General features: G+C 41.0%; 3 long non-coding RNA genes across 3 annotated transcripts; 2 read left to right on the forward strand and 1 right to left on the reverse strand.

Moving 5' to 3' along the window:
* The first annotated feature begins 28,408 nt into the window (after positions 1–28,408).
* LOC138962250 (uncharacterized) lies at positions 28,409–30,697 on the forward strand. The gene is made up of 3 exons (XR_011454454.1): positions 28,409–28,598; positions 29,126–29,301; positions 30,059–30,697. It is a non-coding gene; the product is annotated as an uncharacterized lncRNA (long non-coding RNA).
* An 864-nt stretch (positions 30,698–31,561) lies between these two features.
* On the reverse strand, positions 31,562–33,131 carry LOC138962251 (uncharacterized). The gene is made up of 2 exons (XR_011454456.1): positions 32,629–33,131; positions 31,562–32,037 (listed from the first exon to the last, which is right to left on the reverse strand). It is a non-coding gene; the product is annotated as an uncharacterized lncRNA (long non-coding RNA).
* A 7,382-nt stretch (positions 33,132–40,513) lies between these two features.
* Positions 40,514–45,213, forward strand: LOC138962252 (uncharacterized). The gene is made up of 3 exons (XR_011454457.1): positions 40,514–40,901; positions 42,001–42,121; positions 43,256–45,213. It is a non-coding gene; the product is annotated as an uncharacterized lncRNA (long non-coding RNA).
* Positions 45,214–72,089: the final 26,876 nt, after the last annotated feature.

Below are 72,089 nucleotides of genomic sequence, written 5' to 3' on the forward strand. Positions count from 1 at the left end.
TAAGAAAGCTGCAGGATATCCTTGGCACAAAGGGTCAAAAATCCAAAAAATAAGCCCTTAAAAAAATATGCCCATATTTTTGAAAATAAGCCCATATTTTTGAAAATAAGCCCTTATTTCTATAAATAAGGCCTTATTTTAGAAATAAGGCCTTAAATATTTACAGCCATAAGGAAATAAGGGCATAATGAAATAAGGCCTTATTTCTGTTAAGGCCTTACGGAAATAAGGCCTTATTTCTGTTATGACCTTAAAAAAATAAGCCCTTATAAAAATATGCCCATAAAAAAATAAGCCCTTAAAAAAAATATGCCCATATTTTTCTGCGCATCGCTACTGCGCATCCGGAGCTAGAGCAAGATCAAGATGATTGTTACACTGATATAAATCAAACAGTCATTTCATGTAAACAATGCTTATCTTGAGCGAACATACACCTCATCGGAAACCCCAATTCTCTCGCAATTTGCAATTTCAGCACAAGTTCTTCTCAAAAATTCATCACGATCTCTGAACCCCCCATTCGCCATGTTTGTTATGAGATCTCTGCGCATGAGCGGCGCAGCCGAATTCTATTCAGCTTCATGATTGGTCAAAAAAATAAGGCCTTATTTTTTTATGCCCATATTTTTTTATGCCCATATTTTTTTATGCCCTTATTTTTTATGCCCTTATTTTTATTAAGGCCTTACAGAAATAAGGCCTTATTTCTCGTAAGGCCTTATTTTCAAATAAGGGCTTATTTTTGTATGCCCATATTTAAGGCCTTAATAATGGAAAATAAGGCCTTATTTTAGAAATAAGGGCTTATTTTCAAAAATATGGGCATATTTTCAAAAATAAGGCCTTATTTTTGTAAGGGCTTATTTTTTGGATTTTTGACCCTTTGTGCCAAGGATAGCAGGACTCATGGGTTCCGCAACAGCTCAGGGGTACTGCGAGGTACGCGAGACGGTTGTGACTGTTCGGTACAGGTAAATTAGGCGGAGCCCCAAGGCTCAAGGTGTGTATGGTAATATATGTGTGTGTGTGTGTGTGTGTTCGTGTGTGTGGTGTTGTCAAAGTATTGATAGTAGTAGTAAGAGCAGCCGCGGCTGCAGCACTAGTACATGACATTGTAGTAGCAACAGCAACAGCAGCAGTAGGAGAAGGCAAGGGGAGGGAGTAGTAGTGGTGATGCCGGAACATGTACTGCGGGTAGTACTGGACACAAGCAGTTTTCATTTTTTGTGTGACGAGACACATACCTGTCAAGTCTTACGTTTTTCTCGTAATTCTTACGGAATTTTGATGTTTTTCAAGTCTTACAGCGTATGCCGAAGATCTTACGGTTTTTACAAAACAATTTGGTCAAATAAAAAAAAGACCGCGAAGGTTCGTCCGAGAACAAAGTAACAGCTAAACAATCTCGCGGTAACTGATCCGGCGGAAGTACAAGGAAACGCGCATGTGCACACCGTCATCGCGATCTGAATGAGTACTGTGCGACAACGCTTGACCACACGCGACCTCAAATTAAAGCAGTTACATGTACTATTGTTGTTGTTCTCGGTATCTTCAAGGTATTTTCTCACGTTGTGCGAAGTTTTAAGCCATAGAAACGAAACTAAGGGAGTTGTGATGCATTTTCGAAGAGCTAGCGATCGAAAGTGAAAGTAGCCGGATTCCTGTCACCTCTGATCAGGGACCTATAGGTCTATGCCTCTGATCATGTCGGACTTGTTTTTAGAACACGCGCGACCTCAAACTAAAGCATTTACATGTAATATGTTTTTGTTCTAGTATCTACACAGTATTTTCTCACGTTGTACCTAGTGTGAAGCCATATAAATAAAAATAAGGGCGTTATGATGCATTTTCGAAGAGGTAGACCGTAGAGAGCGAAAGTTGGCACCGGATGTCTTGTCACAACCGATCATATACGACTTGTTTTTAAAACATGCGCGACCTCAAACTAAAGCATTTACATGTCATATTTTTGTTGATCTGGTATTTGTCCTTGATTGTTGAGACACACTTGAGTTTCTGGCTTGTAACTTGTGTGTGTTTTACATGTTCTGTTTGGATAAAAATAATGTTCTTTTGTGGTGGGGGTTTCCATTCATGATTGAATCACTGTGCTCAATGGATGAATGTTGTTAAAACACACTTGTCTTGTGCCTTTACTATCAAGTGGTGTTTTTGTGCATTCTGGTAAAAAATTTGTGAGGGGTGTAAATCACTAAATTTGTGTCTGGTTGGAAGTGTACTGTCATGTCTTTGTACAATTTAGGTGATTCTGGGTACAATAAATTTACATTTAAATATGCTTTGCATTTCAAAATTACATAAAATAGTGCAGTTCAGTGTTGAGAAAAGTGTGTTTTTCTTATGTGTGAAATAAGGCTGATTTCTTGTTTTTGTGTGTGTGTGTGTGTGCATGTATTTAGTTCTTGTGGTGATTAATCTAACGACTTCTGCAATTTTGCACGTTGTCTTATGCTTTTTGGTGCAAACTTATGGTTGTGTTAGCAAAATCTTATGGTGAGAGTCCACAAGAGCTTGACAGGTATGGAGACAGTCCATTTTCCAACAGAGCAGTTGTTGAGACAAGCTGACGAACCCGTTGAAACCTCGACATGTTTGTGACAAGCACTCTGGTGTTGTCTTCTAATGTACAGTGATTTTGGTGTGTTTTTTGAAACTATTAAACCCCTAAGTACATGTAGCAGCCCTAAGAGGAGGAGTAATAATGGACTGATTTTTCTGTGCGGCTTAGATTGATATCTACCTACGGTCAAATCGACGTTTTTATAACTGCGAATATTCTTCCCTCAGCTGAAAGTGAAGCTTTGTGAGGAGAAAGAGAGAGATTGAACTAGTTTAGTCTCAAGCTTCACTTGCAGTAAACGTTCTTCTGTTATATGATTCTTAACGGGGGAAACTTTAAACAAAGTAAAACTCCCAGTATAATTAGATTGCAGTTTTGCGTAATTTAACATTGTTCTCGCAAGATACCTTTCACGATGCAAAAAACACACCAACCAAAACAAATAAACTATATTAAAAAAAAAAGTGCGTTCAATTCCAGCTTAATGTGAAGACTCTGGCGTTAGTGGAGGTTGTGGGCAAAACGACCAAATATTCAATACAGGTCCGAGATGAAAAACGATAACGGGGTCATTTCGGCTTTGTATCAGACTTCCGATGTAACACCCGTTCTGCCACCACAGAATGCTCTCCCGGGGGACAAACGGGTACATCATGTAACATGTATCACCAAATGAAATGTAATAATGTTACACCGCCTGTCTGAGACGAAAAAAATGACGGAATCTTTAACTCTGTTCCGTACTAGATATTCCGTCGTTCCCCTCGCAATATCCATACTAGCCTCAGTATACTTTAAGTAAACTGAACGGACGAAGACTTTGGCAGAGCTCAATCCTGTACGATGGACAGGTTAAACGCATTATCGGAGGTCGTTGTTCCCTCTGTAATCCCCTTTTACCGACATTCACGTCACATGACTTCAAGTGATGAATTTGTGTCGTCACACCAAACCTCCGGCTGCCATGTTTGTGGCTTTGAACCGAACTTCGTGACAAATTACCCGCGCGAGAGTTACCGGACTTGACAAACGAGGACTTCGAGTTACAACACTTTACCGTTCTTGACGGGATTTTCGTTGATCGTCGGAAGCCGGGGGACTGGTGATGCTGGCGCGCACGTGTTCGTGTGTGTGTGTGTGTGTGTGTGTGAATGAGGAGGGGGCTGTACACTTTTCTTTCAAGAAATTTTCCAGTTCAGGCTTCACGCGTTGTTGGAATAGTGCCATCTACTAGACATTGCAAAAATGCAAATTCACTGTCACCACCTTGAAAAACACATGCACATTGTCTTGAATGATTGTGTATTAGCGATAGGCATAAATCTAACTCCGAAAATATCGCCACCAAAACCAGTGCTTGCATACTTATGCCAAGACTTGATTATGGAATCGTTTAACTGCATCTATGATGTTTGCCAATGAGGTCTAAAACGCCCGTTTTGCTTTGTGATGCTCAAACGATTATTTTTCAAACGTAATATAACTTGTTTGTGGCATGACATAATTATGGTTAACATTAGATTTACGTGTTGTCAAGGATATAAGGAAGCACCCAGGACGTTGATTTTTGGTATATCTCCAAGCGGAAGGATGCTCTTATTCCATGTAAAAGGCTGAACAGATCTGTGTTGGTGTTTGCTATGGTTTACACGCGAAGAGCGCATGGTACATTTAAGTTGTATACTTAACCATGTACCTGCGTTTAAAACTTTGGCAGTTAGCATTGCGTTTGTCTGACTTTGTGAGGTTACTGCGTGCATGTTAATGTCTGCCCTGGTGCGTGTAACCTAAGTCGTTAGTTCGGATTTCTCCAAACAACTAACCTGTGCGTGGTTGCAATTCCTGTTGCGCCGACTCAGACTTGCTGATCTGTGTCCATCCGTCTGTCTGGTTCATTCACTTGTTGTGCAAGTGTAAACAAGTGTTTATAAGCCGTAAAAGTACTTGACCAACCGCCCCCCCCCCCATTTTTTTCAATCGCGCGGAGAAAAACCAATATGCATAACAAAATAGAGTTGTGCATCTATTGCATGGTATTGTCCATGCGTGGATAATGTGTTGCTGTAAGCTTATTGTTACGTTGTTTTGTTAGAATGTATATTTGATGTTTAAATAGTATGGTTTTATTCATTGTTAATATGTAACGCGCGGAGAGCATAGTTTACTGTGGTTCGCGCTATATAAGCTGTCATTACTATTATTACTATTATCATTATTATTATAAAAAAGAAAGTATTCCTGCTATCCGCAACGTCTTGCACAGATACAACTTTTTCTGATGGAAATTGCGCGCGCATATAAATGTATGCGTATGTGTGTGTGCAAGATAGTTGATTGATCACAAGCGTGTAAGAATTTGTAACAGTTTATCTTCCTAATCCTCCGACAGTCGAACATGACGTTTCCGGCGAGAGCCATGTGCGACTGACTGGGGTTTTTACGTCCTCAGAGGCCTCTATAAACAAATTATGAACATTAACGGGTGATACGCTGAAAAGGATAAAACTGTGGGGAACAACGGAGGATGACAGATTAAGGACGGGGAAGGGAGCTGAGAATGTGCTGAAAAACGAGCGATACCAGATATAGTCCAATATTTACTATTTAACAGTCAACATTGGAAGTTACAAGCGTTCTGGCGCCAAAAGAATTTGCAATAAACTGGAGTAAGTGTTAAAGAACTGTTGATTTAACAAAAAAAGAAGTGAGAAAAAAAAATACACTGGTCCTGTTTCTTTTTAACATGTTATGAAGTAATACCAATGTAGCAATACACATCTTTCTCTGTTTTCACCCAAACAACATTTCCAACCCCGCAAAATTGACGCGTCCCTTTCACTCACGCTCTAATAGATTCGGGTTTCCTATTCCACCGAAAGTTGTGCACGGCTGGGGATTGCTGATTTGTCAGGCGGGTTAATATTCAGCAGTCACGCAACGCCGTACGTTTTTTGTGTGTGATCAGATTATGCACAGGTGCACATTCGTAACATCCACAAACAAATACAACGAAGTTTTTCGTTGTTAAAAAACGTGATGATCGCGCCTGTGGTATGCTCTGTCAATTATTTTTCTGTAATTTTAAAGACCCAAATAACTTTCAGTGTGTCGGCGATCAGGGGGGTGGGTGGTGGGGATGGGGGTGTTACAACATCGAACGTCCGTGTCAGAACAGCCAAACGCAGCAAAGCTCCTGAACACTCAAGACCTTGTATACATGTATAATGTGTTTTAGTTCCCGGTGTAACACGAGAAAATTACTCCCACGAGATTTTTACTCCGGAGTAAACATTTCGTACGAAAAAGTTACTCCTTTTACGAAAAAAGCACTCCCCCTTTTCACGAGAAAATTACTCCCCAAGACAGGTGAGTTCCGAGTAAACATTTCGTTCAAAAATGTTACTCCCATGACGAATAAATAACGAATAAATTACTTCACCCAAACACAAGCAATTTAACTTCCCATGCCAGGTGTACGAAATTTTTACTCCCTTGTCCCCTGTTAGTCTTGGTGGTGGAAGGGGTGGAAGGAGGGTAGCGCGACATTCGTGTGCGCGAGATCACTTATTGGCATTATCCCTTCGCCCGCATCCCATTTTTGCGTACGAGATTTTTACTGGAAGTAAAAAAGATGGGGAGTAAAAATTTCGTGGAGGGAGCAATTTTTTCGTGCCTTGGGGAGTTCTTTTCTCGTACGAAAAGTGTACTCGGAGTAAGAATTTCGTACGAAATATTTACTCCGGAGTAAATTTTTCGTGGAGTAAAAATTTCGTGTTACACCGGTCTTGTTGCTCCCTGCCTTGTAATACAAGTGAAAGTTGTTACGGCACCACACAATCAAATGTCAACGTTTTCCGCTTACATTGCAGTGTCAGCTTGCACTGAAAGCTCAGTTCACAGTTGTTTTAATCACTAGAGCTTTTGGGGAGGGGGAAGCGGGTCTTAAATGTTACTAGTAAAGTGAAACTTGACTTTGGTCTGAAGTCGACTCTCAGTTCAGAAGAAGACGATATGCTGATACTCTCTTCAACCTTTTGTATAGTAAATGGCGTTTGACTTTTCATTCACGTTTAATGAACCAGAGAGAAACTGAAGACAGCACGAGCACGGTATGGCCTCTGTCAATGGTATTTTACGGACAATTTCTCCCATTCGTACGAGAATGCGTGACTTCACCTTTGTGTGCGCGTAATGGATACCATAGAGGCTTCTGTTTCTTTAAACAACGGGCTGAAGAATTAGATGCAATTGTCTATAAGACACTTTCCACGTAAACTTTATCTTTCCGCTCTCTATTTCTGGATATTTTCCCAGTTTGTGTGGAGTTAGACAAGGGGAAAACCTGTCACCGCTGTTTTTTGCTCTATTTTTAAATGATCTAAAGCCTTTTCTGTTGGAAAACAGTAATGGTTTACAATCTATGTCAAGAGAGGCTGTTGTGGTTGGAATGGATGATACTGATGTAAATGCTTTGTTTCAAATGTTTTTATTACTGTATGCGGATGATACTGTGATCTGCTCAGAGTCTGAAAAAAACCTACAAGAATGTTTGAACAAAATGCACGAATACTGTTTAAAATGGTGTCTAAATATTAATGTAAACAAAACGAAAGTTATAGTTTTCTCCAGAGGTAAAATTAGAAATAAACCATTGTTTACGTATAATGGCAATTTAATCGAAGTAGTGTTTGATGTAATGTACTTGGGCATTAAGATTAATTATAATAATAAATTTTCAGTCGCACAGAAGAATCTATATGATCGTGCCTCAAGGGCAATGTTTGTTCTTTTGCGTACTTGTAGACAATTGTCACTGCCTGTGGACATACAAGTTGACCTGTTCGATAAAATGATTGCTCCAATTTTACTATATGGATGTGAAGTATGGGGTTTTGGTTCCTGTGAACTTGCTATTAAACTTCAATTGCGTTTTTATAAAATTGTTTTCAAACTAAAAAAATCAACTCCAAATGCTATGATATTTGGTGAACTTGGAAGATATCCACTAGATGTTAATATGAAATGTAGAATGCTTTGCTATTGGTATAAACTGATTAGTCCTATTCATAAAAATAAATTTTCAAGTATTGTGTATTGCTTTACTTATAAATTGTATATCAACAAGATGATTGAATCTAATTATTTATGTTTTATTGAAAAAACCTTAAATGAAATTGGTCTCTCTGGCCTTTGGACTTTTCAAGAAAATGTTCAATACTCAAGCGCATGGTTTAAACAGAAAGTAAAAAGAAGCTTGTATGACCAGTATATCCATAAATGGTTTACAGAAATTGGAAAAAAAAAATATGTTTTGGAATTATCGAATGTTTAAAGATATTTTTGCATGTGAAGACTATGTCACACACCTGCCATATCAGCAATGTGTTTCAATGATGAAGTTTAGAACATTACACAACAATTTGCCTGTACAGAAAGAACGTTATCTTAACATCCCGAGGTCAGAAAGAACTTGCACCAAATGTGTATCACAAGACATAGGTGATGAATTCCATTATTTATTTGTCTGTGATTTTTTCAAGGAAGAAAGAGCTGAGTTGTTACCACCTTACTATTGGAAAAAACCTAATGCACTTAAATTTAAAAAGTTGTTTGCTACTAAGAAAAAGAAATTGCTAAAGATTATTTTGGACTTTATTAATAGAATTTGTAACAGCTTTTCATAACTTTTTTAATTTTTTTTTAATTTTTTTTAATTTAAAATTTTTTTATATTAGCATATATCATGATTGTATTGATTGTATTTATTGTTCAAAATGCCCCCATGGGTTATGGACCAATAAAAACTTGAAACTTGAATTTGGGGGCATATTGATTAGCTGTCAATTTTCAATTTCCAAAAGTTTCTCAGACTCATGCCTGCGTTTCTATATCAATCTTTACAGTTATTGCAGCACTTAAGCTTTTGTTTCACACCGTGATCGCTATATTTGGTTCTACGAAACGCATGCATGATAATAAGCTTATACTCGTACGTGTTAATTAATGAAACACATATCCTTAGTTATTACTGTCTGTCACAGTCTGCAATTTTTTTTAATGATAATAAGTCTTACAGCATGCTAATCTAAATTTCTCCCAAGGTGTCCCTTTGGGATCTCTTCGAACGGTATGTCCATAAAACAAACTGGGGCCACCACTTACATCACATACAACAGTATTCAAAACAATAAAAAGCGAATACTTTGCTGACTGAAGTCATAACTTGCTTCTGAGTGACAGAATCAGTTCAGGAATTATTTCGGAAGCTACGATCCGTAACGAGTTAAGACGACGTGATTAAAATTAAGTCACAGTTCCACCGCGATACTTTGTAACTTGAGACTAGAAATGTGATTGAAACCGTGAGGTCGCTGTCGTCCGATATACGGGGACACCGCTCTCCTAAGACCACCGATTTAAAGGTGGTCGTCTACATTTTTGCTTTTTTTCAATAATCTTATGGTTAGATTTCGCTAAAAAGTTATGTCAGATGATGAATGAACCATGGGGGAAAAAAAGTTATAAAAAAAAAAATATATGTAAAAAAAGATTTTATTTTTGGGTAGCGTGACTCACGCTTCCAATATTTTGTTTTCTGTTTGCTGAGAACATGTGCTTTGCCTAAAAATACTGACCAATCAAATTCATGTCACGCCCAAACAAGTGCAGCAACAGTTTGACACTGGAGCGCTGTCCACGCTATTTTTTAAACGCACGAAATGCACGGGATTTCAGAGGAGTTTTGCGCTTGGCATTTTCCAAATAAGGATATCCTACTATGAGTACTACGCTGGAATACTACAATGAATTTTCAAACGGCTACACTGGCTTCGTCTTTCCTGATCGAAAGGGGGTGTATTGTTGATATTTGTAGATAATCGACTCTGCATTTTAATGGTCAAATGGCGATTTCGGTATAAAAATGTAGACAAGGACCTTTAAGCCTTCCCCTTTTAAGACCGTGCTTTCTGGGATTGTCTGTTCATAACCCCCGAAATGTACCTCCATTTTAAGATTCCATCTTATTTTAAGACATGATTTTATCAGATTTGTTGTGGGTCTTAAAAGGGGGAGGGGGTGTCCACTGTATACCTCTAGAGGGGAACAGACAACATTGACACAGTATCGGCGGGGATGTAGCTCAGTCGGTAGCGCGCTGGATTTGTATCCAGTTGGCCGCTGTCAGCGTGAGTTCGTCCCCACGTTCGGCGAGAGATTTATTTCTCAGAGTCAACTTTGTGTGCAGACTCTCCTCGGTGTCCGAACACCCCCGTGTGTACACGCAAGCACAAGACCAAGTGCGCAACGAAAAAGATCCTGTAATCCATGTCAGAGTTCGGTGGGTTATAGAAACACGAACATACCCAGCATGCTTCCTCCGAAAACGGCGTATGGCTGCCTAAATGGCGGGGTAAAAAACGGTCATACACGTAAAATTCCACTCGTGTAAAAAACACGAGTGTACGTGGGAGTTTCAGCCCACGAACGCAGAAGAAGAAGAAGAAGAAGAAACAGTATCCATCGTCTCGAACATCAAGCGCAAAAGCCCCTCTCCGTGGCTATATTATGGTGTCACAGTAAGATAAACCACCACAAATCTCCCAGTAATAGCAGTGCATGTCGTTTCTTTATCTCTGCTAACTTCTGACTGCGTGTCTTCTTGACCATTCAGCCAGAAATTTCAAGCTACACTCGTCACATGATGAGACTGCAAGCAGCTGATTTCAATGCACCACGGCAAAAAGTTGAAGCGGAGGAATTCGTACATCTGATTTTTATTCAATCGCAAGAATTCTCATGTTGTGATCCTTTTCGGGTTCTGTTGACAGTACTTCATTGAAAAGAAAAAGAGAATGAAAGAAACAAAAAGGCCAGTTTTGGGGGTCATTTATCGGAGACGCACGTGTCGGAATTGTCTTTCTCCTCGCTAGACACAGCTTGAATTATGAACGATGTAAATATGTCAAAATGACAGCTTGTAAGCAACTGAACAAAAGACAGATTCGTCAAAACAGATGGCACGAGTCCTGCTCGAGATGCACATTTTCGCACAAAGTAGAGACGGACAACAGACAATGACAGTTTTAATGATAATGTAAATAGGATCATACAATTACAAAATGTAATTCTACTCCAAAAGCCGGCGCCTGAAAAATTAGTGGACCATGTGCAAATAGCAAGGCATAATAACCCCCCGCCCGTTTTTACCTTCTTTTCCAGGGAGCGTCTGGTTTGAGAATAGAAATATTTAAAGATCTTTGATCGGAATGAATTTACCGAGAAACAATAACGACTTAGCTTGGAGAAAATGTTGCTTCATTCACAGCACAAGCCAGTGGCTAGGTCTGTTAGATTCGTTGGTGACATTACTGAAATGTGCCAGCTAGGACGATTTCTTAAATCTTTGTAAAGCAGTATTTATGTTTTCATCTAACCTCCTTCCCGCATTCTACCGGATTTCCTCCTAATTTGATATGGACACCGGTCAGCACTCTTGGAATCGTTGATAACAATCCTATTGCGTGGTGGCAGCTGCACCAGCACGAACATTGACTTTCTTCTTTATTAACGCAGTTCTTTTTCTATCCACCAGACATCGTCCCGCAATCTACTAGCTTTTCTTCTTTGTTGTAGTGGACACACAAACCTCACCATTTGCTGGAGGAGAAAACACCACTGTCACTGACCAAAAGGGCCAACTTGACACCCGGTAATTCCAGAAGCAGATGTTTTCTGACCGTGCCGCGATAAGTGAAGTGCTGCTCGTGTTACTTGGTATGCTTTACACGGCAGCGGAGCTGTTGTCTCGTTAGGAGTTTTGTTGTGCAAAAATATGCGTACATGCGTCTCATTTTCAATGGCTGTTTAAATTAGACTAAGCAAAAGCTTTGGTTAAATCGTCGACGACTTTGACTGTTTACAAACGTCAGTCTCAGTTTTAAACAGCTAATTTAATCACAAAAGCAAATGATAAATAGATAAGTAAAATTGCAGTTCGGATGGATTTATTTTTGGAACGAAAATGTGTATATATGCGCCTATGTCCATGGTTATGTTTCCCTTGTCCCTTACGTCCAGTTGCGCTTCTATCTCGCACCCTAGATGAAGTGTTAAAAAGACAGTCAAGAGCTAAGGACTTGACCAAATCTTAAAGACCGTTTTTTCACAATTGGTCTGCTCTTAAAAATGTACAAGTGAAAAAGTTTAATCATCATAATGATAATTCATACGCCCACGCACGCACGCACCCACGCTCGCACGCACCCACGCACGCACGCACGCGCACACATTCGTGCGACAAAGAAAACCCCACTTCACCCATGAACTTTGACCCAGTGTGTACATGGCTACCGTTACCGCGATATGTCCACACGCCGACGTGTCGGGTGACGTCACGTAAAGGTTAAAGATCACCTGAGGTCAGGTCTTTCTTTTCTTTCTTTATTTGGTGTTTAACGTCGTTTTCAACAGTTCAAGGTTATATCGCGACAGGGGAAAGGGGGGAGAGGGGGGGGGATGGGATAGAGCCACTTGTTAATTGTTTCTTGTTCACAAAAGCACTAATAAAAAAATTGCTCCAGGGGCTTGCAACGTAGTACAATATATGACCTTACTGGGAGAATGCAAGTTTCCAGTACAAAGGACTTAACATTTCTTACATACTGCTTGACTAAAATCTTTACAAACATTGACTATATTCTATACAAGAAACACTTAACAAGGGTAAAAGGAGAAACAGAATCCGTTAGTCGCCTCTTACGACATGCTGGGGAGCATCGGGTAAATTCTTCCCCCTAACCCGCGGGGGGTTGAGGTCAGGTCACAGGTCGGACAAATAGGGTCACGCAACCTAGGAAAAATGAAACGTGACAGCCTGGGAGAGATTTACAAGGACAGGTCGTGGACTTAATGATGATGGAGAAGCGGGGTAAAACTTGATGCCTTCAACCGCAGTGGTTTGTGATGATGATCGCTGCTGATCCCTTAAAACAGCAATCCACCATTGACAAAGCCAGCGAAGCTACTCGAGAACTCGCGTGCAGTTGCTTGTGATCACCAATGAAGGTGGTAAAGGCTTAATCTGAATGATTTCAACTCTGTTGTCTTTGATGGTGATTTTTACTGACAGTGGCGCGAACCTCTGATGACACAGCAAGCTGTGATGAGCAAAGCTAGCCTATATAGCCTTGGGACATCACGACAGAGACCTCTAATGTATCTAATTGTGAACTTTAGTTAAGACAGGGAAGCTAAGATCATGGCAGTTTACCCTGTGCTTCCTGTGATGATGATCCATGAAGATGATAGTATCAAACGCTGTTGAACTAGAAAGTCGTTTTGAACAAATCTCAGGAATCTAGCCAAGAAGCAACAGAAGATCAGTACATCACTTGAACGACTTTGTCCGGCACGACAAGAAACTTTTGACGTAGCATAGCTTGCATTTATTGCATCGTCACTATTTCCCCTCCCAACAGTAAACTTACATGTGATGGTGTAATTTTTAAATCGTTTTACTTTTACCGTATTAATTTTGGATCGTACTTCTGCACACTTCCTTGATGCCGAAATCCTGAAAGCGTAATTGCAGAACGGTGGCATTATTAAACATATAGTGAAATTTTACCCGCTGTGGCAGAAGACGATATGGACCATATCATAGTGTGCAACCACAAGTGCATCACTTGTAGATAATGCACCTGTGGTGCGACCCATCAGATGTAGAATGTTTTTTTGAGAAAATCCATCCACTTGTTACTCTACTTGTTACTCTACTTCTTAGTGTGTTTTTTTCTGTGAAAAATCAATTGACGTCATTGTCGTTCCGGATATAGTCTAATAACTCGTCTGTCTGTTTCTCTGTCAGCCTATCTTAGTATAGAGTACCCTCGTGCGTGCCCAGGCGCTTTGGCCTTAAAATGACTAGAGCAGTAGAAGCACAGGTTTTTCGCGGGGTCTTTCACGCTATAGCTGGATTCAGAGAAGGGAAAGCAAAACAGAAACATGAGCAAAGAATAGCATTTTCAGATATGTACATTGCCATCGACGTGTCCTAGTATAATTTGTTCCGGTACAGCTTAGACACACAGTCCGTGACCATTGAAGACGACAGAAAGTTGTTGGCTTGTTCGTTTCTGTACTAAGTTCACATGACACTGTGTCAGTATGCGTTGTACGACTGAGCAGTTACTACACCCAGACACGCACGAACACAAGCACCCACGTACGTACGCACGCACGCATTTACGCACACACACACACTGACACACACACACACTCACGCACACACGCGCACACCCACCCACCCACCCAACCCCCCACCCCACACACACACACAGTCACACACGCACACACACACACACACACACACAGCTCCCACACCCAAACACGCTAGGAAATTACTACAATACGACCTAGAGGAGGAGAAGTGTAGCATTGTTAGAAAATACATAGCGATGTCAGCTAATTATCACGACGTTATGCTTACTAAATGGGCTGGGCACCAACCAGTGTTGAAATAATATTTAAGACCACCCTTTTTGCCGTGCGCGATTTTTGCTGATGACTAACCACACACTAAGCGTCAGTTCCTCGGATAGAAAGGCAAACGTGACGCTTCTGTGTGAAAGTTCAAGCTGCATACATTGGGATAACATCTTTTTAGTGATGATTTGTACAGCACAACCTTTATCAGCAGCTACGTGCTCAAGTGGCGAAAGTGAAATGCCGGTGAACATTTTTGGAACATTTCATTCATATGCAGTGGAACCCCAATTTTAAGGGGCTCAAATCTGAGAAAATCAGGTCTTAAAAGGAGGATGGTCTAAAAATATGGGAGTATATTTACAGAGGTTAGGAAAACAAAGTCCACGAAAGCAAGGAAAGGCCGGAGTCTTAAAAAGAGGTTCTTAAAAGGCGGTTTGCAATGTGCTGCGTTGGAATAATAATTAAACAACAGCTCTGTTGGCTTGTGTTTTGATTTTCATAGAAAGAACTCTGGCGAACACTCACTTTGCGTTTGTTTTTCCCCCGTCCTACCATATGCACGCTAAAAAGAGTTATTTTCAGTGTCATATTATGATGTTTGCGATCGAGTGGTGTCTACCGTGTACCGTCCAGTGTTAACGAAGAAGAAAAGGGTAGAATGAGAAGTAGGAAGAAAATGCGTGTATTTCACTCACATCGAAAATCAAAAGTGTTGTTTTCCTTGTTTTGTTTGATTGACGGTTTACTGTTGGTTGATTTTGTGAATGCTTTTAAATTTCCATGACCATTGTAAATGTTTCAAATAAATTCGTGTAACAAGGCCAAAACCCGTGTCCGTTCTTTGTGAACCACGAAGAAATTCGAGGACATGTTAGCTTTTTTCACAGCAAACATTTGCTAGTTCTACGACATTGTTTGTTTGTTTGCTTAACGCCCAGCCGACCACGAAGGGCCATATCAGGGCGGTGTTCTACGACATAATCTGACGTCCACTAACACAAATATAAGTGTTGACGTCTGCGAAGGCTTGATCTTGGAACGAATTTGACGCCGCACGCACATTTTTAGTAGCTCAACTAGGTTTCCTGTTCCCGTAAATCTTTTTCCAGTAACCAATCGTTACAGTAGGGGAGACCGGGGCTAGTCCGCCCCCGGGGCACATCCGTCTTTGTCTGTTTATTCTTACGTTTGCCACCTTTTAGTCATTCACACCATGTGAGAGTGGTGTCCCTTCTTCCCGCCATATCCTGCAGAAGTTCAGAGGTTGCGCGCCCATATATCGTGAGTACAGATCACAAAAAGTGTTTTTCTTCATTGTTGTAACATGACTGCATAGGAGTTGACTTAGGTTTTGATGCATTACCTCTGAGAACAAATACTTAGTCAAGATCTTGGTGTCGAGTGAAAGTGCGTTAATTAAGGTCGAGTTCTGACGAAAGTTTTGTTTCTTCCTCAAGTTCCCATGTTGTGCTCGCTATCTGGCACTAGAGTTGCCTGCCCGTGCGGGGGCAAGTCCGCCTATTTGTCATGGGGCATGTTCGCCGTGAGCAGTATGTACAACAAATGTTCATGCGCACATAAAAACTGTCTGCACATTGATATCAGCTACACATTTGTCTTGATATAAAATAAAAAATCAGTCTTCTAGTTCATCAAACTCGCCAGTTATGCTACCAAAAGCATAAAAGTAGGCGGACTAGCCCCGGTCTCCTCGCCAGTAATGCTACCAAAAGCATAAAAGTAGGCGGACTAGCCCCGGTCTCCCCTAACGTAATTTTGTGTTACATTCTTTCGTATTTTGTCATTGGCATTTTTGAACCTAAATATTGAAGGGAATTAAAAAAGCTTTCCCACTAAAGCTTGCCCACTACTAGTCTTGTACCTACTATGGGATGAGAGCGGCGGACTTGCCCCACCCTGTAGGTGGACTTACCCCGACTTGGGGCAAGTTCGCCTACGTTAGGGTAGGTCTACTTAAAGCAGTATGTACAACAAATGTTTATGCGCACATAAAAACTGTCTGCACATTGATATCAGCTACACATTTGTCTTGATGTAAAATAAAAAAATCAGTCTTCTAGTTCATCAAACTCACCAGTTATGCTACCAAAAGCATAAAAGTAGGCGGACTAGCCCCGGTCTCCCCTAAGCTTTGCAAACTCTTGTGCCGCTGCCAGGATTTTTCAGTGAATATTCATCGTTGGTTCTTTACATTTAACGTTGTCTGGGGTCCAGTTGGCTAATGTGGGACATGGTGGAATTATTCACCCTAAAACAATATATATTCAACACGACCATAGAAACATACAATGTGAGTTGTCCACACCGAATGACCATCATGAAACCCTCCCAAGGACGGTCAGTTCACGAGGCAGGGTGGGGGTGGGGGGGGTGGGGAGGTAGGGGGAAATAAGGATGGTAGTGGGGGGGGGGGGGGCGGGGTGGTGGTGAGGGGGGGGGGGGGGAACTGGAGGCGGAGGGAGTCTATACGAGAATACCAACCACAGTCACCAATGTACCAGCGAACGGTCAGAAACATAATAGCCACCTCTCTCACATCAGTCCCTCCCCAAATTATGACCCTGTCCCGGTCTTTGAAGCGGTTGAGGAGTCGCACGTAAGTGAATATGACAGGTCAGCAAGCTAAGCCTAAGATCAAAAAGCACACTCACAGATCTGCCATGATCCGTACAAAAGAGGAAGCAACCGAGCGGAAAGTTGCGCCAGAGTGGGCGGACGATTGATTGGGCAAACACTATAGACGTTGCGGGGAAGACGGGACCGACAACGACGACTGAACCGAGACAGGTGTGTTGTCGTTCGGCGTCATCGCTCGTACTGACACAAGTAGCGTTTGCGGGGAGAACGAGCGCCAGTGGCCTGAAGAAGAAAACTCCTGGACACCCGAACGCATGGTTTTGACACGACTTGTAGAGGCGAAGCCCCTCGAGGCATGTTTTGGGTGGTGGGGAACACGCATTTCAGTGATATGAATTATTCGTCTTGCACCTGGGTCTTCCAGGTCTGTGACCTAATAATAAGTCGCGAAAGGCGAAATAACAACATTTAGTCAAGCTGTCGAACTCACAGAATGAAACTGAACGCACTGCTTTTTTCACCAAGACCACATACTCGTAGTTTCGTCAGTCCACCGCTCGTGGCAAAGGCAGTGAAATCGACAAGCCATGCAGAAAAGTGCGGTAGTGGTCGCGCTGAGCAGGATAACACGCTTTTCTGTATGTCTATTCTTTTTAGCTTACTGAGTTTGTTTTTAATTCAAACATATCATATCTATATGTTTTTGGAATCAGGGACCGACAAGGAATAAGATGAAATTGTTTTTAAATCGATTTCGGACAATTAATTTTAATAATAATTTTCATATTTTTAATTTTCAGAGCTTGTTTGTAATCCAAATATAACATATTTATATGTTTTTGGAATCAGAAAATGACGAAGAATAAGATGAAATTGTTTTTGGATCGTTCAATAAAAAAATAATTTTAATTACAAGTTTCCGATTTTTAATGACTAAACTCATTCATTAGTTTTTAAGCCACCAAGCTGAAATGTAATACCGAAGTCCGGCCTTCGTCGAAGATTGCTTGGCCAAAATTTCAATCAATTTGATTGAAAAATGAGGGTGTGACAGTGCCGCCTCAACTTTTACAAAAAGCCGGATATGACGTCATCAAAAGTATTTATCCAAAAAAAAGAAAAAACGTCCGGGGATATCATTCCCAGGAACTCTCATGTCAAATTTCATAAAGATCGGTCCAGTAGTTTGGTCTGAATCGCTCTACACACACACACACGCACAGACAGACACACACACACACACACACACACACACACACACACACACACACACACACACACACACACACACGCACACACTCACACACATACACCACGACCCTCGTCTCGATTCCCCCTCTATGTTAAAACATTTAGTCAAAACTTGACTAAATGTAACGAGTATTTTATTAAAGCTGTGGTCTATTTATGACTATCCGGGGATACGAGTTTGAAAAGATGGGGCTGAAAATCATGTACAGAATTCTGTACAGCAAACGCTACCTGAAACCCCATCTATACGGCGTGTATGACCTTGAAAGCTTCAGTCAACGCTTGAATTTTGCAGTGGTACATGGTAACATCCGGTTTGCTCTCTCAGAGCTGAGCATACTTGTCAAGAAGTATAGAGAAGAAAAAATAAACGACTTGGCAGGGATTCGAACTCAGGCCTCGGGGCCTCGAAATGTCGGGGCCGATGTCTTAACCGCTAGGCCATTCCACCAGTGTTGTCAAAAAGAGAATTTTTTTTTTATATCATTCTACGCTTGAATTACCATTCATGCGTTGCAAAAACGTAAAAATTGCCATTCAAATTTGCCTTTATTTGCAAACATGTTTCACGGAATCGCAGTACATGTTTACACCGTCATGCTACACGACATTCGCGCCATGCAAATAACTGCGATATCTCTATTTACAACATGCAAGAAAAATGACAAGAACAGTAATTGAATCTCTCCAAAGCTCTGTGCACTTGAAAACAGATATCAAAGAAAAAGTTATACATGTATTCACTTCTGAACAGTGGGCGGATAGAGATATATTTATCATGCTGCTTCAATAATAACATAACATGAGTTCATATCAATGATTTCCCATCTTTTTTTTTCAATTGGTGCAGTAGCCTAGTGGTTAAGACATCAGACACGAAGTCTCGAGGTCGTGAGTTCGAATCTTCGCCGGGGCGTTTATTTTTTCCCCTTAATGTCTCGTGAAGATAAAATATGATCAATCTTGAGAGAGCAAACCGGATGTTATCCCTGCAAAATTCAAGCGTTGACTGAAGGTCATACACGCCGTATAGGTGGGGCTTCGGGTGGCGTTTTCTATACACAATTCTGTACATGATTTTCATCCCTTTTTTTCAACCTCGTAGCCCCGGAAAGTCATAAATAGACCACAGCTTTAATTCGTTCGGCCCGGACGTGAAAAACACAAAATTTTGCCTTTGCAGCCGTTGTTTCAGCACGCGTCCCGGACCGCTGAGCCGAAATGTGACGTCACTATAGTCTTGGTTTTTTACTCAGGATGCGTCCGGCTTCTGCGCAAACAGTTTATAACGGCTTCATTGAGAAGACTTGTGAGCATCTCAGTGAAATGGTACCCGACAAAACAAAATGTAAATCAACGCCTATCAAAGATTTTTTTCCTTTTTCTTCAAAAGCTATTTGCAAAATGAACAATCCATAACACATACTTTGATTAAAGTGAACTCGACTTAACAGCAAAGACCAATTTCTATCTTCCGTTTTTGCGACGAGGACAAATTGCTCCATTTTCCAGCCGGAACGTCTCGCAAAGGCCCCGTCCCGACTGTGTGAGGGGGAAAAAGAAGGTCACCGTCACTTGTCGTCGTGCTGAGTTGTCGGGCGTCTTCCCCGCAACCTCACTACTGTCGAGTTGTTTTCGCACGAGGTCTATCTCATGATTGCCGATTTTGCAACGAGGATCGTAGGTTCTTGAACCATACTTAAGTTGGGGGGAAATCTGCAATTACTGTTGCGCAAGGTTAGGTCGTAGGTATATACTGCCTAGCCTTCGGCCTCCTGCATTCTTTCTGCTGGCTGCACCTTGTCATGCGTGATTATTTTGGTCTGTAGCGAAACGGGGACCATGGTTTGGGCTAAATCAACCGGGGTCAAGGGCATGGCTGATATTTTACGGCTTTTTGACTGCTGACGAAAGCTGTCTCAAAAAATGATAACATTTTTTTGTCCGTGGTTTGGAATAAATAAGCAGTAGTAACGGGTATGAAGGATATTTACCGGCCATTAATTTTGACCGTTAACAAATTCTGTCCAATTTTCATTTAAACATTGCTTTGTACGCCAAGCACAAAACGGAAGGTAACTGCTGTAACTCGATGCAGATTTCTGTATGGTTATCTATTGCAACGTCTTCTTGAAACTGTTATGGAGTCATTCATACCTCAGATGATAAAGGCTGAACACTGACTCTCTTATCTTCTTATTTTAACAACTGGGATTCCTCACAAATCAGTACAAATTCACTTTGTCCACGTAAGGTTTGCAAGAATTTACGGAGTGTTCAACAGAGAAAGAAAACCAGCACTCGAACTGCATAATTGCATCGAGCGAAATGGCTTTTCAGACTAACCAGCAATTGTGAACGCATTGTGAGTAAAGCACTGTTGTTTGTTGTCATGCCTAATTTCCCCAGACCAGCTTAGTCTTCAGTGAATCCCATCGGAACGTCGATGATATCAAGCAAGCGCTTTGCCATTAGTCTAAACACGCCATTTAGGTATGGCTAGTTATGCGTCAGCCTAAGATTGCAAACGATCCTGGAGACATTGAATGGGCTTTCTGGTATGCGAGTAACGTTGAATCAGAGAAGCGCACACAAACTTGTACGTGTTTTGTGGGCGAGAGTATATACTCAAAAGTCCGAAAAGTTACATAGAAAAGTAACAGACGAAAATGAGCCTGTTCGAATAAACGCTTATTGTCCCTGCGAAATAGAAAACAGCACAAGTTATGTGAGTGCAGAATGCGCTCTCCGAAAGTCGGAACGAAGCACCAGAAAGTGTTCGTGGCGCTTGTATGAGCATGCAGACTGCGAGTTTTTTTTATTGAAATAAATATTGACTTGACTTGACTTGATATGAAACATTAAAAACTGCACGCGTTATATGGTGGTCTACCAATAGACGAATTCCAAAAATAACTCCGTCGGGTTTGTATGGGTTGTGGGAGAGTGACCTTTTCTTGCAAAACACCAGACATAATAATGAAGGGACCAATCACTAGCGATGAGTGTGCCGGAAACATGTGCCTGTCTCTATGTGTTTCCGGCGCACCCCTTGCTAGTGATTGGTCCATTCATTGTTTGTGTGCCGTTTTGCAAGAAAAGGTAACTCGTCCACAACCCATACAAGCACGACGGAGTTATTTCAGAAAATCGTCTATTGCCTGTATAAATAGAAATGTAGTGGACAGCATACATAATAGTGGGTTCTGTTGCAAGGACATATTAATGGTTTTAGTATCTTCTATTGAGCACCGGACTGCCTTACTAAAACCTGATTACGCGAAGTTGTTTTTCACGTATTCAGTGAGAGATAAATCAATAATGAGCAAATTAAAGTCAAGATAGTGGACAATCCGTGAAATAAATCTTTCGTATATACCAATCAACCAACAAGCCCACCAACTACAGCAGGCACATAAATCAGCGGATCCTTGTTTCTGAAACTATGCTGCCTAATGCCTGAATCAAAGGTTCTGTTTATCCCAATGTCTAAACAGAAAACATCTTCTTCATTTTCAAAAGCATATTTCCAGTGCAGCAACCTTTGGTAATCGGGATGTCTTCCAGTTTCACGCCATAAGATAATTACCCAAGATTCTCCTGCCTCTGCTTATAACCAGCCAGGGCAATTGCTGCCATATTTAAGCCCGCGATATCTCGTGATATCCAAGTTGTGGGCGTGATAAGAAGCGTCAGGTTGCGCGCGCACTCAGCGGAAGTCGTCATTAGTGGCGCAATTATGGAGATGGTGTACACCCGCGAAACAAGTTCTATGATTTATTGCAAATGTCTACCTGTTTACTGTCGGCAGTACTCTGTGTGAATATGTGTGAGTGTGTGTGTGTGTGTGTGTGTGTGTGTGTGTGTGTGTGTGTGTGTGTGTGTGTGTGTGTGTGTGTGTGTCTGTGCTGTCAGTCAAAAGAATGATTAGGTCCGCCGGAACATGACGATAGCAAACGCAAGGATATTCTCTGAGTAAAGACAGGCTCAAAAAGTCTAAAAAAAATGTGTCTGCACCTAACATAATATTCCTGAATCTGGTCCTAAAAGGGACGGTGTTTGGTGACTCTTTGGTTACAAGACATTTCAATATTAATATTATAAAAGCAAACCGTAGGAATCAACCGTTATAATAACATTCAAACACCGCTGAAAGCAAGCAAGCAAACGAGCAAGCTAGGAAAGAAGCGGGCAAACAAACGAGCAAAGATAGACAGTTCGATGGATTTAAATATTCATTCCCTTTTATATGATTCTTTCTGCTACAGAGCCAGCATCCTCCGCGAATTATTTCGAGCAGACCACGTACGCAGAGGACAACCTTGTTATTGACACAGGGACCTCAGGGCAAAGTATCTCTCCTCTTGGGCCGGCTCATTGCCCCTCCCCTAAGTTAACTACTTTAACTAAGGCATTCTTCCTCTGAAAGCTAGGCTAGGTTATAATTAAGGTACCATTAAACATAAATCTATCAATGCATGTGTACTTGAAACCATACTTTCCAAATTCACTTTGAGAAATTCACGCCGATGGATGCGATTGAACACTCCTCATCCTCGGATTGACGTGTTTAAGTGTAGTTGAGTATTTTCAGTGAGCAGTCTATCTTCCGACCTTCCTGCAGAAAACTACCAGCACAAACGTTTTTAAGAGCAGATAATTATACATCTTATCTCATGAAGACCGGCACGGTTGGCCTAGTGGTAAGGCGTCCGCCCCGTGATCGGGAGGTCGTGGGTTCGAACCCCGGCCGGGTCATACCTAAGACTTTAGAATTGGCAATCTAGTGGCTGCTCCGCCTGGCGTCTGGCATTATGGGGTTAGTGCTAGGACTGGTTGGTACGGTGTCAGAATAATCTGTCTTGTGTGTGGCGCACGTTATATGTCAAAGCAGCACCGCCCTGATATGGCCCTTCGTGGTCGGCTGGGCGTTAAGCAAACAAACAAACAAACATCTCATGAAGTCAAAATAAACGTTATTTTTCGGTTGAAGAACAATCCAAACAGATAGACTGCGAACTACCAAACTTCACAATAAAAAACACTGGAACGTTTAATTATTGACAAAACAAAGGTTGAAGGGACGTTAAAACCAACAACCAATTAAATTAGCGATGTTCTTAAACGATGCATAACTTGTTGAATACATTTTTTAATGCAATATATGTGTATGTAAGCATAGTATTTTAAGCGTTGTTGCGTCAGTGCAATCTGGTCTATAATACTTTACTCACTTAAAATTAACTGGCATTTTTGCTCTATGCAATGCATTTTATGTACATGTATAATGTGCTCTTACTTCATTTTTTCTATAAACATGTAGCAATTGTGTTCTTTGCTTGTTTATTCTTCCGCCATTTTAGATTAGTCCCTGTTTCGGTCGAGGGCCAGATATGAAAAAAGCAGATCACTGCTTTCTCTTTTGCCATCGTTAAATAAAGAATTCCCCCCCCCCCTACTCCCTTCAGCTTCTTTTCTTGCAATGTATTTGTGAGTACAAACTTGCCCAGGAGAGTACCAGCAGTTAGCCTAGAATACCACCACATGTACTTATACCAACAGCCAACAAATACGCACACATTTTCCATCGTATAACCACTCAACAATATGAATTATGACGCAAGCAAGGAAGTGCTGTTTATATAAACCAATATATAATGTTTGATAAGTATAATCAACAGCTGCTTTGAAGTCCGAAAAAAATGCTCAAACAAACACCGTGAGGTTTGCGCTGCTTGGGAATAGGAGCACCTCCAGGGAATAAGCGATTACCCAGATCTACCCCTTAAATCCACCCTAATCCACCCGTATTCGGTATCCCCGGAGACAGAGCGAGTGTTACTGTTCCACCCCTAATGAATTCCATCGCCAGCTCGCTTCCAACCGCATCTTCACACGTACAGCTTTACGAGAGATTCCATCAACACACGTATTGCCTGAATAACGTGTTTAGGTTGTCATATACTGAGTGTGTGTGGTCGTAGGTGTGATATAAGCTACTTGTGAATGAATGACTTAAGCGACTTCAACGGGTTTATACTGTGTGCATCTAGGTGTGCGATTAGTCCGCTATACTTCGAGAAAAAAGCATCAAACAGAGTAGCAGTTGAGAATGGTGTGGGTTACATGATTTCCACATTGTAGATGTGCAATTGTTATGTGGGATTCGTTTGCTCGGCCGCTTTTTGTGTGTGGATATGTTTTTTAATGCTGGTTGTGTATTGTTAAGAACCGGTGAATTTGTATTTTACGATTGTTGGTTTCCTGCGACTCAAATGGGTTTGTAATTTAATGCGGGCTTTGTTTGTTAAAAGTTGCTCGATCAAATTGTGTGTGGAGAGTTAGTGATTCAAATTGTATGATTGTTTTCTTTTGTTCCGTTTCTTGTAGATGAAACTTTCAAAGTCTTTGCGCCCCTTTATTTTAAGACTTTTTGTTCTTTCTTTTTGTTCTTTAACTGTAGTTTGTGTGTTTGTCTACTTGTCTATTTCTTTTGATCGTTGCTGAGTGTTATGTATCTTATATTTTTCAGTTTCTTTCAGTTTCTTCCTTCACCTTCATTGCTGTATTTTTTCTTTCCACTTTTAGTTTTCTGAATATCATTAGAGCCATCACCACCAACTTATCCCCCCCCCCCTTTATAAAATTCTAGAACTAACACCAGTTTAAAAAAGTTGATTCTAACCTTCAAAATAGTTTCTTCACCTGACATTAAGTTGTTATCTTCAAACCCCTCGTGTATTTGCCAAACCATCAATTGTTATGACGGAAGATATACAACTTCTTGATAGTTCTGTTTTTTTTCCAGGTAGTGATATATATATGTGTTTTATTCGGACAGTACTAGTATTATTACACAAAAAAACCCAAAAAAATAAACGGGTGGCCCTTTTGACAAAACTATCAGTTGTTATTATAGAAACCTCTTCATAGCTTAGCAATATCTGTATTTTGTTGGACAACTTTACAAGGAGGTTTGCTTGAAGTTTGCTAAACAACACTTAAGTGTGTAGTCACGTCTGCTCTCAACGGACAAATAACGGACAATCTAAAACAGACGGAGGGCTGAAAGCTGTCTCTGAACAAAAACATAAGGTATCAAAAGGTTAATACTATTAATTTGCGGTGCAATTGTTACACACTTTTTTGTGTGTGCAGTGTTTAGTATTCCCAACACATTCCTCGGTAGTGTGATGATGTTGGTTTCATTGGCATTAGCTATAGCGTACTGCTGTGAAGAAAAGAGTGCCTCTGCTGATGGGTACACATGTGAACGTTCTCAAAGGTAAAATCATATCGTTTGTTCCTGCTAATGATACAGAATGCGTTTAAAATGGATTTTGAAATGTATTCAATTTTTAAGTTTTTATTTATCTATCTTTTATTTTTTATTTTTTAGCAAAACACGTAAATATTCTGCAATTATATATATATATATATATTTTTTTTGGGGGGGGGGGGGGTAGGAGGGGGGTTGTTTATGAAAGCGGAGACGTAAGCAATGACGGCGCAGGAGTAGATGGATGTTATCTCGTATCTTCTTCAGCTATCAGATTTTTTCCCGTCGAAGAACAAAGGGAAGGCAACGCTCAGATGGCAAAGACAGTACTGAACAAGAGTTATGTCTAACCCATCTCCGTGCGCCATATGGCATAAATGAAGTGGAACAAGCAGCTATCATTGTCGAAAAGGCATTCTTCTGTTCATTCTAAAATATTTTACGATCAGTTTTATCTAGTGAAGAGGATAAAAGCGTCGGTGGATGCGGAAAACAGGTTTGAACTAGGAACGCTGCCCCTCTTACGTGTATTCTAGTGACTCCTAGCAGAAAAGTAGCGCGATGGTTCAGTCGCATACAAATCTTTTCCCCCTGAATTTGTTCTCCAGGATGCATAGTTTTAAGGATACCATACATACTTTTGGAATAATTCAGTCATCTATAATGTGAGGGCTTGGATATTTACTAGAAGTCGACAATGGTTTTGTTATTGTTGTTGTTTTGTTTGTTTGTTTCCTTCTTTTTTGATTTCTTGTTTGTTTGTTTGTTTCTTCATTTCTTCATCTTTTATCTATGATAGCACGTATATAAACATATTGTATCTGGCCAGTTAGTTTTTCTGATACACCAATTTTTGTGACTTGTGGCAGAAAAGTAATGCTGATATAGCCTCGGACTGCGAGGACTCTCTTATAAGCTTGTCCATGTGCTCTCAATTTGAAGAACAGTGCCTGTTTAAAAAACCCAGAAGTATAATATACAAACTTATGTGTGCACACCAGATTTGAACACAAACGATAATAACATGGCACTGGATTCACTTTTACGATGATTGAAAAATTGGGGCAGGAGCCAGATAAGAAATCGTTTGATGTCATTGTCTATGCACGAAGCTGTCTCTCATTTCTTTGGTTTAAACAATGTTTTATTAAATCAAACATGATACAAAAATACAACGATAAACAATAGGGACACGAACTCAAGCAAACGCTTATATTACGCGCCCTACGTAGTAGGAAAATAACGCAAATATGATGTCGGACAAGCATTACTTATCAATTGTTGAACTATCTACAAGAAGAGCATAGTTAAAGTAAATCAGAAAGAATAAGAAAAAGCTAGCAGGAGGAAGAGGGGGGAGGGTGGAGGAGGGAGGAGAAAACGGTAGGTACATATAAAAGATGAAGTTGGCAGCGCATACAAATAAGAATATACATAGTACATTACAAACCAAAGTCCTGTGGCAAGTAAGCAGTAGCTCGCTAAATATACATTTGAAAATTCATATAAAATAAGGTTTGTTGGCATGAATATGGGTACTGAGTCAAATCAATAGAAACGACCAGATTCATGGATAAACGATTGGACACTTTCAAAAACAAGCTTGTTGGTGCAAAGAGAAAGGTTTTCGCTACCATTTAACAATATTTCAACATGTCTGTAATTAACAGGAAGTGCGTTTATTGTAGACAGGCGAGCATCTACGTACAAAGGACAATGTGTCAAATAATGGTCAGCTGTTTCGTTCGGGTAGCCGCAAGCGCACTGTGGGTTTCCCTGTAGGTGGCGTTTACACAGGTCAGAATTCAAATTACTCATGTTTAGGCGCATTCTGCAGTGGTGAATCTCTTCCAGTCTTTTACCACAGTAATAATAGGCAGGTACGTTATAATCAGGAGTAGATAAATAGCGTTTGAAATCGCTGATTGAGTTAGTTGTTTTGATGTTGTCTGGCAAGGTGTTCCACAGGACAGTAGTAGATGGTATAAAAGATCGACGGTATAATTCAGTTTTGCACATGGGGACTCTTCTTTCTAATGGTCTTCTATGATGGTAGGGGTTAACATCAGAAGTTAAAGGTGGCAAGAGATCTGATAAGTAATGAGGGCATTTGCCATATACCATCTTGTAATATAAAATCAGTTTGTGTCTGCTCCGTCTTTCTTTTAGGTTACAAAATCCGCTTTCTTTATACAGTTTTTCGTGGCTGGTGCCGCGCACACCACCGATTATAGTCCGAATGGCTTCCAAATGTAGTTTTTCGAGTGCAGTTGACCAGTACTCTGTGCAGTTGTCCCATAATGATGTCTGCGTAGTCAAAATGTGGAAGAACAAAAGATTTATACATAGTTTCCAGACTCTCATTTCTTTCTTGCAAATACTTCTTTTTATTATATTTCTCCTTTCCCTACTGGTCAAAATGAGTTTAAAAACTATACATGAAGCTTGCACATTGCTGTCCCTCTTTTTATTTTATTTTATTTTTTAAGCTAATACTTCTGTTGTTAATCTTATCGCTGTTCTTTCTTGTGACTACGATGCTGGCACATTATTGATCCCCATTTCTTAACGACTAAATTTCTTGCATTGCTAATTTCTTCCGTGTGTCTGTCTTATCAGAAAAAGAGTAGGCGTAGTTGGCATATGATGACATGTGCCTTTAGCTGTCAATGGCAAGGACAGTAGACAAGTGCTGGACAACATGACACAACATGGACTGGGTGGCCGAGTGGTAACGCACTTGCGCTCGGAAGCGAGAGGTTGCGAGTTCGACCCTGGGTCAGGGCGTTAGCAATAGACCTTTTTCGTATAACCTTTGCCCCCTGCGTTTCGACCAATCAGATTTTAGGGCACGGCAGCCTCTCTCTGATAACCGGAAATAAGGGGCAGCCTGAAATACCTCTTTCACTGTCGGTGCTCGAAGTACTATTGCCAGAGGATTACTTTGAGAAATTCTGCAAGAAAACGGATTATCTTGTTCAAAATCATGAACTAAAAGTCAAGGACATGCACGAAGGTATGGTTTGAAACGGCTATTCGTGGTATATGGACGAAAGACTTGGCGAACTTCCCCTGCATAAGCGAAGCAGAGGTGATCGACCACAGATCTACAGATCTCTGGATCAACTTTCTTACTGATACTACTGCGTCGACGTTCGACAAGTTATACGACGCATCCAGCGCAAAGAATGCAAAACCTTGGTATAAACGATAGACATACTGTGTGCATAAAATGTCTTTCTGCATGGCACAACAGCTAGTAAGCAACTGTGGTGATCAGACTCAGAGCGAGTGTGCTGACGTCAATGAAGCAGACTCGCAACGAAGTGTATGCTGTTGTGGGGGGACGCTGACCGGACAGGCACTTGGAGCCTACTGCGAGTGTATTGCTGGGTAAGTGTTGTTGGCCTTGTATGTTTTGTGGGATTAACTTGATGGCTGCGTTACTTGGTATCTTACACAATCAGTTTTCATACTCAGTCATATAATGCATGGCACACAAAGTGACAAACACACACAGAGATTCATAATTCTCTACTGAAAATGTCTGCATGCAAAAGCTGTCTTTTTTGACAAAGTTATGAGCAGCATGTTAATGTAATTTCAATCAGTATCTCCAGGAGACCATGCCATGTTGGCTAGGCATGTTCAATAGAATACCAGGTACCTGAGTGCGGAGTTTTATTTAAATGTGTACGTACACATGTGTTTGTGAATCCTCTTGTCAATGAAGGTTATCACTGCAGTAAGATCAAATTCCATTCTGAGCCGGTATATATTTTATATAGATATCAACAGCATGCGCTTACAAGCTCTCTGTAGGAATTCCTAGGAAAGATAAAGTTAATTGTTATTAGCAGGCTAAGGAAAATCAAGATGACACAAACGGAATTTGATTGTGTGTTGTTGTTTTTACCCAGAAAGGACAGTCTTGCAACCATGTGGCTGCCACACTTTTTGCTGCTTCACACTACATGGCTGAAGGAATCGACACTGTGCCAGCAGACAAAACTTGTACACACTACAAATGTATGTGGAAGGGGCATGCTGCCAAGAAAACTGCACCAGCTGCTCTCGATGACATACAAATTGTTAAGTAAGTGTGTATAATAATTAATATTAAGGAAATTAGGGTTGCGTTACCTAGAGGTTTACATCAGAGTGTGATCTATTTTTTTCAGAACATAAGTCTCAAAGTTAAAATATAGAGCTTGTTAACTACAACAGCTACAAGACTGGGGAAAGAGAAACAGTGATATTTATAAAGTGCATCATCAAAAAACTATGCATTTTACATTTAGTCAAGAGACCAGGGCGGTGGTGTATGTTTGTGTGTAGAGCAATTTCTGGAAAACTACAACATTATGTTTAGGTTAAAAACAAACCAGCCCTGAAAGTGGCAAGTATTTTACTCGCCATAGTGAGTAGAAGCATGCAACTGGTGAGTAGAAGTGTTCATCTACTCGCCAAATGCGAGTGAAGATGCTGAATCAAATTGTTGGTTTGGTTCGTAAAATTTGCTCTCTGGCTGGTACGTTTTCAGAATCACTAGCCAGAGGCTAGTGCAAATTTTTTTTACTTTCAGGGCTACAAGCTTAGAAAGTTAAACAGATTTTTTTTAAACACAGGGAAGCGTGATTTCCTGTGGGACAGTTTTGCTACTGCGCTATGCTGGGTTGCCATTTACCTTATTCGACGTGGATGCTGGTTTTCAGCTAAGCATTGTCCTTGTGAAATGTACTGCGTTCAGTATCGTTATACATGTTTGACAGACTGGCGCAACTTGTTTTAGCATTTGTACCCAGCATAAGATTTGCTTTAGTGTCAAGTAAAAAAAATAATTTCATTTTCAGGTATGCTTCAAGACAAGACAAGTTTCCCCGGACGACTCTTCAAGGCCTCAATTTTGACCCAAGAAGTCCGGATGCCAGGAAGCGCGACTAAGAGATCTTCAACAACCGGTACCAACCGTTTGAAGGCTGCATATAGTTATGATATACTGAACTAGGGTTTTCAAGGTGTGATATTTTTTTCCAATACCAGTTAATTAAGTTGGTAGCAACAGTTAACTGTTCTGTCAAGTGAAAAATGTATGTAGTTTCAATATGGACAGGTAAAATCAGTACTTTGTTTACAGCGAGGGAGGGTACGTAGTGCTGTCACCTCTGTGTGTGAGTTCAGGTTTAATTTTTTAAATGCCTGCAGTTAAGACAGAAGATTGTGGAAGCTGATAAGAACTTGTGTCAGAGGATAGTAAGAAGTGTTTTGGCTTCGTACGGACTATACCATCATCCAGGACTTGTGTGTATTATTCGGAGAACGTATCAGAGCCGAGGACATGTGTTGTGAACAGCGATTCTCAGTGATGAAAGTGTAGTGTGTGTAATGCCGGACTGTGTTCTTCTTCAACTTCGGAATGGCAAGGAGGTATACGTGAGATGTTTTATGATTTGATATCCATGTACTGATGATTTCATTCAGTAGCGAAATGTTTGAAATGTTCATTCGTTTTGTGCCATGTTTGTTGTTCAAGAGCGTGTTGTCACCATCCCTTATGAATATGGACGTGTGTGAATGTTGGTGCAGACATGAGCGTTTGAGCGAGTGAATTTAGAAGCCCTGTGCATGAAAGTCATTACCGGACAACCAAATCAGCAAACATAGAAATTCCTTGTCATACACATCGATCTGATCAAGGTAATAATGTTAGCACTTTTTTTTCAATTTATTTCACAGTTATTTGTTATTTTTTTGAGGAAATTATAATGCAATTCACCGATTTTAAAAAACATGATTCCAATTGTCTCCCTTGAACAAATTTGTTTGTACAGAATTTGTTACTTACTTTTTTTTTCAAGGCTATATCAAGGAAAATTCTTTTTGAACTGATTGTGGGACCGTGCACAAGCTGACAGACTTGAACTCAAAAGTTGCAGAAGATTCTTGGCTGCGACTTTTGAGTTCAAGCCGATCAGTTTGTGCACAGTCCCAAGATTTGTCTATATTTATTTATCACTTAAAATAAAATACAGTTTTTCTTTTAATTAAACTGTAGATATGTCAAAGACTGTTTTGAATAATTTTGGGGGGTAATTTTCTTTAAGAAATAACTCAAGTGAATGCACAAATTGTGTACTAAAGTGTCGGTACAAGGGAGACAATTTGAAGCCATTTTAAAAAACAAAGCAGTATATTGCATAATAATATCCTTCAATTATAACAAGAAATAAGGAATAAACGTCTCTTGACATGTTGTCTACCTAATTATCTTGATCGCATTTATTTAAAGTGGGAATCGTTATGTTCGTAAGCTCACATACAATCATTTATGAAACAAATTCAGACCAGACCAGAGATTTGATTGATAATGGGCCCTTTATTCTATACAGTACCAGAGTAAATTATATAAACCATTACATGACAAAATAAGCTTCTTGCTCTTTGGAGTGATGTGGCCTTTGGCAGCTCATCAACCCAGTAATGTAGACCTGCCTTTTTTACGAAGTAGGTACATGCATACAGAAAGATCACCATATCATCATATGTGTAAAACCATACTGCAGTGTCATTTTTCAGTAGAGAATCAACAGAAAAAGAGCGTATGTTCTCCTTCACCTTCATGTTGTCTTTCTTCAAGCCAGAAACATCTTCAGTCAGACGATTAATCACAGAGGCCTGTTATGTAATTGTCATCTGCAGCTCTGCCAACTTGAGGTAGTCTGTGTTCCAATAACAATACCCTCACATGTAGTCGTGTCCCTCTTTGCAAAGGCATGATCTGGCCCTGGTCCTAAGCTCTCATTAGATGCGGAGGGCAAAGGAATGGCTGCTTCTGTAAATACAAAATCAAATGTATACATTAGCAATAGAATTAGCATCAATGATCTTGTTATCAGATTACACATGCATCACACTCACAGCATTTAAGCATGAAAATACATGAGGGAAATAACTCCTGAAATTGAAAAAAAACTTAGGGGTGCGGGAGATGCTCCCCGGAAATTATTTTGGAGTGTTCTATGCAAAATCAAAATTGTAGAAATCTAGTGCTATTTTTGTTGTTGCATCAATTCAATGGTACATTTCTGGGAATAAAAAAAATGATTCAGCATGAGCTTTATCGATGTCTTGAAAACTGCATCACTATCTGTATCAAGTAACCTCCTTAATCTTCTCGATTCAAGAGTCGGTTGATTCAGAGATACTGTAGCAACAGATCTCTGGTTGATTGCATGCACGCGGCTTGTCGACATATGTCTAGATCTTGTTTGTTTGTTTTCTAAAATCTTGCATTTGTTTCGTGACCCTTCCTATGCATCCATTTTGGGCTGCCGATTCATTTTAAATGTCTTATACACTGATGTAGGAAGACAATTTGAAGTCAGCAGATCATAAATTAATTTTTAAAAAAAACAAAGCTTACTTGGCTCTGAGTCTCTTCCAGATCCGATGATATTTTCAGCGTTGACACTGGGGGTGGAAGCAAAACCGCTTGCTTGTCGTCGGTCTTCAGCGGACAAAGTCACGTCTCCGACCAGTACCTTGTCCTTCTGCTAGAGTCACTTGTTCTTGATGTTCTCTCAAATCCAAGATTAAGGGTGGGTACGAAGTCAAAGGAGTTGGCATCGTTGAAAGCCGTGCCATTGCCAGACACGAAGTGACGCGAGCAGACTTTTCAATGGTACGACAAACCCCTGTCGTCGGATTGCTTGCACCCATCGCGTCCTTCGCTGTTGCGCCTTCGCACTCAGCTTGCACCCATCGGAAAGCCATACAATGACAAATTCTGTCCACCGTATTTCTCTTTCTTCATTCCACTGTTGCACTTGCAGTTGTAAACACAACAGTTTGTCTCGTCGTCTCCGCACTTTACTTTGCACCAAGCCTCGTTGTCGATTTTTCCTTTTGCCCCCTAGTTCCGGTAGATCTGACAATAAACTTCACAGCGCATGCGCCAAAATTTAAGTGAAAAAGGTCTATTTTCTCCCCCCTTTCCTAACCTAGGTGGTGGGTTCAAGTGCTAGTCTTTCGGATGAGACGAAAAACCGAGGTCCCTTCGTGTACACTACATTGGGGTGTGCACGTTAAAGATCCCACGATTGACAAAAGGGTCTTTCCTGGCAAAATTGTATAGTCATAGATAAAAATGTCCACCAAAATACCCGTGTGACTTGGAATAATAGGCAGTGAAAAGTAGGATATGCGCCGAAATGGCTACGATCTGCTGGCCGATGTGAATGCGTGATGTATTGTGTAAAAAAAATTCCATCTCACACGGCATAAATAAATCCCTGCGCCTTAAATATGTGCGCGATATAAATTGCATAAAATAAAAAAATAAAAATAAAAAAATAAATCCCTGCGCTTAGAACTGTACCCACGGAATACGCGCGATATAAGCCTCATATTGATTGATTGATTGAACCCCTGTCCATCAGCCAGGGTTACTTACGGACGCATAACACCGTGACAAATGTTAGCATCGGCAGCGTGATCAAAGACATAACTTGTTCCCGGCAATCTGGTGATCGGTGTCTCGGACATCTTCCCTTGAATTCGTTAAAGGCACAGTCTTTTCCGCGAAAATAGTTCTGCTCAATACCTCAGATCTGGCCATGCATTTTATTTGGGATTTGTTTGTTTGTTTGTTTGTTTGCTTAACGCCCAGCCGATCACGAAGGGCCATATCAGGGCGGTGCTGCTTTGACATATAACGTGCGCCACCCACAAGACAGAAGTCGCAGCACAGGCTTCATGTCTCACCCAGTCACATTATTCTGACACCGTACCAACCAGTCCTAGCACTAACCCCATAATGCCAAACGCCAGGCGGAGCAGCCACTAGATTGCCAATTTTAAAGTCTTAGGTATGACCCGGCCGGGGTTCGAACCCACGACCTCCCGATCACGGGGCGGACGCCTTACCACTAGGCCAACCGTGCCGGTATTTTATATGGGATGAGAACATGCCTTCACTTGGGCACATACTAAATACCAACATTCTAACTGGTTTCTTTGAAGAGTGCATTTGCTTGAAGGATGTATTTTGCACTTTGATACTAGTGGCCTTTAAAGAAATTATTTCACAAAAAAGAGTCCCACTCTGCGCAGAATGCATCCAGGCTGTTTAATGTTGGTATGTGTCCAAATGGACGGATGGCCCGATTCCACGTAAAAGCCTGACCAGATCTGAAATAGTTAGTCAAAATGTTTTCACGGGAAGGGTTGTGACTTTGATGTGACACTATGCTGGGGGTCGGGGAGGGGAGAGGGGAGGCTATAGTACAGCATGTGACAGTCTATGTATATTAGACATGGAAGCGTTGTTATTTTTGACGGTGATTAATAGCTGCTTGTTGTAAATGATTGGATTCTGCTTCGCTGCTTTAAAAACACATAAACCTTATTACATGTATCATTTTATCATCTTCAATATATAGGAATAAGCGGGGGGGGGGGGGGGGGGGGGGAGGGGACGGGGCGGGGTGCAGGTTAATCTAAGAAAATGTATAGAACATTGGGGGAAAAAGGCTAAATACAAGAAGACTTGAACTAAAAGGTACTGCTTTCAGATTAGGGAGTTAGGCAACGAGTTGTAAAGGACGAGATGGAATAGGGAAGAGAAAGGAGAACGAGGACGAACAAAGACGAACACGACGAAGAAGAAGACGAAGAAGAAGACAGTGTAGGAGACGAAGAAGAAGGCAATGAAGAAGACGAATGAGACAAAAACGGAGAAAAAGAAGTCGAAGAAGAAGACAAAGTAGAAGACAAAAACGACGACGAAGAAGAACACGACGAAGAAGAAGATGAACAAGAAGACAAAGTAGAAGACGAAGAAGAAGACGGAAAAGAAGACGACGACAACCAAGGAGGAGAAGAAGGAGGAGGAGGAGTGACGAAAAAGACACATGAAGCTAAAAAGCTGTAGAAGAGACGGAGGAAAAAAACGAAGAAAGAGAAACGACGATGATATGATTAACGCTGTACACGTTATGTAGAGACATTCTTAAAATTGTGAAGGTAAATTTTTTCTCTGCTATTTTAATGTATTCAAACACTCTCATCTGAGAACGAACATCTTTAGCAAGGAGGCCTCAAGACATGTGTTTATTCGAATGATCAAGATCAGACCAGAAACAAACAAATGAAAATGAGTACAAATCATGATTACAAAAGAACAGGTGTGTGTGATAGGGCTTAAGGAGATGGGTGGGTGGGTGGGAGGGTGTTCGGGGGGGGGGGGGGGTTGGTGGTTGAAGGAATGAATCACAACATCAGGTCTTGTTTGTAATCTGATACGGAGCGGGGTTGTTGGGGGGGGGGGGGGGTGGGGTGGGGCTGGGGGGGGGGGGGGGGGCTGGGCAGCCATCACGACGTCTTGCATTCCAAACTAACAGGTGTTTCGCTCTTGGCTACATTCTTCATTTTGCAGGATTTTTATACAGTTGTTTTTGACCTTTGTATTTTCACATTGTTAAAGGTACACTCCTTCCCGTGGCTCACTATCTCACATCTGGCCATGATTGTACATGAGGTAAGACAATCCTTGCACTTTGTCACATACCAAAAATTAAAAGCCTGGGTGTTGTCTTTGTTGGAATTTTTTTATGAATTAATTTTCGTAAAAACTTCCAACTTACCCAGTCAGATTGTGAATGTTTGGTATGTGACCAAGTGGAAGAATAGACTTATCTCATGTAAACGCCAGGCGAGATCTGAGACAGTGAGCCTAATTGTTTTCACGAGAAGGAGTGTGCCTTTAATGTCGGAGTTAACAAACAAAAAACCACGACAATTATAAACAAAGGTGTCCCAATGGTTTGAATCCCATTCGGCCTTTTCAAAAGAGAATATTCATATTCACTCGTTTTACCATTCACCAGAATGCAGGTGCCAATTTCAACTCTCCCACAAACAAAATGCACACAATTCCATGTGCGCGTGCACGCATCCATGAAAGTTCATTGATAACCAAGCATACACACATGCACAATCACATCGAAATAGCTAAACAAGATTTTAATCTGTCTCCATCTTCCTCCATGTGTGTGTGTGTGTGTGTATGTGTGTGTGTGTGTGTGTGTGTGTGTGTGTGTCTCTCTCTCTCTCTCTCTCTCTCTAACACACACACATATACACACACGCACACATACACACACAAACACACACAAACACACACACACACACACACACACATACACTCTTCAAAAAAAGTTAAGGATAACTTTTTTACAAGCACGCCACACAAAACAGACAAGACCGAATTTTTTCATTTAAAAAAAACCTAGCAGTCTGACCCGGCTTTGCCCGGGTGTTGGCAAAGCCCTCAAAGAAAAACTCCAAATCAAACATTTGGGGGAAATGAGAATGACAGGAAATGCTGGCTGGTATGATAAAAGTTACCTCCCTTCCATGGGTAACAAAGCATGACTTACCTCCCTTGCACTATTATAGTCTGTATTCATTAATGAGGAGGGTCATTATCGGAGGAAGGAAACAATGAATTAAGAAACTAAAACCCAGGTGCACATCTGCGGATCCTAGGCAGTGTGCATGCACACTATCTTGTTCCTGCCTCTTGCCATCTCTGAGGTATGGCGATCACAGACAGACAGACACACACACACACTTACAGGCGGAGGAGGATTGGAGGGCTGGCAGCGCAGCGGCGTCGGCAGCGGCGGTGGTGGTCAGGTGCACATCTTCACAGTCACAGGAGTGCACATGCACGACATTGTCTTCCTGCCCCCTCCCTTCTCGGAGCTTTGGCGATCACAGACAGACAGACACACACACACACACACAGACAGACAGACACTCTCTTTTATTTATATGTATAGATTATATAATTCATGAACAACCAAGGAGTAATGACAAACAAAGCAAAGATCGAACGCGGCAGCGACAATTTAGCTAGAGTGTGTCAAACGTGACAACCCTCGAAAATGGAATTCACAACAATGTGAATCAGTGTCAATAACGCGTGTGCCCTCCGTTGTGTGCCAGGCATTCAACACATCGTTGGCGCATGGAGTGGATCAGGTTGCATATGAATGCTCTGGGAACTCCATTCCACTCCTGCTGGAGCCATTGCAGCAGTTGACCCAGATTGGCAGGAGGAGGGTGATGTTGCTGTACCCGACGACAAAGCTCGTCCCACATGTGCTCTATGGGGTTCAGGTCCGGGCTGTTGGCTGGCCACAGCATCCTGTTGACCCTGGCCTGCTGGATGAAGGTGTTTACAGCTGCAGAGGAGGGGAGGTGCGTTGTCATCCTGAAGAATCGCACGAGGGCCGATCGCTTGGAGGGCTGGAACGACCAGGGGTTGCAGGATCTCATTCTGGTAGCGGACACCGGTCAAGTTGCCCACTACATGGTACAGAGGTGTCCTTAGACGTGTGCTGATCCCTCCCCAGACCATCACAGAGCCTCCGCCAAAACGCTGTCGTTCCCGAACAGCGCCTTCTGCGAAGCGCTCTCCGCGACGCCTCCACACTCGGATGCGACCATCAGCAGGTTCCAAGCAAAAGCGGGACTCATCTGTAAACAACACCTGAGCCCACTGCTGACGTTGCCACCTCACATGTTGAGTGCACCAGGCTCGGCGAGCTGCTCGGTGATTAGCAGTCAGGGTTGTTCCTCGGACTGGACGCCTTGTACGCAAGCCAAAGTTGTGTAAGCGGTTTCGGATCGTCTGACCACTAACAACAGTGTTGGTGGTAGCTTGTAGGCGTTGCCTAATGTTGTTTGCCGTAGCCATTCTTTGTTGCATGGCCTGCCTCTGAATGAAGCGATCCTCTCTTTGTGTGGTGACTCTGGGCCGACCAGAACGTTGTCGCTCCTGCACTCTTCCAGTTGCGTGGAATCTCTGTTTTAGTCTGATGATGACAGAGGGAGCCACTGCAAGCCTCTGGGCCACTTGCCTGGCAGCAACACCGTCTTGTAGCCATCCTATTGCCCTTCCTCTATCCAAATCGCTCAGTTTTCTTCGTGGGGGCATGTTGCTACTGTGCATAATTGTGTCAGCGTGTCAACCTTTAAACACAAGCTGGTGAGCGATAATCATAGCAAGGACCCTGTTGTAGCACGTGCATCACAACCTTTTGCCCTGGCATGCGTTCTGCAAATTTCATGGGGCTATAAAAAAACACACCCTTTTTCTTGCAAAATGCAGAAGCTTTTGAGAAGTCCCACAAAGGGAAATAACTCTGCCTGCCAAACAAAATTCTAGGTCAAGACTCATTGTTCATTTGTTAATTCAAACACATTAATCTTTTATATATTATGTCGATGTTTAAGTGTTTGGCAATTTGTTATAATTAGATCCGTTTTTTCAACCGATCCTTAACTTTTTTTGAAGAGTGTATATGTAAATCACCACCCCCCCCCCCCCACACACACACACACACTCACTCACTCCTTCCAACCCCATCCCCAAACTTCCGCCCAAACGCATATCACCCACGAAAAAAACCCATGTACGTCCCTCCACATTTTCTCATCTATTTTGTCGTGCCCGTCAAAGGAACGACACTGGACAAGGGTCGGCAGAGTTCAAAGGGCGATCTATGGTCAGTGCATTAAGGACCAAAGAGAGAGAGAGAGAGAGAGAAAGAGTGACCAAAGAGACTGACCATAGGAACGGACAATGGGCGTGGAGAGGTACAGGGGTGTTCACGTCATGTAAATGGCTCATCAGTGTCTGGTCCGAATAATGTCACGGGACCTGATCGACCGGAAAGAAAAGAATGTTACGTTCTCTGGTGGGAAAACGTGAAAGTTGCAGAGGACGGTGGGGCCTGTATATTTTTGGTATTGACCACCAACGTTGCTGGCGAATTATTATGTCATTTGAATTGAGTATGCATAATCTGATAGTTGTTTAAGTGTATGCATGCTACTTAATCCATTAACAACTTCCCAACCAATCAACCGGCCTCCCACCAACTTATCGATTTACCAAAATCTCAAACCCAAGGTAAAAACGAGCAAATACTTATATACCACACCTGACAGAGTATAAGAAGCAACAATTACTGCAGTAAGAGTACGATTTCTAGAAGGAGAATCACATCGTTCCGCTCTTTCGTTGAGTTTTGCGAAAACACCAGTTACCATTGACGTGGTGTCAAGTGGATTTCTTGGAGCTTCATCTGAGACGAACTATTTTTTCCTTTAGTATTGCATGATGAATGTGTTCATTCCCCCTCCTCCTCTTCCTGCTTTCACACATTTTGTTTATCCAAGGTTCATGCTGCAATAGGTTGGGAATGAAACGAAAGGAGCGGATGCCATTGTTTTTTTTTAAAGCCTTCCAAGTTTTGTATTCTTGTTTTGAAAACGTTTTTTTCTTTTTCTATCAAACACACGCACGCACGCACTGATGTACGCATATAAGTTCGCATGCACACACGCACTTACTCACCGCGGCGCGCACGCACGTACACGCATATGCACACATATACCTGTTCATGTCCCTAAGTGTTCTTTTTTTTTTACAGAATGAGTCAGGATTTCGAAGCATATTCTTCTAATACAGTTTGTGCGGAAAAACCCACAGTAAAGGCTCACTGTCACTGAAACTTCTGTAGGTATAAATAATGCTTAAGATACGCAAAGTGAATGAAAATGATCCATCGTAATAGATTCATAAGTGACACTTGAAAATAGCCACTGAATAATTTCCCTGGTCGGGTTGCAAGAGAGAGAGAGAGAGAGAGAGAGAGAGAGAGAGAGAGAGAGAGAGAGAGAGAGAGAGAGAGAGAGAGAGAGAGAGAGAGAGAGAGAGAGAGAGAGAGAGAGAGAGAGAGAGAGAGAGAGAGAGCGGGCGGGCGGGCGGGAGTGAGTGAGTGAGTGAGTGAGTGAGTGAGTGACAAACACACAGACAGAAAGACAGACAGACAGAGACTGACTAACTTAGAGAGAGAGAGAGAGAGCGAGAGAGAGAGAGAGAGAGAGAGAGAGAGAGAGAGAGAGAGAGAGAGAGAGAGAGAGAGAGAGAGAGAGAGAGAGAGAGAGAGAGAGAGAGAGAGAGAAAGAGCAAGCAAGTACGAGTAATAAGCCACTCCAAAAACTATGGAATCCAGACAGCATCAAAAACCGGTTAATGTGTTTGTCGAATGTTTCTCTCCATCCAGACGGGATCAAAGACGGTGGACCTTTTTACGTAGACGACTGACCAGACGTGTCCAGCTATGGAACGCGAAAAGGGTCAAATGATCGATCATTTTTGCGTTTGACCCTTTCCGCCACGCGCGCGGAAAGGGTCAAACGATCGATCAAAATGATCGATCATTTTAGTGGATCCGGTGTCGACAAAAAGTGTAACCGGAATTTTACCGGCACACAGTCTGGAGTTCACAGTTTCGAACTATTGCAAAAACAAAAATGGCGGCCGCCATGACAGTCTTTGATTTTGCTGTACAAAAAAATCAAATATTCAGCAGTCCGACGCATGAACCAAAGAATGATGTCGACAAAGAAGTTGAAACATTGATTGCGCTTTGGAGGGGGTTCAAATACAAGTCGTGAAGTGACCGGCACAGCTGATTTAGGACACGATCTACCTTGAGTCGGGAGATTTGCTATGAATACAATATTGACTACATTTCCACTTTCTACATCAGCGACTGTACAAATTTGGCTTGTACATCTTCCTGTCGCTAATTTTAATCGGTTTGGATCATCCAACAGGTAAGAGCAAGATTCATCCGTTGTGTGCGTGTAGTTTGCGTGTCCCACGGTGTGTGTGTTCGTTTGCGCGCCTCGGTGTGTGAGTGTGTGTCAGATTATATTGCAATAATAATTTTTTTAGAAAGTGAGAGCAAGGGTAGATCTAGATCTATGGGCCAGGCAGTACTGTCTGAGTGTCTCCGAAAGCGTGTTCAGTGTCATAGGAAAATAGGCCTACGAGCCATTGTGTAGTGGTGACGATGAAAGATACAGTTGTTGTTTTTCTGACAGTGACATTGACAATAAACGATCGTCAATGCATCAATGATTATGCACAGCAGCATCGGTTTCTTCTGAACTGCGCACTGTTGACTGAATTTCCCACGGTGGAGCAATGAACAGTAGACACTAAAACACAGCAAATCTAATGCATTGAAGCATTGCTGTAGATCTATCTCGTTCAACTAACAATATAATGCAGTGAATGGCAAATCTATCTCTGAATAAACTGTTGTGATCCTTATTTTTAAACTGTAAATGTCATGGCTCACACCGCACTCCCAACATTAGAAGTATGTGTTCTAAGCTGAATGCATGTAATGTATGATTTGATATATAGTAAGTGTGTAAAGCCAAGAGTAACACTAACTGGCCCAAAACAATTTTTTGTGTATACAAATGAAGAAAGAAACTGACTTCACTTTCAGAATCACTGCCACTGAAAGTGTGTCTATTGTGTATTTTTAGAAGGGTTATTCAACAATGACTTATTTTTCTGTTTAAATACTTGACATTTACTCTGCATGAACAGAGTCAGAGGTAAATTATTTTATTATTATTATTATGGTGAGCTTATATAGCGCGAACCACAAGTGCTCTCCGCGCTTTACATATTAATTTCTGCCGTTTGAAATGGAATTTTTTACAGACAGACAGACAAACAGACATTTTTTTACACACAATTTGCTGCTGTATAAACTATGATTGTGAAAGAGGGGATAAAAGAATCAATGTGCGAGTGGTTTAATTATAAATACAGTTATTATTTATTGTTAATTCATTATTTTATGGTGATCTGAACAACGAAGTGACACCACTATTTTATGGTGGGTTTTTTCAGGCCTCCTAAGAAACCAGAGATGATGTGTGGTGAAGTGTTCATACAGCTCTTGCCTTCAGATATGGATTCTGGAGAGGATTCAGACCGAGTGGGCATGCTGCTTTACAGACTACCCTGAAGAGTAAGTTACACATTTCTGTACCACTACCAAGTACTATACCTGCTTGTGCCTATTAAATTGTTATTGTAAAATTGATTTATGATATAAATTGGCACTGGTGATGGTAGTTTGAAGCTGTGTAGATGTTTTTGGCAGACTTTTGTACTTTGTGTTGTAAAGAGTCTATCTGTGTTTCACATTAGATGCACTTACAATCTAGACATGTAGATACATTCAGCTATGTCAACACTTGTTACACCTGAATCTGAGAGTAGTGGCAGGAGATGCAAGTTTATTGACACAAAGACATTACGGCTTTGTATAAAATAAATTCTTACATCTGTATGTATCCTTGCATGGTACAATATGTACTATTTATACAAAATGGTACATAAAGCTTGGTTTTAGTTCTCTTTCTCTTCTCAAATCCTTTGCCACTATTCTTAAAGTAAATTACACAGTGTGAATGAACTATTGCAGTACAGGAAAGTAAAACAAAAATTCAAGATAAAATGAAATCATTACTAATTTACTGGAATTATTTTAAAGGCACATACAGTTATTCTTCCCTTGGCACACCATCCTAGATCTTGCCAGGCTTTTACATGGAATAAGAATGAATCTGTTCACTCGGATACTTCTACATTCAACACCCTGGCTTCTTCCTGCTCAGAGTTAGATTTTGTTGTGGAAACCATTCTCAGATTAACAAACATGTTACTTCTTTTAGTGACTGTTGAGAAATTCGTTCATAAACAAAATTCAACTATGCACATAAAGCACTGACTGTCAGGATGTCAATATTTGATGTGTCTGGGTGAAGTTATGTTCCTATCCCATGTACAACTACAACTCTGGCCAGATCTGAAATGGCCAAAATCAATGGGATCAACACACATCCCCAGTATCTTCATCACTGGAAAATGTGGTGGGTTGAATGTATTTTAATTAGAAAAAAAAGGCTGACAGGCGAGTGCTTTGATCCTAAAAGAGCAAGTGCTTCCTCCCCCCCCCCCCCCCCACACACACACACTGCTCAACAGTACACACCTTCTCCCCCCCAACACACACCCTCCCCTCGCTAACCAAAACTAACCAAAACCCATCCCCGTGAATACTGAACTTGCTCAGTTATATGTTTTCTTTATTTTTCAGGAAGGACCGCTACATTAGGGGAAGGCTGCTTGCACCTTGGTTCCTGGGTTCGCTGGGGGCGATGATCAAATTCAGAGTACCATCACCATTCTGTGCTTTTCCATCTGATTCGGCTGAGAATGCTTCCAGAGGTTTCTACACTACCCGTCATAAAAAAAGTAGGCAGATGCGTTTGAGGGCAGATCTTACTGATGAGGCTGTTGATTGAAAAACCAAGTATATGACTGAAAAGGCCATTACTTTCCCTACTTTATTCAGAAACAAAATTGGGTTTTCATGACGTAATGTCTATGCAGTGGAACCTACAACACAGACTGAGACACCCCCCCCCCCCCCCTCCCCCGAATCAAATTCACAAAATCAAGCTTCCCGTGCTAAAATCAACAACACAAATCAGAACAACTAAACCGAAACATGTTTTGCATGTCATTAGACAGAACCAATCAAATCTGCATCCAAAACAGTCAGTTTTGTTCACATATATCTTGTCTAACATGAACGCTATGGCATGCTGAGCGGTGCAGTTGTCAATCCTCTCAGAAGGCAGTTTTTAAAGTCGTTTTAGCGGGTATAATGAGACCAAAAATGGTACATTTCAGAACTCCTCAACGCATTGTCTTAAACTGTCAGTGATTTGTGCTAACACATGTTGTTAAGTACAAAAATGAGACCAAAATATGGTACATTTCAGTAACTCCTCAACGCATTGTCTTAAAACTTGTCAGTGATTTGGGCTAACACATGTCGTTAAGTACACACGGAATCTCAAGTCATGTGAGATATTAGTTCTGCTGGTGTGCGACATGCCAGAACGAATTTTAAAAATAACAATGTACCCTGTCCAATGAACTGAATTTGTAAAAAAAAATAGCATGCATTAAGAAAAATGAAAGCTTCAATGTACCTTTAATTTCATACATTTTCAACTATGACTGTTCACAGCGCACTTGTACGCACACACACATTCTTGGAAAATGAAAGAGCCATGATCAGTTAAGCGTGGCAGCCGTGAGCTTTGCTAGGCGTAGGCCGACATTTGCGCTCAGCGCTCTGAATGATTCAAATTCTTAAAGATTAATTTTCGAGTTGAAATCCTCATACCGCCCATGTCTGATAAAATATGTACATGAAATTTAATTGTGTGGCGTATCTGTTATTGTTCTTGAAGATAACAACAAATTGTTTTTCAATGAGTCAGCAAAGACCTACCATCAATTTAAGAACTCTTTCTGGCATGTCAATTAACAGCAGACCTAATATCTCAAATGACTTTAAAATCCGTATGAACTTTTCCACATGTGTTAGCACAAATCACCGCAACGTTGAAAGCAATGCGTTGAGAAGTTACGAAAACGTACCGGTTTTTGTCTCATTACCCACTAAAACATCCTCAAAAACCACCTTTTACAGCTTCTCAGAGGAATGACACCAACACCAATCAACATGCCTTAATGTCAGTGTTAGACCAGATATGTGAACACAACTGACTGATTTGGATGCAGATTTGATTGGTTTTTCTATTGCCGTGCAGAAGATGTCAGTTTTGTTTTAGGCAGTTCTGATTTTTTGTCAATTTTAACGCGGGAACATTGATTTTGCGAATTTAATTTTGCGGGGTGTCTGTGTTGTTGGTTCCACTGTATAGACACTATGTCATATAAACCCAATCTGTTTTCTGAATAGGTTTGGGGAATGAATGGCTTTTTCAGTCATATACAGGATAAACCCAAAAAATGTAACCCTAAAACAATGCTAATAACTTCTACATCTGTTGACTGAATCACTTTATTTTTAAGGTACATAAACCGCAGCCAGTGCATGACCCTTCCACAAAGTGGACATTTTGTAGATCAAATGTAACTGGTCAAATGGTCTGACTTTTGTGCTCTATTTCAAAAATAAATTCCAAATTCGGCGGTCGACTCACTAAAACGAAGTTTGACCATGAGCGGTATCAATACTTACTTAATTTAAACCCTCCAGACTTTTAGCTTATATATTATCTGAATGTCTGAGTATACACCCCCTAGATCATCGGTGACCTGAAGAAAGCAGTTAGCTAGGTTCAGAGCAATCACTATACAGGAAAACTTTCGTTCCATTGACAATTTAGGATGTGTAATTTGGAACACATTTTTGAGAAATTGTAAATGTCGGACCATTCTACCTACAGACTCGGAACTTTGTAGAATGGTCGTGGAAGAACTGAACTTCATGCACAACAACTTCCTCCGAAAACGGCGTATGGCTGCCTAAATGGCGGGGTAAAAAACGGCCATACACGTAAAATTCCACTCATGCAAAAACACGAGTGTACATGGGAGTTACAGCCCACGAACGCAGAAGAAAAATGCACAACAACTATGAAAATATTTGCTAAACTCAAATGACTGGAACATTAACCCCTTTGTTGTAAAGTGCAATGTCGCGCAATTTTCATCAATGAAATGCATGCCTTCATCCACAGGAAATGTCCTGATCTTGTATAATTGCTGTATTCAAGTCACTGATTGTCTAATGTTCAGACCTGGGAACCCATACGATTTCGCCGTATTTTGTACGCATGATTGTCTAGAATACTTTTCTTTATTTGTTGTTTAACGTCGTTTTCAACCACGAAGGTTATATCGCGACGGAGGGAAGGGGGGAGATGGGATAGAGCCACTTGTCAATTGTTTCTTGTTCACAAAAGCACTAATCAAAAATTTGCTCCAGGGGCTTGCAACGTAGTACAATATACATGTATTACCTTACTGGGAGAATGCAAATTTCCAGTACAAAGGACTTAACATTTCTTACATACTGCTTGACTAAAATCTTTACAAAAATTGACTATATTCTATACAAGAAACACTTAACAAGGGTAAAAGGAGAAACAGTCGTCCAACCAATATGGGACTCCCCCTAACCCGCGTGGGGTGTCTAGAATACTATCCAGTGGAAAAACAAATAGGACGATTAATATTCCTCGACTACTTTTCTTCACAGGCGCAACCCGAAGCAGATCCAGTACTTTGTCTTTGATTCATGATTACAAAATAGTAACCTTAATTAACAGTGCGACAGACGCGTGTGAAGCATGTTTAAATGTGGAGTACGCTCATTTAAAAAAAATACAAGTTTGTTTGAGAATACTCCAAGTGCAAAACAGGGATTCCCAGGTCTGAATGTTGATTAAGGTACACTTTTGTGATTCGAATTGCCCCGAATGTTACAATCTTGAGCGCTTAGATCGGGCAAGTTTGGCTACCGCTCAATTTTAAAACTCGTACCGTTGAGTGGATCCCCGAAATTGGAAACTTAATTCAAAATTGCACAAAAGTCAGCCTATTTGATCTTCAAAATTGTCACTTTGTAGAAGGGTCATGCATAGGCTGAAGTTTATGTCCACAAATGTAGAAGTTTTTAACCTTTTTATGGGTTGCATTGTTTTTGGGTCAACCTGTATTTGTTTGTTTTTTAATAAACGGCCTCATCATAAAGATTTGCCTTCAAACGCATCTGCCTACTTTTTATGACGAGTATTATAGTTGGCTCAGTGGCTAAAGAAACATTCTACAGGATGAATAAACAAACAAACAAATCTCATGATTCTCTATGTGTTTCAATGTGTGTGTGTGTGTGTGTGTGTGTGTGTGTGTGTGTGTGTGTGTGTGTGTGTGTGTGTGTGTGTGTGTGTGTGTGTGTTTTGGGGAGTTTGTTTTGGTTTTTAGTGAGAGGATGGCTGGTGGTTTGGATGGGGTGAAAACCCGAGTCGCTGTGATTGTGGATAATTAAATTGTTGTTGTTGTTGCTGATGCCAGTTTCAAGGCACTGTTCTTCTTGCAAACGCCAAGTTTGGCTTACTATTTTATAACTGCAAGGGCTCTTACATGAGGTTAGGCCATCTATACACTTTGATACATACCAATTATTTACATTCTGACTGGGTCGTGTGCAAAGTTGGAATGTTTAAATGAATACATTTTGCGGATTGATGCCAGTAGAAGTTAAACAATTTTTTTGTTTTTTTTGTTTGCTTAACGCCCAGCCGACCACGAAGGGCCATATCAGGGCGGTGCTGCTTTGACATATAACGTGCGCCACACACAAGACACAAGTCGCAGCACAGGCTTCATATCTCACCCAGTCACATTATTCTGACACCGGACCAACCAGTCCTAGCACTAACCCCATAATGCCAGACGCCAGACGGAGCAGCCACTAGATTGCCAATTTTAAAGTCTTGGGTATGACCCGGCCGGGGTTCGAACCCACGACCTCCCGATCACGGGGCGGACGCCTTACCACTAGGCCAACCGTGCCGGTGTTAAACAAATTAATTGATCAAACATTCCAACATTTCACACACGGGTTTTTTGACAGCTGGTATATGTTAAAGTGGAGGGATGGTCTTATTCCACGTGAAGCCTGCATGCCACATCTGAGTCGGTGAGCGAAATCGTTTACACTAAGTATGCAATCATTGTTCATCATTATCATTGAAACGTTCATACACAATGACACAACAAATGTTGTCGGAAACTCGAAAGAACACAAAAGAATAAAACATGATCAATGCAGCAAAACGCGCTACTTGTACAGAGTGGGTTACAATTTCATTCCTTGTTTAATTTAGCCTTCACATTTCCCTTATCATATCTTATATTTTAACATCGTTCTGTTCTTTTCAGCTTGAAATGTTTGTAGTTTTTACTCAAGAAACAGGCCAGTCTTCTGAAGTCAGTGCAACATCAAAGCTAAAATTTCACACATGAGATGCATTTTGATGATCAGCTCTACCGAAGCAATGCATTTAAACTGGCGCAGATTAATGTTCAAATGATGTTCAAGCAACAGCTAGCTTCCTTATAGACAGAGTGTCTAAGTTACAAAATATAGTCATCTCAGTATCCAACTTCTCTGTTTCTTTGCTTGCTTAGAAGAACTTCTCAGAGTGTTTGAGGCATTCATCAAACAAGATCATACACATTAAAATATTGTCACTTCCTACTCATTGAATAATGTATTCATTGTATCTAATTATTCATGTTAAAGACCAGCACACAATTGCAATCATTTAAATATGTCACTGACATAAAGTATTCTACCCGATCTGGAAAAAAAGCAGAAAATCATAAGTGCATGATTCAAGTCACTGAGGATGTCTTGTAATTCGGTAGTGTTTCAAGTTAATCTTTTCTCTTTACATCTCACAATTCTTTTACTAGTTTATTTTGTAAGCAGAACACCAGGCCAAAACATTGTTGGCTCCTTTTGTACCTATTATGACATCACACATTTTTAAGGATTTGTTTGCTAACTTGCTTGTTTCTTAATTTGTTTAATCATAATGATCGCTCCAAATTAAATTCCTTCCTTTGTCTGGCACTCTTGTTCTCAACTCTCTCGATCCCTCCCTCTTAGCGGTTTAGAGAGAGAGAGAGAGAGAGTGTGTGTGTGTTCGTGTGTGTGTATGCGTGTGTGTATGCGTGTGTGTGTGTGTGTGTGTGTGTGTGTGTGTGTGTGTGTGTGTGTGTGAGAGAGAGATAGAGACTGAGAGAGAGAAAGAAAGAGAGAGTTGATCTATTATGTCTTGATTCCCTCATTTAATTTTCTTTTGTTGTATAGTGTAGAACTTAGAAAGCTTCATGACATACATGTGGTGCGGTTTTATGGTCGTTTAACTCTCCATCGGTGAACCATGCAATTATTTTTTTTTAACGATTGACTCGGTCTCTACTGACAACTCTAAACTCCACAAAACACGACTTTTTCAGTTCAGAAATGTCAGTCTCGCTCCCATAAATTGAAACACAAACTTAAATACATCCATACATCATTGTCTGTTGCAAAGTTCCAGCTTTGCTTTAAATGCACAATCATTAGGAGGGACACGGACCTTTTCCCAGGACATACCGACTGAGCCATCACTCAAATCTTCGAAGACACTGACTCAGCCTATAATTTATGCTGCGTACATCTCCCCGGCCGGGCAGTTTTAGCTGTCGTAATGTGCGGAAGAACTGAGAGAAACGTTTGCGTTCCGCTTATGTTTGTCTTGTTTGCTTGCCAAAATAATATAATTATTGCATCGATCAACCATTTTCGCACTGTCACCATGCTCCCATGCTGGTTTGTTTACCACTTTCGAAGGTGAAGAGTTCACCGCGCCTGCGCAATGACGGAGATTTCCCTATGACGTCACCTGACGTAAAAACTAGATTTGATGACGTTACTCGTACACGTTCCTGTATACGTGCTGAAAGTGGCACATCTAGATCTGTTGCAGACGAACGCTTCGCGCCAAACACTTTTCACACAGTAATTTTAACTACACACCCCTAAATGTACTCGCTAAAACAAGCAGATTTTTTGTTTATTTCTCTTGATATTTCATGCTCCTTCACGCCGCATCAGAACACGCAATCTACTCATTTTAATTTCTAGTTGCGTTCCTTGTGCTAATCCGTTCCATGATTTTCCGGAAACAGCGCAAAAGGATCGATCATTTTGATCGATCGTTTTGATCGATCGTTTGACCCTTTCCGCGCGCGTGGCGGAAAGGGTCAAACGCGAAAATGATCGATCGTTTTGATCGATCGTTTTGATCGATCGTTTGACCCTTTCCGCGCGCGTGGCGGAAAGGGTCAAACGCGAAAATGATCGATCGTTTTGATCGATCGTTTTGATCGATCGTTTGACCCTTTCCGCGCGCGTGGCGGAAAGGGTCAAACGCAAAAATGATCGATCATTTTGATCGATCATTCTGATCGATCATTTGACCCTTTTCGCGTTCCATAGATATGAGATAGTAGGATGACCAGCTGGAGATAAAAACACTCCACTCCCCATGTCTTTACAGTGTTGTGATCAAACTTTCAAAGACGGTAGGTAACAGACAAAAGCATACAGTGTATGCTAATCAAATGAGATAAGTGGTTTTGAAAAATGAAGAGGTACCGCTCTTTGAGTTTTACAATTTTGGTTTGTTGCTTGTTTCTCATCCTTTTGCTTATTTTAAGTTGACCGTGCATTGGTGTGAATTTTATTTTTACAGGATATATATATACAAGAGTTACACCACATGCCGGTTCCTGGGAACAAGCGTTCTGCATTTATTCCGGTGCCACAGAAGGGAGCTGATTTCACTAGTACTACTGTATCAAGGTTTGTTACCTAATACATCTTAACAGTAAGATTTTTTTATTTGTATTAATTGGAACATGTTTGCACATCATTTGTAAGCGACCTCTGTGAATTTGATGGGTTTAACGTACGAACCCTCACTATGGTCAACATTCTGTTAGCGACTGTTTGAAGCGAATAAATGTAGCGGTCAGAAAGATTCCAGAATCAGTTGGGTCACTGGAAACTGTGTTTGTTTGTTTTTTAACCTGAAACAGTAAGAATTATACGAATTCATGAAATACAATTTTCTTTCATTTTGGTCTGTTGTGTGAAGACTTGCTAACCCGGCTTTGACCGACTCTCTGAGATAGTAAACATTATTCAAATACATTCAAATAAAAATGTCACTTTTCATCTTTTGTGTGAAGGGTACCCCAGGCTGATTTCCTGCACCATGGATGTAGAGGAGGCCAGACAGTCTGCTTCTCATTCCAGCTGTGTTGCGTTTTTTTCTGCTCGTGAAGTGTATCGCCACATTGCCAAAGCCATTGGTCAAGAGAAGTCACCCTGTCTGCCCATTTTGCACAGCCTTACAGGCTGTGACACTATGTCGTTCTTCAATGGTATTGGGGAATCAGAAGGCTTGGGAAGTATGGCAAGCATTTGAAGACGTCACTCAAACTTTCTTCAGGTTGTCTGCTCCTCTTTGTAAGCTGAGTACCACTGACAGGGCAGCACAAGAGCTTTTTGGTGTACATTTGTAGGACAAAACCAGCAACGTACTGGGTGTAAACAGTGCTAGACGGTACCTCTTCAGTAAAAAGAGCTGCCAAATTGACCATAATCCCCTTACAAGTGAGGTGCTGCTGCAGGACATGAGATTGAGACGAGCCATCTACCTATTAGACTTCCAAACTCTGTGGGCTGGCAGTTCAAGGCTGGAAAGTGGGAGTCATTCTGGACGAGCTTTCAAGAGGTATCCAGCGTGTGCCGAGAACTCATGAGGTGTGCCTGCAAGAAGAGCTGTACAACAAAACGCTGCAAATGCTGCTAAGAAGGACTGCAGAGCACAGCTCTCTGCAAATGTGCTTGCATGCCTGTGAAAACTGTCAGCATCTAAAGTGTGCAAAAATATTATTGCACCCATTTTCATACCCCAACTCAAACTTTTATTCCTGTGTCATTTTATTCAAACTGTCTATGCCATTAAAGGCTCGCATCTTCGCTATCTGGCACATTTTTTTTTTAACATCATCATTTACGCCGTCAAAATAAGGATACCCTTGACGTGACAAAGAGATGTGACAAAAACTTCGGGTACCTTTTAAAAAGCCGACGACAATTCCTGAGGCACAACTGGGTCACTGTTGTATACGAACAGAAAGTCAACTTGATTATCCATCCAGAACAGGTTGTTTTATTTCGCCATCTTGCATATTTCTAGTGTTGTGCCATTGTACCTACTGATGTATGTGTCGATCTCACGGATGAGATGTTTATGTGTCAAATTTGAGGGATACCCAAGTCAACTAAAATCCATGTATTTTAGCAATGACCAAGTGGGTTGCGTTGAAACTTTCAGGAATGTGTGTCTACGCACGAGGCGTAGTTCAACCGTTTGAGTACACTTTCAAATCTTCACGAAATAATATTTTAAAAACTGCCACAGGTTTGTTGACTTACATCCCACATATTTTTGACTTCGCATGTATATATGACAGATGGTTGTTTCAAGTACTGCCAAAGTTTCTTTTGAGTATAGACACTTGCCGGAATGTGCTAGTTGTGTAAACACATGAGAACAAACAACGTTTTTGAAATACAGCGATTATGAATTTTAGTCGACTTTTGAGTTGATACATTACATTTTTATCAGTTTTATTTTGGGGGTACCCTTATTTTGGCGGCGGTCAAATAACCCATGTTAAGGCCACCTTTTATCTTAAAAGTGTTCCAGTTAGCCAAGTTGAGTGCCCTCAATAGCATACATTGAATATAACAGCACAGGAATGAATGTTTTCGTTTTGGTATGAAAAGTGGTGCAATATATTTATTTTTGCACAGTTTAGGTAATCCACAAATTCTTCAACCCTGCCACCCACACCGTCCAATCATTCTCTGCACCAACAATACATGTATTGTTTTGTTTAAAAATGTGTTTGTGTTAGTTTCTATTGCAAGAGAATGTCTTGTAGCATCAAAAATGCCTAAATACCCTTTTATTGGCGGCCATTTTGAAAATTGTAAAAAAACTACTGATTTCTTAATTTTTTCACGGTGGCTCTGTATCAGGTTTTGTTAAGCAAAAGCAAATGTCCATTTACGCCAAATTTGCTGTTAATCACATGAAGTGAAATATGCCTAACAAAAGTAACATACCCAACCGTTTACACTGGCGGCCATTTTTTATTTTTCGCGATGGCTCTGTATCAGGTTTTGTTAAGCACATAAAACTCTTCATATTTGCTTAATTTGGTGTTTGTTGCATGATTTGAATGATTTTGCAACATAGGAGCCCCACTATCGGTCATTATTATTTTGAGCGGGCTGAGACTAGTTGGCAGTCGTGTCCCTGTAAGTAGGCTACATGCAGACAGACAGATCTGGATCTAGTGTCTCGCTTTCTTGCACAGTTTCACCTATGCTCTTTCTGTGTGTGTGTGTGTGTGTGTGTGTGTGTGTGTGTGTGTGTGTGTGTGTGTGTGGGTGGGTGTGTGTGTGTGTGTGTGTGTGTGTGTGTGTGTGTGTGTATGTGTGACGGAGTGATTGAGTTTGTGTTACTGTTTGTCGATTTCTTACGTGAGCCTTGATGGCTTCGCCTCTTGTTTGTGGTTGTTTTGTCGGTTAGTTTGTTGTTGTTATTGTTGTTGTTGTTGTTGTTGTTGTTGTTGTTGTTGTTGTTGTTGTTGTTGTTGTTGTTGTTCGTTCGTTCGTTCGTTCGTTCGTTCGATCGTTCGTTCGTTCATTCGTCCCTTTGTTCGTTCGTTCGTTTGTTTGTTTGTTTGTTTGTTTGTGCCACAGACGTACGTGTTGGTAGTTTATCGATGCAGAACGACTAGTCTGCTTTGTGAAAAGGATCTAGAATCTTTTACTCTGATGTAAATGGTGAAAGTTGGTCTTTCTCTGATTTAGATAACGAAAGAATTATTTCCTCTAACATGAACGATGAATTGGTTGTTTTGTTGCATGAATAAAACACACAGTGGTAGGTTAGGTAGCGATGGATTTGTGGAGCTCAAAAAAACCCTGCAATTTAGTCAAGGAATACAATTATAAATGAATCTACAAGAGTGTTTTAAACTACAAATCAATATGTTAGCTTGTCACAGACAAAACTGAGTAGAGTGGAAGAACATCTGGAAGCAACTAAGGTTTATCGTTGACATACTTTTCTTCCTTGTTTCGGTTGACCTATTTATGGGTAATTGTTATTGGCTAAGACAATTCATGATAAAGGATTCATATTCATCTATAATTCTTCGCACAGATAATCTAAAAACATGGCTATACAATCTATTTGGATACTTGTGCTTTCAGTTTTGCAGGTTGATTGTCTTGAAATCATCATGCTGAAAAGTCGGAGTAATTGCGTTATTCGGTTCCTTTGTTGTTCTTTGCACAGAAAATCTGAAAAGTCGGTCAGACATCATTATTTTACTGCCTAGATACCAGACCGTAAAGTGTTTTGGTGGAGTGCGTTTAAATCATACAACGGAAAAGACGGAGTAACTGTTTTCTTAGTTAGTCCTGTACTGCGGTCTGCGTTTGAACGGAAGGAATCCACGGTTCTTCAATAGACTTTTTAGTTCCTTCTGAAATCAATTTGTATGAAGGATCCAAACACTATTTCAAAACCCTATGGGCTACCTAACATACTATGGGGAATGCTTTTGTAATTATTTTTGTTTGAACTCTATCTGGAAGGTATTTACGTTCTCAGGTTGGTATTTGTGTTTAGTTTAAGACTTGTCGGTTAGGTAGCTGACATGTTTTGGTATGGGGCACAACTTTTGTAAAGATCTGTGTTTGAACTATATTTTGAGACATGCGAACACACAGTACACTAGCACTATAGCTGTAACTATGTTTCCGACTCAGTAGGTCATTGCTTGACTTGTCTGAGCCTACAGTTTGTGGTAAACACGGAAAATTCGCGAACAGTGTAAATTTAAGGGTACCGTTTTGTACGTGTTCCACCGCCTTGTAAATTACCACAGAATCGTTCAGGCTTTTAAGTCAGATTTCCTTTTTTGTGATTCAATGATACTTAGTTGGCCTTTTTCTTTTACTTACAAGGCGTTGAAGTTGTCTCCCTTTGCCCTGGAAAATACCCCTTATATTCTTTTTATTTTTATATGTGTTTTGACAGCACCTGTCATATATAATACAGCAAGCATGCATGACGCTATTTTCAGTTTATTTTTAATTTTAATTTCATGTTATTATTATTCATTTATTTGAAGTGCTTTGTATATCTTAATAATTATGACACCCTTTGCATGGTGGTATGTGTTGTTTTACGCCCTCGTGGTGAAACCATTAGACGTTTGTTCCTGGGTGTTACCCCGACTTTAGATGAGATACACAGGTTTAGGTGGGATCAGCCATTTGCACTTATGGCATAGTGACCGAGGTCTTTTACGTGCCACTGTTGTGACACGGGGGTAGAACATGGATACCGTCTCTGGGTCTGCACATAAAGTTGATCCGTCCCGGCCTAGATTCGCACCCGTGAACTTAGGATCATCGTCACCTTTGCTGATGTTACGGCTATTTTTAAAGCGCTGCAGGGGCCCAACAAATTCAATGCTTCGTATTTCCGAGCACGTCTGAACGTCGTCGTTCACCAAAGAATTTGTCAAAGGGATTTACTCCTTTATGCAACGATACAATTTTCTGACTGGTTAGCACTTTTTTTTTTTTTTCTTCAACATTTTTTATTCAGGCATGCATGAATTAATTGTCAAACAATTCAAGGTACATAAATATTTGACAAAACAACATAATACATAATTTATATGGCAGCTAATAATGCATTATATGGAGCCCATTTAAGGGTAAAATGATATTGTTTCATATGAATACTGTAAACATATTGGTCAATTTTATGTAGATAAGATAATTCTTTCAAAAATACACGTAAACATGGTCTGATGTTATTGATTCTACATTTATAAACAAAAAATTTAGCGTTCAAGAGTATGAAATCAAAGCCTTGATCTGTCTTTATGTTACTGTCAAAACCAGCACTTTTTTTTATAACCGGATCACAACTTATACCTGTTGTTGTTAAAAAAAAATAAACCACTTCAAAAATGTAACAAACAGAGCAGAGCCAGGCACAGGAAATGCATTAGTGCTTATCGTCACCCGTTCTTCATATATCTGAATGTCTTAGTTGTTTCAATCATCTTATTATACAAAGGTTGAAAAATGTCACCGGTGTGTAAGTGTGAACAGCGATCATACACACACAACTAAATCAACAAAAAGGTTATGTGTAGATAGGCCCGCCCTGGATAAAAAATATAACGGGAGGGGAGGGGAGGGGGGTGGAAGGTGCGAGGAGGGTCGCCAAGGGGAGGGGGGGTTTAAATGGGTGAAGGGTGTAGGGCTGTGTTTACAGGAGCGTATCACCTGCCTGCAATGGAAACGTTTCTCGTCAACAATCTGTTTACTTTCGAAGAGTGTGTGTGGGGGGGGGGGGGGCAATACTGGGGGGGGATACGCTTCGTTGAACGCAAGTTGAGGCAATTATCATACTCATGATGATGATGCTTTTTTGATGTTATACGCTGCTGCACTGAATGACGTTGCCTCCAGGGCATGGCTAGGAATAGGCTTAGTACCAAAGGACACCTGGACAGCTTCTGTAAGGGAAAAAAATAAGCGAAAGGGGGAGGGAAGACTGGAGGAGGAGAGAGACGTTGAGAGAGAGAGAGACGTTGAGAGAGAGAGAGACAGAGACAGACAGAGACAGAAACAGAGAGAGAGAGATTGAGCGAAAGAGAGACATAGACAGAGACAGAGAGAGAGAGAGAGAGTGAGAGAGAGAGAGAGTGAGAGAGAGAGAGAGTGAGAGAGACAGACAGAGTGAGAGAGACAGAGATAAAGAAGGAGAGAGAGAGAGACACACACACGAGAGAGAGAGAGACACTGAGAGAGAGAGAGGGGGACAGACAGAGAGAAATAGAGAGAGAGAGAGACACACACACACACAGTCAGGCACACAGAGAGAGAGAGAGAGAGAGAGAGAGAGAGAGAGAGAGATCAAATCAATCAAATCAAGAGAGAGAGAGAGAGAGAGACACACACACACATAGTCAGGCACACAGAGAGAGAGAGAGAGAGAGAGAGACAGACACAGACACAGACACAGACACAGACAGACAGAGAGATTGAGAGAGACAAACAGAGAGATAAGTATTTAGTAGAGAGTGAGAGAGAGACACACACACACAGAGAGACAGACAGACATACAGAGACAGAGGGAGAGAGACAGGGACAGAGGGAGAGAGACGGAGAGAGAGAGAGGGACAAACAGACAGACAGAGAAAGAGACAGACAGATAGAGACAGGCAGAGAGAGAGAGACAGACAGAAAAAGACAGACAGACAGACAGACAGACAGAGAGTAAGAAGAAAACTACAAAGGAACAGAGAAATAAAGAGTAAGAGAGTGAGTGGGAAAAACTGAGAGAGACATTTTATGTTTGTCTAATTAAACATTATAATTAAACAAGTCTTGCCACGGAATGTTCAAAACCGAAATTGAAACAGAAGAATCGGTGAACCGTGAAGGCCATCTGAGAGCGTATAGAAATAACACAAGCAATCATTTTAAAAGCATGATTAAACAAATGCGTTTACACTTTTGCCGTTTGTATTATGAGAGCACTTTTACGTAAAGCGTTGTTTATTCCTGGAAATACTGGTTAAACTGTGTTTTAGGTAATGGCTTGTGTGTGTTGTACGTGTTCTTGTAGTTGTTGAAGATGCATCATCAAACATTTTCAAAAACCTATTTTGATTACTGTTATGGAAACAACCAGCAATTTCTTGATTCAGTGTCAACGATAATTTAAAAGAAACTGTTTCTGCAACAGACTACTATAGATTGCTTCATATAATTTGTTTATTCACACAATTAATCGTGACAATTTACCAGTATATTGTCATTATTAAATCACAGTGCTAAACTTAGTATATGTACACACAAAAGTTTAAGTTCAATTTGTTTTGTTTTCTTCTTTTTCCACAGGGGTTTCTGCAATGAAAGGACACACTTGGGATTTGCACAAAATATTCATATACCTTTTCCAACAGAGATGTTTGGGTGAATATGATTAGCAAATTTAATAAGCAAAGGTCGAAAACATAAAGGACTGCTAACGTCCCAAATCAAGAATCAAAAAACAAGAAAGGTGAAATGAGTGGAACGTTCAGTTCAGGAAAAAATAATGTTTGAATGTTTGGTTTTGTCCTGAAATTCAGCGTCCCAATAAAATAAGCTTTCTTGTTTTCTTTATTAATAAGTAAAGGGACGAAAGAAGGTGTACTTTATTCGGAGGGGGCCTCTCATCAGAGGTCACACATCGCAGGTACCGCTCTTTGTCTTTCTTTCTTCTTTTTCTTCTTTTTTAATTCTAATGTTAATTTGTTTTAATTATGTAAGTTTCAAAATGCATGTAATGTTACATACACAACGCTTGTATGACTCAAGACCATTGCATACCTGTGAAACCGTTTCCGATAAGTTTCAACTCGCATCTGTCTCATCACAACTACATTATATTGATCCTATCATCTCCCGCAAAGCCTTTTAAATTTCAAGTGCATTTTACGGGTAACTGAACACGACCTGATAAAAGATATTTCTTTAAAAACTCTTGTGGGAGTTTCCAAGTGCATCTCTGTCTGTACGCTTCACTCAACGGGAACTGACATTTGAGTGCAGTCTGAAGCGAGGAACGGTGCATTCTCGTTAGATGAAAAGGATATAATGACACGCATGACTTGGCAAGCAAAAGTATTCAAATTTGAGAAGCCACCCACCGTCTTTTGTCTGTCCGTCTCTGTCTCTCTTTTCTCTGTCTATTTATTTGCTTTCTCCCTCTCTCTCTCTCTCTCTCTCTCTCTCTCTCTCTCTCTCTCTCTCTCTCTCTCTCTCTCTCTCTCTCTCTCTCTCTCTCTCTCTCTCCCTCTCTCCCTCTACGCTTTAAAATCATAACTGTTACTGCATAACATCTTAATCATCATTTTATTAATCAATGAACCACGTTATTATAACTAGTGTTTTGTTACTTTTAACCTGATTACAAATTCTTAGTTAATTAGTTATTCGTTTGGCTGTTCAATACATGTTATATAAATATATAATTGTAATGTATAATGTCATGTATGTCTAAAAGGGACAGGTTGGAAGATTAGGCATTGCCTAAAACCTTTATCCCTTTGTATTAAAGTTTTGAATCTGAATCTGAATCTGAATCTCTCTCTCTCTCTCTCTCTCTCTCTCTCTCTCTCTCTCTCTCTCTCTCTCTCTCTCCCTCTCTCTCTCTCTCTCTCGCTCTCTCTCGCTCTCTCTCTCTCGCTCTCTCTCTCGCTCTCTCTCTCTCTCTCTCTCTCTCTCTCTCTCTCTCTCTCTCTCCCTCTCTCTCTCTCTCTCTCTCGCTCTCTCTCTCTCTTTCTTTCTCTCCCTCCCCCCTCTCTCATTCTCTATCTCTCTCGCTCTCACTTTTAAATCGGCAGACGGTTGAATGAATATCATGGGACAAGACACCTCCCGCGGTGCAGACTCACAGAATTGTTTCGAAATATAAAAGCTTTTCCCGCTTGTGCGTTACACACCTTAATTATCATAAAGTCGTGTGGTATCAAAAGATATCCGCCTAATAAACCCTAACAACGTTTTATCTGTGTCCTGGACCCTGTGGGGCCTGTAGACAAATAAAATTGTTGACGACCTGGGTACGTACACATCCCGTTTCAAATTCCTGCCGCACACCCAGTTCTCGGCTCTTGTCGCAGTTTTGCGACACGGCATGAGGATTGAGCGGTAATATTGGACAGCAGATTTTGCGACAAACCATGGTTATTCTTGCACCAACCACTGTGCACACGACAAGTTATTCATGATCTCAGCGAATATTATCGCATTTTTGGCAACAAGGCAGGCACATTTTGTGCAATAGGCTGCGACAGCCAAAGTTGTGAGAAAGTCTTTAGCTGCAACAGCAGAATTTTATTTGTGTGTCAAGCCGTCCGATTTTGCGACATAATGCGAGAGCCGATTTTGCGACAAACTATACAACAGACCATGTCAAATGGATACGCCAATGTCTCTGCCGTAAACTTTGGAAAATTGCCACAACGTCGATAACCATTTCGGCAAATCTGCCTTTGATCATGAATCCTAGCAACCTCCCCCCCCCCCCCTCAACCTCCTCTCCCCTCACCCCCACCGTTCACTCCCTCCCTCCTTCTCATCATCCACCGCCACTCACCTCCTCACTTCCTCTTTTACCCTCCACTATCCTGTGATCGATTTTGTTTTCTTGCGAGTTTGACAATTGCCGATCGTTGTTATTGAATTTCACCGAGTGATCTTCTACAAACAGGGTCGCCGCGATCACACAGGAAATGTAGGTACCGCGTGTGTCGATTTGTTTAGAGGAAGACATTTAAAGTGACATTTAACGTGTTTTTTTTTTATTTAAAGGACCAGACCACGCTGTTTTAAAGGTTATTAGAACCACTAACCGATGACTGAAGGTTAGAGAAATGCACCTAAAGATTCCAAAAATGTAAAGAAATTCACCGATTCGTAGCTTAATCATTGTGATTTAATTAAAAACGTTCCGCCAAATTCGTCTGCTAAACGAGACTTCGAAATGGCCGCCAGTAGACGAGAACCGGCTGTGACGTCACTTAGTGTTTGGAAACCGAAAGTTACAGCTTACGCTCAAGTGGGCGTTTGCCTAAATCGAGCATCAACAGCACGCCGAAGGAATGCGCACGGCTGCTGATAGCTATGAAGTATAGAAAAAAGGTTCAGGCATCAGTTGTCACCTTTTTCCGATGGGCTTACAACTTCTGCAGCAAGACTGATTAACTGGAAACGGCCAACACGATGTGCTGTGTTTCGCGACACTTTCTTCCAATGCGAACGCAGTTAAGCCGGCAAGAAAACCTGGCACACACAAAACAGCTGTTGCCTAACGCAGTTCCAGTTCCGACAATTGTTGACCACTCACAGGAGGTCAGAAACCGGATACCAATGTCATCAGAACGATCTGCTTTCACTAAACGCAGACGAAAGGAAGTGAGTACATGTATACTGAATGTGTTCTGTAAGGGATAGGGGTTCAGTGTCACTGGGCGTTTTTGTCAGACTGACAGTATTTGTAGTGGAATGGCATCTGTTCCTAATTTTAAGCACATGTGTTAAGATTACAGATTAAAACATATATATCTGTTACTACATGTCCGTCCCCATGCACCCACCTTAAAGTTCCCTCTCTCTCTCCCTCTTTTACACTCACCTGGGTAATCGATGAGTCTCAGGTTTAATCAGTGTCCGTCCATATACACATAGACATTCACACAAACACACACACGTTGTTATAGTTATCTAATTCAGTGTTGTATTAAATAGATAAAGAAATCGTTAATACAGCAAGCTTGCATGAATAATTTGCTGTTGTCCTTTTTTTCAGATCAGGTTCTGTAATACAGTAATTATAATTAATACAAGTACAAATTCATGTTTGCAGTCATACTCATAGTGTGTGAGTGTGTGTGTGTGTGTGTGTGTGTGTGTGTGTGTGTGTGTGTGTGTGTGTGTGTGTGTGTGTGTGTGTGTGTGTGTGTGTGTGTGAAAAGCACTTTGATACTTAAAACATCTGTGTTATTTGATTTTATTACAAAACTGCAGTCAGAATATTAAGCAGACCTATTCCAACAATACATTTTGATCAGCAGTAAATGTAATGTCAAATTATGAACAACAATCATGTGAGCAGATATATCTAACAGAAACAAATAGTCTAGCAAAATAATACAACCAAGTACATGTGTGGACATCATCATCCACATAAAAAAAATTGATTGTAGGAAGAGCACTCTGTGTTATTACCACTGCTTCAGTCAAACTGCCAGTTCAACTTTATCTCTGTGGGTTGTTTTTTTCTCTCAGAGTAACATGGGGAAAAAAAAACTTTAAAAAACTTGCATGCTACAGAGCTGGATTGTTTCTAGTGATCATGCAGCATGATTTATCCGCATAGAAAACTACTGAAACACCTAAACAGAAATAACAATGTCTACAGAAAAAACCCACTGTTTGATTGCTGTCTGTAGTACTCCTCTTGCTAACAGTGGCATTAAAATAATTAAAACTAAGCTATGCTCTCTTGGGGGGGGGGAAAAAGTGCTCTAAGTACTTTTTGTGTCTACATAGGCAAAACAAAACTATGCAATGTTTCAGATTTCCTGACCCACCCTATGTTTTTCCTCCTTATCCTGGACTATTTTGGACTCTTACAAAAATGTAGGCTACTTCAAAAATGACAAATTTTAATTTTGCAGGCTTACAAGGAAATTGACTCTTCTCTTACAACCAGAATACACCATGATTTCAAGCAAATAAAAAACTACATGCACCTGAGAAAAAAAAAACTTTAATTCAAGAAGTTAGACCTCCTAACCCCAGCTTTTCAATTCAATTCAATACGTTGTTGATGTTGATTATGGAGCTTAACGTCCATATTTTTTTGTTATCATGGGTTTTATAAATTTTCTTCTCTTCTTCTTTTATAATTATTAATTAATGACCTATATGTGCTGATGACCAATTTAATTTCCTTGTTGGATCAATAAAATGTTATGAGTTATGAGTTATGAGTTATGAGTCCCAGGTAACTAGGGACCTATATTGGGGCATGATTTTTTATACAATGTTAAAAGTGTAGGGTGTAATGGGGGGGAGGGGGACTGGAGGGTGACGGGGTGTAGTCGCTAATAAATTTAAAGGTGCGTTTATTATCTAATATACCAGACATTTTGTTTTGGCTGGTGTACAGAATAACATCACATAAAATCGCACTCGTAAAACATACAAAACACATAAAATGTACACATCAGTACACACATAACCCAAACCACACATATCCATACCAGCACCATCACACACATATCCACATACATACTCTAGTTTGTACATTATAAAAATAAATACATTATGATTAATATCATTACTAGTCAACTTAAATTAAGGCTCAAAATAGGTCTTAAGATGGATGTTATTTAGTGTAATGAAGAGATTATAAAAACCAAAAAAAAGCTATGAGAAAGAAAGTATGAAAGAATGATGCCCTTTCTCCGGTGAAAGTTCTGCTGATTGTGGTAACTTTTTTTTCTGTCTAAAACAGGCATCAGGTTAACTGAACGAGCTGTTTGAGGGGGTGGTGATCCTAACACTGGCCTATGGCAACACTGGCCTATGGCAGCTACAACAAAGCTCTGCATACACAGCAAGACTACAATGCAACAGTGCCCAGACTTTGACTGCTACAGGCTGCTTTCCCATGCAAAGTACAAATGCAAGTGTCCATAAACCAGGGTTTAATACAAAGTCATGTAGTATGTGAGTGAGTTCTGATGAAAAAGTGATTGTGTTGTAATATTGGTTATTACTGAGTGTTAATGTTACAATGATTACATTATAAAAACAACAACAGAACAATGTGAAGAGCAAACTTCTTCTGTGGGCATGCAAGTGAGTTAATCTTGTGTGTGTGTGTGTGAAACTATATGTGACTGAGTGTTACAAATTTAAATGACAACAGTTTTCTTGATAGCCTTTAAAAAGGCAGGGATTTAATGGACCAGCAAATTAGATGGACCAGCAGCAAAAAAGATAGACCAGCAGCAAAAAAGATGGGTTTCAACAGCAAATTAGCTGCGATAAATATTTTGGGAAGATTCCGACGATCACGGATTGTTGTCTTTCGTGGAGTACTTCAAGGGGTCATGAATCGACCGCAATGACACCTGGTACGAAGGCTACGCCCCGGGAATTCCTTTCACAAACAATGGACTGGAGGCAATAAACCAGACCATCAAACGTCAGAACACATTTCGTGAGAGACTTGACTTGTCCAGATTGCTAACCCTTGTTGAAAGAGACATTGTCCTGAACTGGTCCAGAGAGAGAGAAAACGCTCAGCCTGATCATATCCCAGTGGCCCAAGAACCAGACAGAACCTTGCCCGGCTGGACGGCTGCCTATCAGTGGGCATCTTCAAATGCAAAGTCCATCAAGAGGAACCAGAAAGTGTTCGTGGCCTCGGAGTCGCTTCAGAACATGAACCTGAAGACAGCTGTCAGGATTCAGCAAGACCAGTTCCAGAGAGCCTCTTGGGAATCGTTTGACCAGTACAAGGAGAGCCGGAACTCGGTTTGGAGTCTGACCGTGGAGGACAACAGAATTGACTGCAATTGCCCTGTCTACATGAAGTCCAACATATGTAAACACCCACTTGGCATGGAAATCCGGCTGTCCATTTCTGAACCACCAGCGCAGGCAAAGACCGTCCCCCTGGGAGAGAAGCGAAAGAGGGGACGACCTATTTCTGCCCCATTTTTACTGTTAAAGAAATCTGCTTGGCTGTTCAATCAATCTATTCTGCTGTTGAATTCATCCAATTTGCTGCTTCACATTCGCTGCTCACTCCTTCCTATTTGCTGCTGAAACCATCTATTTTGCTGGTAAACAACAACAAATACATGTACATTTAACAATCAAACAAATATAGGCACCTCAAAAAAAGTTGTATGTACACCTTCGTGGCTGGTGATGCATTCTTGCTCCCCTGCAAGTTTTCATTCTACAATGTACCTCAGGCTAGCTTCCTCTCTCTCTCAAATCTGCCCCTCCCACACAATACAACAGGTACAGTGGCCACTCTGACACCAGTCTCTGAAATAATCAAGAACAGTTAAAACTGCGATGAGCTGTTGTTCTTTTACTCGTGAATGCAATGCATGAACACTTAAACAATATCCCACTTATTCGCGAGTGCGTTGACAAGGCGAGAGTGAAAAAATAGCACAGACTCGAAAGCAGACGATAAGTTCAGCACAGAGAGCGGGCGTGTTTACCTTTGATCGCTGAGACAAACAGTGTCGCAATTTTCATCGTCACTGTTTCACTACTGCTGGAAGTGGCCTCCACCCTCATCTTTCATGCTTGATTCGAGGAGAGAAACCGGTAGTTCGAACATGTACGGTTCAATTTCGTCTGCAGTTACGCTTGTTGTCATGTTGGTAAACAACCATCTCCACACGGTGTGACGTCACGGATAATTTATTCATAAGCCAGTCTCGCGAAGATCACGCGGCACAATGGCGGGTCGTTTTGGAGAAGAAATCCGTCGCTTCGGTCACAAAATTCGTCGGATTACGGCCTTAGAAGATTCCGAAGTAAACCAAACATTGTTGAAGACGGTAAGAAAGTGGTTTTCTAACTAACTGCAAACATCGGGAAGTGTTCGGTCGCGCAGGAACACGATTCGAAGCGTTTTTGACGCTAAAACAGCGTGGTCTGGTCCTTTAAGTCTGTCTGTCTGTCTGGTTTTTGGCTATTTGGCTTTCCGGTTGTCTGTCTGTTTGTAAGACTGATTAACACACACACACACAAACACATTCGCGCACACACGCACACACACACACACACACACACACACACACAAACACACACACACACACACACACACACACACAAACACACACACACTGTCCTGTCTCATGTCCCAAACTCTTGACATACAGGTAAGTGTCACCCATTGAACAGACTTTTTCTTTCTTTAATTCGTCTATTCGATGCAACCGTTTGTACCCAACATTGGTACTTGATCGCTATGGTGAAAATCTGAGAGAAAAAAACCAAAAGCCATGCTGAGAACATTTGTGAGACAAAATACTTTTCCAACTCAATGGAAGTAATAAAAATCACACTCACTAAACCACCTTGAAGTGGAGTACACATGAACAAAAAAAATAGAACATTGTACGATTTCCAGCAATTGAAAGGTTTTAGGCAGCAACTCTTCTGCAAAATCTTGTTAGAGCGTCTTTGCTATTAAATGAACTATTCTCAACGAAAAAGAGATGTACAATAATGTCAAATTGCCCACACTCAGTTGCTGACGTAACCACAACCACACGTGGCACTTCGAGTCACGAACTCCAAATGCAAATGAAAAACATCAAAAACATCCGAAATCATAGTCATGGTCATATAAAACCTAGAATATAATCATAATGAGTTGTTATCCCCATATATATATATATAAAGAATAAGATTGTTTTCACGGGTTTAGCAAGTTTTGACAGAGCTGGGAGCCAGCTGCTGCCGGTGTACCGGGTTCGGCAGACGACAATTTCGAAAGCGAGGTTGGAACCCTACAATTTGCGGATCGCAACACAATAGGAACGAAACGAAAGTAAAGATAAATTCTGGTTACAGTGCACACACACACACACACACACACACACACACACACACACACACACACACACACACACACACATGTTCTCATCGGTGGATTTTTGTTCTTACCTGTTTTATTGTTTTTAGCCCATGAATTATTGTAGAGTAAATGCCCCTTTAAATCACTTGGGCGGTTAGGTGACCCCGTGTCGGTCGAAACAGCACTTCTGGTGCGGAGCCATTAAATGTTACGATACGGCGTTTGTACCCAAAGAACTTTGACGTCACTCCGTTCGTTCTTGTTGAACTTATTGTAGAGTCTGTTTTGTTTTGACCTTGGCAAGAACAAGAACAGATAGAAAGGGAAGGAAAAAACAACAGCTTTGGATTGGAATTGTTAGAGAAATCACTCGTAGTTGGTTCCGAACTGGGACACAACTTAAAATAAGAAAGAATGCAGATTAAGATTTATCCATGCATGTCCATATATTTTTAGCACCGAAGGAACTTTATTTTCGCGCGATGCATGGTTTTTATAATTGTCTTACCTTTCTTTTGTTGTCGCTCGTTCGTTCGTTCGTTCGTTCGTTCGATCGTTCGTTCGTTCGTTCGTTCGTTCGTTCGTTCGTTCGTTCGATCGTTCGTTCGATCGTTCGTTCGATCGTTCGATCGTTCGTACGTTCGTCCACTTTGTGATACGTTCGTTTAATCGCTCATTTTATGGTAGGGGAAGGGCTCCTAATATGGACCACTTTTTGTTTCATGCTGATAACTAGCTTGTTTTCTTGCGAAGAAGTTTCATTTTGTGTTTGGTAGTCCTTCTCTCTTAGGTTAACCGTTAGGACTAATTAGAGTGAAATAGCTTTGATAGACATTCAGCAAAAATTAAATACAGAAAAAATCACAAATGGTTCCATCTCTATTCAGCTTGTTATTTTTGTCTTTTGTTTTAAATTATTATAAATATAATTTTTCACTGCAGTAGTCCTTTAACTTTAACCCTTAGCTGTAAGCTAGATATGCACAAGTCATGTCGGTGCCACACAATGCTGACACACATGTTCCTGTGCATAGTTTATGGATAACGTGTAGTTGGGAAGTTAAGAGTAGAAATAATTAGTATTTAGTGTACGAGGAGGGTTGGGGGTGGGTAGGGAGGGGGTGGGTATGGTTTACTTTGAGCAGGTCGGTTTCAGTTTTAATAAACAATTCTAGAGAATTGTGTATCTTATATTTGAGTCTTTCGTGTTTTAGACATTGATGCATTTAATAGTTTTAACGAGTTGCCTTTTGTTTTATCATTCTGGTGTTTATCTAGATGTGCTGTGTATCTTATAAGAAGTTCTTAAAAGTTCGAAGTTATTTTAGCATATAGGTTTTTTATGGTCTTAACAGTTAAACATGTATTACGTTATCATTAAGATTCATGCTTTGTTAGCACTAAGCAGTTGCTTTAATCAGTCTGGTTTTCTCTTGTTTTTATCTTATGAACATTCTAAATGTTAGACTAACTTATTGTCTTGTACAGAATAACAACTGTGTGAATGGTGCTATACTGAATGAAAGAGTGTGACATGAAGTTCTTGTACATCATTGTAAAGAGTGTGAATGACGTTTTAGTTTAGATGTCAAGCGCTTAGAGCAAGCCTTTTTAACGAAAGTTTTTGATTTAGCGCTATATAAATGTTCTTATTATTATTATTATTATTATCATTATTATTATTATTATTATTATTATTATTATATTAGGAGCCTGGGCGCCTAATATGGACCAGTCAAGCGGCCTTCACGAATCACTGTAAAAAGCCCCCTATACTTCAAAATAACATGATACAACTTAGTGTACAAGTCAGACTAATTAAAATATGCTTTAGATTTATCTGTTTCGGGTTGATGAGAGCATTATTTGAAGCACACCAGGAAACTAAAGAAGCTTATCAAAAACAGAGTGAAAATAAGTGAAATTATCAACTTCCACGAAAAGAAGACTTTAAAATTGTTTTGTTTTTTTTTTAAATCTCGAGGCCTTGTTATAGGTTATTTCCAGCAAGCTTCTTAATGAATTCATGAAAATAGCCTTTAGCTTTTATTTTCTTCGATTTGTTGAAGGTGGTCCATATTAGGGGACTCGCACATATTTTGAGATGTTGCTATTATTTTTTATTTGCAGGAGAAACTCGGGGTCAACACTGCTAAAATGTAACAAATACCGTCTTAGCTGTCATATATAGCAACTTTTGTGTGATAAAAGCTTTGGCTGTGGACAGAAACGAGTCCGTTTTAGGCGGCAAATTTAGAGTGAACGCTGCCAAAAGTGAAAAAAAAAGAAAAAAACTAACGGTTTTGAGGTTTGTGTTTCTGAAGCTGTTTTGACATGTGCAAGTTATCCAGAGAGGGTGAATACAGCGAATGAAATTGTTTTGGGCGCTCTAGCGCCGTTAGTTTGTCAGTACAGGAGGTGGTCCATATTAGGAGCCGGTCCATATTAGGAGCCTTTCCCCTACGTTCATTCTTGCGTTCGTTCGTGCGTTCGTTCCTCCTTCTTGTTCCTAGTGTAGTAGTAGTAGTAGTAGTAGTAGTAGTAGTAGTAGTAGTAGTAGTAGTAGTAGTAGTAGTAGTAGTAGTAGTATTTTGTTTGTTTGTTTGCTTAACGCCCAGCCGACCACGAAGGGCCATATCAGGGCGGTGCTGCTTTCGTGCGCCACACACAAGACAGAAGTCGCAGCAACGGCTTCATGTCTCACCCAGTCACATTATTCTGACACCGGACCAACCAGTCCTAGCACTAACCCCATAATGCCAGACGCCAGGCGGAGCAGCCACTAGATTGCCAATTTTAAAGTCTTAGGTATGACCCGGCCGGGGTTCGAACCCACGAACGAACGATCACGGGGCGGACGCCTTACCACTAGGCCAACCGTGTCGGTAGTAGTAGTAGAAGTAGTTGTATAATACAAGGAGCAGTAGTAGGACCGACAGCTGTGGTGGTAGTGGTACACTGATTGCAATGCCAATGATAGAATATCTAGGCAAAGTCTGTTGTCTTCAGAAACGTTGATTGTGTTCGTCTGTTTGTTTATTTATTTGTTTGTTTGTTTTGTGCTTGCTTGTTTGTTTGTTTTGTGTGTGTTTTTGTTTGGTTGGATGGTTTGTTGGTTTTTGGCTTGTTTGTTTTTTGTTTGTTGGTTTGTTATTGTGTATTCGTTCATTCATTTGTTTTTTGTGAGTATTGTTGTGGTTGGGTTTTTAAAGTTGTTGTGTGTTTTTATTAATGCTGTAAACTGCAATGTTGCCAGCCGTAAAATACAAGACACGACAAGACTGAACAAAGCATCTCTCTCTCTCTCTCTCTCTCTCTCTCTCTCTCTCTCTCTCTCTCTCTCTCTCTCTCTCTCTCTCTCTCTCTCTCTCTCTCTCTCTCTCTCTCTCTCTAACTCCTCCTCCTTTTCCATCCCTCCCCTCCCCGGCAAACAACCCTCCACTGATGGCAGCCAAGGCCAAGCCAATTTACACGATTACATAAACAAAGAAGAGGGACAAGTAACACCCACACTCAATAAATCAAAACCGACAACAAGACAACAAACTTCGTCAACAAACTCAGAGAAAGAAACAAAAAGAAACAGGAGGGGTAAAAACGCAGAAATTAGATACACGGTAACCTGCCACCATCTTGACCTGTTTACTCCCCGGACTATTTCAAATTTGCTCCGCGTGCACAGGAAGCGCAAGCGTTGGTGTATTCTTACGCCGAAGCGGAAGTGACTTGGTAATTGGTCGCCATGAGAGTCAAACAGGTTGTATTGGCGCTTTTCATTTGCAGTGTCTCTGTCTGTGTCGCGCAGTGTTTGAGCGACGCCTTGCAGAGTCCACCGTAGAAACCTGGGAGGTCAACAGAAAGAAACAATACTTCCCAGTGCCCTGCCAGATTGTAGTGTTTTGACGGCCATGGGAATACGCCATGACTGAGACGTGACCGCTTGTGACCTTTGACGAACAAGGTCAAGGAAGGTCAAATTACTTGTTGTAGCGCGTTGAACTGATGTATTGGTTTTGACATTTTGTTCATTTTTTGTTTGATGGTGTTTGTACGTTCAATTATTCGAATGTGTGACTCTGTGGCAATGACAATGTAGTCTGCGAATATGTTTGTCTGTCTGCCTGTCTGTCTCTTTTTTTTCTCCTTCTCTCTTTCACTCTCTCTCTCTCTCTCTCTCTCTCTCTCTCCTCTCTCTCTCTCTCTCTCTCTCTCTCTCTCTCTCTCTCTCTATGTACCTATCTATCTATCTCTCTGCCCCCCCCCCTCTCTCTCGACTGGCCACTCTCTCTATATTGCTCTTTTCTTCGCTCTCTCTCTCTCTCTCTCTCTCTCTCTCTCTCTCTCTCTCTCTCTCTCTCTCTCTCTCTCTCTCTCTCTCTCTCTCTCTCTGATAATCAGCGAACCGTGTAATCGTTTGTCTGAATCTGACACAAGGAGGAAACGAGACATGACCGGACTAAGGTCATCTCCTGACGTCATTCAGGTATAGCTATGACGTTCACAGGTACAGTTATATCCTTCTTGTTTCAGCGAGGATTATGTATGGGTAGGGGAAAATACCTAGCTGTGGGCAAAAAAAAGGTGTATGGTGATATAAATGGCTGATCAGGAGGTAGACCAGATGGGGGGGGGGGGGGGGGGAGGTCGAAGGGGGAGTGGGGGGGGGGGGATAATTGGTGGTCTCAAGTTTTGCTTTGGTAAAATGCGCTTCGGCGTTTTTGTTTCTGTTGGATGTTTATCTCTGTCTGTCTATATATGTCTGCCTGTGTTTGTGTGTGTGTGTGTCTCTCTCTCAGTCTCTCTGTCTCTGTCTCTCTCTGTCTATGTCTCTCTCTCTCTCTCTCTCTCTCTCTGTCTCTCTCTGTCTCTCTGTCTGTCTGTCTCTCTCTCTCTCGTCTCTCTCTCTCTCTTCTCTCTCTCTCTCTCTCTCTCGTCTCTCTCTCTCTCTTGTTTTGCCTTCAGTGCGCTGTAACCGTTACCAATCCTAAAGCACTTGCGTAGTTAAATCACGTTACAATCGTTAAATCTTCAAACGAGTGTGCGTCTTGGGAAATAAACCACGTGTTACTAGAGTCTTTTCTTCTTCTTTTTTTGCCAAGCCCATCATTGACATTGTTGGGGCTGTTAATGAATAACATGCATTCGTCCACTCACAATATATTTTCTTTCATCCTACAACATTTTCCACTCAAAAAAGTCTATTGTATTAGGATCCATGAAACAAATGAAAGGCATCTACGGATGTATAGATATATACATAATTGACCGCACTCATTTGGTTACAGGAGTCAGACAAAATTGATACGCTCAAACGTGTGCTAATCCTAATACACTTAGCCTTTGTATTCTCAAAGTTTTTAATCGAACCGCCTACATCTTCCAAAAACCCAACACACGTTTACGCTTAAATGTTGATAATTCAACGCATCCGGCTAATAGAATTGACCAAATTGACAAGCTCAAACTTGTTTTACCAATCCTAATACATTCACGCGTAAATCAAGCAACGCATCCAGTTGGTAGAATGGACAAAATTGATAGATATGCTCAGGTCGGCCGCACGTGATCAAACTGATCCAGCCAATGAGAAACGGGACTGGCACGGCTGGACGTCATTTGTGAGCGAATAAATTAGACGGACGAGGAATTGTGACGTTACTGTGCACGTGCGGGGGTCCAAATTGATTATTTCTGCGCGTGAAATTGACGACAGTCGACTGGATACGTGATACAACAGCTCCATTGCTTTTGGGGAATTTGTTTCTCGCAAAACTGTTGCGTGTTAGGTTTAGTGTCTAGTACTGCCAGTCTAGCAATGGTTTGATTCAATCGTGCAATATCAAAATACAAAATTAGCGGGTTAGAATCAACAATTAGCTACGTATGCTTGTGGTGTGTAAAGGCACTGTATATATGCAAATGACACTTTTTTGGGGGCCCGGTAGCTCAGTTGGTAGAGCACTGGACTTGTGATCGGAAGGTCGCAGGTTCGAATTCGGGCCGGGACGGACACGGGTCAACTTTATGTGCAGACCCAGAGACGGAAGCCATGTCCCACACCCGTGTCATCACAATGGCACGTAAAAGACCTTGGTCATTCTGCCATAAGTGCAGGTGGTTGAATACACCTAAACACGCAAACACCTGGGTAGCGCGACTCCGTTGCTGCTAGCTTTCCACTGGGAGGAAGCG

Source organism: Littorina saxatilis, linkage group LG3 (genome assembly GCF_037325665.1).
Source record: "Littorina saxatilis isolate snail1 linkage group LG3, US_GU_Lsax_2.0, whole genome shotgun sequence".
NCBI lineage: Eukaryota > Metazoa > Mollusca > Gastropoda > Littorinimorpha > Littorinidae > Littorina > Littorina saxatilis.